Here is a 72,089-nt window from a genome sequence, read left to right on the forward strand (position 1 = left end):
TTTTGCTGCTTCTACAACAAGTGAAACATCGTCTTCGGCCTCCACGCTCCCAAGCAGCGACTCAGGCGTGCAAGGAGTTGTAGGGTTTACCTTTTGACTGCAGTTGAGTGTGTGTTCATAAATTAAAGGTTCATTTAAGTTGCTTCTCCAGAAGCATGAGATAAGGTGACTTAAAAAGTCAAAGGCGACTTAAAGGTACAATATATTACTTTGTTTTTTCCCTTAAAGAGACATTTTGTGTTTATTAACATTGCAAAACTATTTATATATAGCCTCATTTTTTAAATTTTTGTGATACCAAAACAAACATATTATTATTTATGTACATTTTGTGAAAAAAAAGAAAGTATACCTGTGTTAGCATTTAAAAAGAGGACAAAAAGGGTTAAAATGTAAAGCTCAATACTACTCACATTTGTTTTGTTTGAAGTCATCATTTTAAGCTAGATGCTGTTAGTTTTTTAAGCTAACAGCACCTCGTTGTTAGCTTAAAATAGCTAACAACACCAAATAAAGTTGAAAAAGGTTAATAAGTTAAAAAGAACCCAGACACATTCTCATGGTACTACTACGCAAGTAGACTTTATAGTGACATAGGTCAGGCGTTACACAGTTTTCATGAAATACACTCAGTATCAATACAAATAAATGTGTTCTTCAGCTCTTAATACAGCTTTTGCTGAAACATATTTTCTTTGTTTACAAAATTCCCTTCAATTATACATGGAATCCTTGAACACATCAATGACTTAGTGTGAGCTTATGTGCTCGGACACAAACAGGACACATTAAAGTTTCTATTGAACAAACAAACAAGATAAAATACTGTGTAAAATACTGTGTATTTACATTTACACCAATCCATCATGTAATAGATACAAATGTATATGAACATTCTGTGTGTAATTTTTTTTTTTTTATCAAAATGAGCTATAGACACATTATGACCAAATAAAATGATCTTTTATCAGTAGGAAAAAAATCTTAGAGGCGCTTTCTTTACAGAAACTCTGTAAAACAGTTTGTGTCCTCTTATAAAAAGTGCAACTTACATGGTCATCTTAAACAACAAAATACATGAAACATATCTCCTTTCTTTAGAAACACTCTCACAAGTAAAGGCCACATTATACTTCTCCGACTGCGTAATGCGTTATCCGACTGTGTAACCATGGAGACCTTCATACTTCTCCGTCGTGGTGACGGATACGGACTGCAACAGCAGTCTCTTGCAATATTTACATGCTGTTTTGGTTTTGTCTGTCCATTTCTCACCGGCTGTATTTGTGTATAGGAATCCTAAATGCCGCCACACAGGTGATTTTAAACAGCTTGGTGCATCCTCTTTCTCAAAGTTGTTGCCTACCGTCGCCATGTATTCCCTCGTTCTGTGCGCCGTACCTACGTAGTGACGTAAGTCACAAACCAGGGACTTTTTTTAAGATAACGTAACCTGTTTCTAAATCATCGAATCGTCACGCATTTGTACCGATTTTAATCGTGTCACGATGCATCGTTACATCACTAACCATGTGCTTCAAAGTTTTCATTTACAGGCTGTATTACAATTTTGATTGAATCACGATTCAATGTTCAGCCATAGTGGATACTAAGCCAGTGCTTTAACAATGACAGGTCCACTGTTCAAAGATGAACTATTCCTTTACAGTAATGTTGTAGGCAACAGGGCCCCTGAAGGTGAAACCAAGGTAGAATGTGATGTTTTCATTGCTGTGTGGCACTGAACGCATGTGAAGAGGCACTATGCTGAATTTCTTTTTCTGAGGGCCCTCGAGGTAAACCACTCCATCTTCAGTCCAACCAGAAACACGTTTTAACATTTCAGCAACCTCAGGCTTCCCCCATGCTTCACCACTAAACCATTTCAAGCGTTTTTCAGAGACAGATAACACCTTTGTGACACTGTAGAACTTCCTCTTGTGGACAAATTTATCCAATCCATTTCCATGACCCAGAAGAAAATGGGTGTAAAGCCTTCTCTTTCTTTGAGGAATGTCCTTCTTCCTGGTACAGTAGCCTTTTTCCATGTGCTCCACAGCTGACTGGACAATTTCATATTTGTTTTCTCTCTCAAGGTCTGTATCCTTATCCTCTGGCCAGAAGAGTAAGCTAAGCAGGAACAGAGCACCTGGTAAACATTTCTTATCAGCTGGGAACTGATGACAAAGGGCCTGTAGATCTTTAAAAGGAGCAACCTTTGAAGACTGTGGTGACAAGCAGTTGAGGGTAATGTGAGCCACAATGTAGTTCACAATATCCCTCTGTTCAAGTTTTGCCTTTCGTGGACTGCTGGGGTAAAGAGAAACTATGGTTTCTAAAAGACACACGGCCTCCCTCTGGTCAGTTAGTTTGGACAAGATGGAAGTTGTGTTACCCCCACCAAGTTGATAGATGATCATGCGTTTTTGTAAAGGACTGAGATCGGTAGGGATTGATTGTCCTGGTTGCAGAATTGCAGCAGAGGAAACTTCACTGAAGTACTTGCCATACTCGAAAGATCTTTTGGTCAACCACTTCAGTGGTTGGCTTCTCTTCTCTTCAGAACTTTCAGGAATCTCTTCTTCATCTTCACCTACATCTGTCTGGAAGAAACTGAGGTCCTCTGAAATCCATTCCAAGGAATCAATCAATGTCTTGTGAAGCTTTTTCAAACGACCATGAAATGGTTCCCAGGCGTCTAAGATATTTTCTGGTATGTAATCTGTTAACAGATACTCTCTACACCTTGAATGGCCTTTAGCTCCTTTTCCAAACTCTTGTAATGAAAAGATCAATTTGAACAGGCTGATTCCAACTTCAACTTCAGCAAAATATCCTGAATTGTTTACATTCTCCATGTCTGCATCAGCTGCTCTCTCACATTCTTGAAAACACTGCAGGGCATTCAGTGCAGTCTCCACAGCATCAGCTGTGTTTTGGGCTGTGATTGGTGCACAGCCATGTTCAATGGCTTTCCACTTGGCTTGGAACCATTTTCTGTACACCTGTCCTTTTGTGTCAAGTATGTACGAGTTGTTGGGAAGCTGTTTAGCTGCAGTCTCCGCCCAGTATTTTGCCTCTTCAAACTTTTCATAAGTATAAAAAAGACGAGCAAGTTGTTGGGCAATGTGTGGATCTTTATGAAAACGTTCAAAAGCTTCCTTGAGCAACTCTATTGCTTTGTCAGGGCTTCCCTCCTTTTCTCGCACATGTTCAATCAGAGGAGAGAATAAAGTATCATATTCATCTCCTTTGCTTATTCTGGATCTCCTGATGAAAAGTGCTCTCAAAAATGACCGATACTCTTCCTTTCCAAATCTGTGCTCAAAAAGCACATTGTCACAGAGCAATTTCTTTGCCAAACTGCTGTGGGTCTGTTGGCTACCAAGAAGTTGTTGGAGGATTTCCTTTGCAACAAGTGGGTGAATTATTCTGATGGATTCAATGTAGGTCTTGTCATCTTTAAGATGCAAGAAGACTAGTTTGGCCTGATCGCTGAGTGATCTTGCAAACTCTTGCCGTCGAAACCTTTCCATGTGCATTTGTAAGGTTAGCAAAGCTTCGCAGTGGGACTGAGAGATGAAAGAGTTATACACATAAGTGTTCAGCAGTGCTACGTACTGGATGAGAAGAGTGACAGTAGACTGAAGGTCAATGCCTTGAAGCAAATGTCTCACAAACTTTTGCACATAATCATTATCAAATTCTTCACTCATCAAAACAAATGTCAGGATGAACTCGGGCTCATACTGTTCTTCAAGCAACTGTCGTTTTCCAGCAAACTTCTTCTTCTCTTCAGGAGACAGTTTGTGAGTGACAGATACATTCTGCAGTGCAGACTCTTTGCATCTACTCTCTGGATCATGGGATCGCCTACAGCTCAACAAAATGAAACACAGTGTTTCATACTGGATTCGTCTGCTTTTGATTGCAACCTGTAGCTCATATTTGAGATCATCAAGGTATCCTTTTTCAGAGTCTTCAATTAGGAGCAGCACTGGAAGACACCTTTGTGGATCTTTTTCTTCATATTCTCTTAGATCAACTGCATGTTGCGTAACATCAGCAACTGAGTATGAAGGCTTCACAACTGCACATCTTAGTTCTTTCCTGTTCTGCCACAACACTTGTCTTGCCACGGTACTTCCACCACTTCCTGGGTGATGGTAGATGTTTATAGAAGTAACTGGGGTCTGATCCACGTTATATTTCAAAACATCCATGAGGAGTTTGGAGACATCGTGATAAGCATCTCGTTCTATTACCTCTCCAACATCCTTGTGCTCAGCCAGCCAAAAGTTCAACCATGTCACTCTACCACCACGGTAAAACTGGTGTTCAATATTTGCCTTCTCCTCTTTAATGAAGTCTTCGCTTGTGTCATCACAATGGTTGACTGTCAGTATTTCCAGAGAAGCCATATGTTCCTCTTTCTTTGTCTCAAGAAGACATGTCCCCTTCACAAAGACTGGCAAGTGTTTTTTGGCACAGGCTTTTACTGGTTGTATCATTTGCATAGTTGCATTGATGTGACTCATTTTCATCCCAACAACACTGAAGTTGTTCACGGTTTGTGTTCCACATGACCCCTCTGCAAAACTTTGCCACTTCTGGAAGTTTGTTTCCGATTCACAGATGCAGATGATGTCTGTGTGGCCTTCCATGTCTGTGAAAAACTCATAAAAGGTGTGCAAGAGAGGTTTCTCTACTGGTGATGTGAGAAGAAAAATCACCTGTACTGTGCCTTTTGGCAAGATTTGTTTACAAATCAAAGACACACATTCCCTCAAAAGGGTAATTTGTGTCTTGATCCAAGTCATTTCATCAGAAGGACTTTCATTTGCTTTAAAGTCAGAACGGCCGTTGCAGAAGATCCAGCTAGTTTGTTCAAACAGGTGCAATTTTTCTGTGAATTCTTTGATGCTCATGTCACTGGATTTGCTGTAGCTCTGCAGGGAATGCATGTTTGCAGCATGATGCTCAAGGTATTTGCTGCAAAGGCCTGATATCTTTGAGTCTGGGTCAAAATCAAACACAGAGAAAATCTTCATATTAAGCAGCCACTCGATTTGAGAAAGGTCATCAGGTTTGAATTTGTTTGTAATGAATATGAACCATTTATCATTTTCAATGAATTTCTTCCCACTAGTTATCAGCATTGTGAGTTTCCTTCCAAGGTCTTGGCAGAATGGGGTACTGAAGACTAGAGTTTTCTCTGCCTCTTCTCTTCGAGCATCCCGTTCTTTGACTCTCTGATAGAAATCACTTAAATCACTGTCACTCACTGGCTCTGTTTTAGAACCTACCCTTCGCAGAATTGCTTTTTTCTCATATTGTACTTTGTTTGTTTCCTCATTGAATTTTGGCAGACGAACTTCATAAACCTTGCCCTTAACAATGTTGACTGAAGGTACAATGTCAACCTCTACCACATATTTTTTTGCTGAACTTTCTCGATCCATAACCTCAATGAACCTTGGTGGGCGCACACAATGGCGAGCATGCTCTTTGTCAGTTGAGAAACACTTTTCAATGTAGTCCAAAGCATCCACATACATGTCTTTGTCTTTTATTGGGATGCCAATTACCTCACCATGCACATATCCTGTATCCTCCTTGCTGTCCATCACACCGAAATGTATTGTGCCGTTTGATCGGATATTCATACAACCAGTTGCAAATTTTAGAACCTCATAGGCAAACTTAGCTTGGAGTCTTGTGCGATCCAATTCAGCAGCGACAGCAAAAGATTTGAATTCATGACAGGGAGAGATCAAATCAAAAGCTCCCGATTCAGGTTGCAGAACTCTGTGCTTTACATATAGGAAATCAATGCCTTCTTGATCAAATGGCCGTGGTCTGCAGTCTTCCTTTGAAGTCAATATGCACTGTTGTTGGGTAGTTTGACTTTCTTCTAAGGCAGCATGTACCTGTCCAGAAGGAACTTCACTTGAAGCAAGACAATGAACTGATTTTGAATTGTTTTTCTGCTGCAACTCAGTTTTTTTCGTACTGGTAGGCTTTGCATTCTGCTGATTGTTTTGCTTGGAACTGAGGAGCTCATTTCTTTTTTTGATAATCATATGAGTAGGCCCTAATTTCATCCCAATCTTTGTCATCAAAAAGTCTTCATCAAGTGTAAGAAGGATTTGTCCATTTACTTCTTCTTCAAAGAGCTTCTTTATGTATTGTTCTTTCACACCAAGTGTTTGTAGCCAGGTGCTTACTTGAGTTTCAGTCCAATTCTCAGGTGACTGCACAAGATTGTCAGCTGAATAATGAGGGGGAAAAAAGACATTGGTTTATTCATAAATGATAGAGTCAGAGATGATGTTCTCCACATTTAAAAACATGTCTTTCATTTGCCAACATACAGACATGAAATAAAAGTGGATTATTTAAAGTAGAGTTGTTCCGATGCCGATACCAGCGTCGAAAATGCCGGCATCGGTATCAGCGAGTCCTGGAGTCCAGGCACTGATCCGATACCACGTAACTTATTAGAAATAGGAATCTGTTTACTGGTTAGCTCCGTTAGCGCTGACACAGTTCTTTTTCGGCGCTCTTAAAACAGATGCGCTGTGCTGCCACCGGCAGCTGCTGTTTTAGAGGCTCGAAGAAGAATTGATCAGCTGACGTTAGCTAAGGAGCTAATGGTAGCGCATCATCCTCATTGTCTGCGGTTAGGCAGTATTTCACACTGGACGCTCCCACCAGTAACACTGCTACATGCAACATATGCAAAGAAGCCATTTCTAGGGGTGGCACGAGTGTTGCAAATTTTAACTCCAGCAACTTAATCTAACATTTGAAGCTGCGTCACGATAAAGAACACGAAGGAAAAGAAAGAACCAACTGCAGCCTCAGTGACGCTGACGTAGTTCCCCGTGTCTCATTTGCATTTAAAGAGACAGGCACTCAAAACAGAGTGTTCTGAACAGGGATGTTTTGGCAGGGTGATTGAACTGCTGTGGTGCTTCTTCCTTAAGGTATTTTGACCAAAGCATGTCACAGACATGTTCATTAGGACACCAGGGAACGAGGTTAACTTGGAGAAATAGGGTATAATATGTCTACTTTAGCAGCAGAACTTAAGTTATATCAAAGGAATTTATTTCTAGATTTATTTAGTTAAGTTGCTGTTGCACTACTGTTTTATACTGTTCAATTTAAAAATAATTAAAAATATAAATGGCTTCTATTTGCTGTATTCATTCATGTTTTTAAAAGGGTTTAACCTGAGCCAGGCCTCACCACAAATTGTAACACATTGGTATTGGTATCGGTACTCTGTATCGGCCGATACCCACAGCACGTATCGGAATCGGTATCGGGAGGGAAAAATGGTATCGGAACATCTCTAATTTAAAGCAAGACAATAGTTAGTTTTTTCCAAGAAGAATGAGCAGCAAGCACAGAGGGGACTATGAATTTGCTGTTGAAACCCATAAACCTGTGCACATTAGACAGGCCTCTGCCCTGTTTCTTCTTAAAACTCTTTCCATTGGCCCGGACACTATTTAAGTTGTTGACATTTGTGTGTGTGCGGTGTGTAACAAATTACATAAATAAGCGAAAAGATGCAGAAATGCTCCATGTATAAAATTCTTATAATAATAATAATTATATTATAATAACAATAACAATATTATTGTTATTGTTATTATTGTGGAACCAATCATGTGGTTCATAAGCACATTTACAGTAAATGTTACCTTTTTAAAAGAGATCAGATCACACCCCCCCCCCAATCCACTCACCCATGATTTCCTTTCTCCTTTCATCACATCAACAACATTGGTTTACTTGTCGACATACATCTGTAAAAGAAAATGTTCAGTTATATGATGATTGACATTTTAAACTGAAACCACAGATAGATTCAGTTATTGTTCCCCTTTTTTGTTCACACACATACATTCCTTAATAAAATGTGACTGGCAAATATATATATCCACAATCACTGTGCGAAATACAGGGGAGTCTGGGGGGGCTAGACCCCTCTGATTAACATTCGAGAACCCCTGAAAGCCTCAAATGCAAAATTTGAGGAGGGTCTCAACATGTTTCAGTGGAATTGGATGTTTTTTTCCCCTAAACATTTTTGTAATTTCAGTTTTACATGTATGGTCTATACACATAATACACTTTGCATGCTTTCTTATTCAAATAAACCAAGAAAATATTCACATTCACAAGCTAAAACAGTAAGAAATCTTGTTTTAATAATGGAAAAAGCTTAAAACCGATTATCGATTGTCAAAATAGTTGGCGATTAATTTAGTTATGATTCATCGATTGATCGTTTCAGCTCTACTACCGACCGAATAAACAGGAGCATGCTGAACTGTGGTAAAGTGTAACACGATGTGGTGTCAACACAGGATCTTTGATTCTGAAAAGTAAACCGGATGTTTTTATTTTCCTACTTCTATTCCCGCTCGTGTTGAATTCCGCTGAATTTGTGTATCTCTGCTGCGCCATCCGCCAGAAAGAGAAGTGCTGTGTAGGCTATCCACCCCGAGCACCCCCAACCCCCATGGTTTATGACTGTTGCATGAGCTGAATCTTATGTAACCATTCTATTTAAATAACTGCTTTATTATTTCAATAGACTTCCTTGAATAAATGCTTGGGTGTGTGATGGTTCAGGTATGTGCATGTACAAGTTTTTCTATCCTCATGGGGACCAAAAAACGTACACACCGTGGGGTGCCTACGAGGGTTTACAGGGTTAAGACCTGGTTTTAGCATGCACTCTATTCTAACTTATAGCGTCGTTCAATTCGACAAAAACATCGCTTTGAAACTACAGTAGCATACAAGTCATACCGCTTCCAAATGTATGGCGTCATTTTTTGAAAAGCGTGAGTTGTTCTCAAATTGTAGCAACAGCCAAACGTCGCAGTTCTTACCTCAGATAAATGTTGATAAAAGACAGCTCTGGTCCATTTTCCTGCTCTGGGTTGTGTTGAAGAAGAAGAAGTCCATTTACTTCTGTACTGACGCATTTGACTTCTCTCAAAGAACAACGCCCTCAGCCTGTAACTTTCGTTTATCAGGAAAACACAGCCCCGGGCGAGTCCAATAAGGTCCACGAGAGGGGTGGACGGAACAATTTTATATAAATTGGCACATTTGTAAACTAAAAAACCATTGATATTATTAGATAGGCTACTAAATACATTTAGATATTAATTCAATGTGCAAACATGATCACAGTATAAAAAAATAGAATTTAATGTGCATGTCATCAATTCACTTTGAAACCCTTTTTAACTTATTACACACAAGCTGTCTGCAACTTGACCCACTCACATATAACTACATAGAGACATGAGGATAAAATACATACATGTATTGAGATGCAATACATAACACCGTTTGGAACAGTTCACTCTTAATGAGTCATGAGCACAAAGGATTGATTGACAGAAGAAAAGCAGTTTAGCAGCATTAACTGGAATCAAGCATATTTAGCATAGTCAACTTTTAAGAACCGCACCCATACAGCACAGTGATGTTAAAAAAAAAAAAAAAAAGGCACATCAGCCATATTAAATGATTTATCATTGATGATTCAAATTCTGACTCTTTCTGTACAAAAATATACATACAGTATCTGTGCAGTGAAAAGGTTCACTCAGAAATACAACATTGCACTATGTGACTACACACATGTTCAACAACATCAATCCAGCGTCAAGAAAATGTCCTCCGACACCCTCGTGGATATCGAACTTGCTTTGGACGGAGAGACTTGTCGTCGGTTCTTTTGGGGGAACACTTTAACCCAGATGAGGGGAAGGCACTTAAACCGCAGAGGTGCAGCTACTGCGCCTGGTCGTGGATCACAGGCACTGCAGGCCTGGTCCTCACAAGCAGAGCTCAGCAACGACACCACACACTGTATCCACTCTTCAAAAGGCAACGCTCCCGTCTGTGCTGGACTCCACTGATCCCAGTTCACACTGGATCATTGTTCAGTGTGAGGAGAGTTGGCAGTATGTGCATTTCAGACGGATTGGATTCCCTTTGCTTAAGAGAAGTAGAAAGCCATTCTGGTTCAAATGTTGAGTTCTCCGTTTGACTGTACAAGTCAGTCGCCACCGTCTGTACAGGCACGTGTGACGATACAGGCTCACCAGGTGATGTACTGGGCACTGATTCGGCAGGTGTTGTGTGACAATCCTGCACTGGCTGTGATGAATGTGTAGGTTCCTGGGGTTGCGAAGATGTTGGAGATGTGTGTGTTGGCAGGTGTTGAGCGCATGGCTCATTTTGTCTTTGTGGCCCCGTGTGTGTGTGCTGGGTCTGTGTTTTAGCGAGCTGCACTGCAGTGGAGTAATAGGGCAGGAAGGGCCGCTCGGGTGCACAGGTCCACATGGCCAAATACGTGTGCATCAGGAGGTGGGGGAAACGGGAAGTGAAGTAAAACACAAAGTCATCAGGGATAGAGCCCAAGGTCTCCTGTACCTCAGCAGGCAACTCTCGGTAATGGTGTTTCTGTCAGGGAAGGTTGCACATTAAATCCAACAGGAATGACAACTTTCATAGCTATTGTGCAGTAATAATACATAGTTTATCATACGATATTTCGTCAATTCATGACAGGTACAAACATAAACCTTTACCTTGTTCCTCATTGCACGTAACAGGTCTCTGACTGACCCGCCCCTGTAGGAGCGAAATTTGCGCAGATCTGAAAGGAGTAATAATAATAAAAAAAGAAATCACACACACATAGCCACATAAACAAAGAAGGAAAACACACAATTCACATAAAATTCAGTTTTACAGCCGTTTTACTTTATCTTGCACCCAAGAGGAATATGTTTTTATGTTTCACACAGATAACCTCTGACACCGACTATACGTCAAAAGACAAACAGACAAAAAAAGATACAATGCATAAAATAATTGTAGTATTAAGATGATATACTTATGTTGTCTTACATATTTATATATATAAAAAAATCAGTAATATTTACTGTGAAACTGTCTGTGATCACAATTATAAGTAGTTTGTGCCTTGTGCAAGAAATGATAGGTCATGGTTAATTTTTATTAGTCAATGGAACAAAGAACAAAGTCGAAGAGAAGAGAATCAGGTCAAGAAGATATCATTTGATGTGATATGTGTTATATACGAGGTGGTTGCAATGCAGGCAGATCTGACCACCCACTGCAGCTATAAATGGAAGTCAGACATGTTACAACTAGCTCTAATGTAAAATACTTATCTGGTTACCTTGGAGTGCAATATCATAACCATAAGGCTATAGGACTATAGGACTACTTTCCACCAAGTGGCGGCGGGGGCAACTGCTTAGGGCCCCGAGTCGATAGGGGGGCTCCCGACACTCGGGGCCTAAATGCATCAGTTACCAGCTGCATCCCCCTGCATTGATTTGCAATGACATCTCAGTAGGAAACCTCCCTAAAGGGGCCCCACGTCACCTCACGCTAACGTGTGTGACGCTAAAGGAAAATGAAGAGGAGTTATCAATCAGGTCGTTAGAAGAGGAAGAAAATAGAGAGGATGAATAAAAAAGAAAGAAAGACACACAGTTGTAAGTTGCGCTACTGGCACAGATAATGATATAATCATAACATTAACAGTCACTGTCTAACTAACGGGGACACAGACAGCAGCTAACATTAGCGTCAGAATGCTAGCTGACGCTAACGCTAACTAGTAGAAGCAGTGCTTCAAAGTGCTGATGAGGAATTTCCTGCTGTGGGTTTAGTAAGAAAAATATTTTATATTTTGTTTATAATGTGAGTTATTTACAGTGCAATGGATAGTTTTTTTTTTAAACTTATTTACAGCATTTTATTTTTTCTATTTATTTATATTGTATTATAATGTGGGATTTTTACAATGTAATGTTTATTTTTTACTAAGTTTGTATAGGTTTTTACAAGTTATTTACAGTATTTTATTGTTCTTTACATTTATATTTTCACATACTTTATTTATCTCTCCGTTCCTACAACAATATAAAGAGAAAATTAGATTTTTTTGGCATATTTACGAATGGTAATTAATCGTGATTAATCGTGATTAATCCACAGCTACCCTGTGATAAATCTGATTAAAAATTGTAATCTTTTGACAGCCCTAAAACAAACAAACAAAAATAATAACGTACTTATTCATGTATTTGTTTATGCATTTTCACATTGATTAATGTGGGTATTTCTGTGTTGTATGCTAATGAGGTGGGATGGGTCTGGGGGTCAGTAAAGCAGGATTGTTACAGCTGAAGTATTCAGACTACATCTGCCTGCTGAAAACTCAATCATCACATACCTGTAACCAACTCTGCTTTGGCCCGAGTGTAAAATCTGTATTTATTTATTCATTATTTTATTTATTGAATCTTTTATTTATTACTGTTTTCACTTATGTATAAATGTATAATTTTTCGTCCTCCATATTCTCATACCTGTCTGCAGTGGTACTGTGATGTGCTCTCTCCAGTCCCCCTTCACAACAGCCCTCCCTCCTCTCTCTAGCTGTCTCACAATTGGTCCGTCCAGCGGCTCCTTTTCTATTCTGTCACTTACATCCTGCAAGCAAACACAAAGACACAGAGTGAATGATGCGTAATAGATATGGTTTAAAACACATCTTGACAGTGATGATGTCAAAGACTGGTACCTGAAAGAACTGTAGCTCCTTCTCAAGGCTCCAGAAGAACGGGTGTTTGAGAACACTGTCAGCTGAAGGCCTCCTGTGGGGATCCATGCTCAACATCTGCTCTATTAGATCTCTGGCTACAATGTCCCCTGTTAAGCATTTAAAACAAGTTATATATTTGCCAACACTTAACTCCACCTGACCTTGACGATCACCATTGACCAGCAAATATTTTTACGCAAATGTGGAATTTACTAGAGACATGATACTCACCATGTTTGTCAGTTTGCAGATGATCAAGGCTGTAGGTGCCCAGTAGAATGTTTGCTTGCCTCTGTAGAGACTTGCCAAATGGATGGCTTCCCAGAGACACCACGTAGTAAAACACACAACCAGCAGAGAAGATATCAACAGAGCAGGTCTGCGAGGGAAAGAAAAAGAGCTTAGAGGAGTTCACTGGTGAAAGAGAGCACCTCACAGTAATATCTGCATACAGTTCCCAGTTATGTACACCACTGTTGGGTTACTTAGTTAATTGGTTTCAACACAGACTAAATGGGTTCAACACTTTTAAATATTATATCTTTTTTTGTTTTTGTGATCTTTTATATTTCATGTCCTCCTTTGTGGCTCAGATTCAAATTTAGAATATTTAGATTCCCCCCCATTATGAAATACAGTATAAAGATTGCATATGTCTTATTATTCTGACAACCAACGATATCACTATACATTATCAAAATAACAAAACTAATAGTCCATACTGGCCATATTTCAATAAAGATAAATGATTTCCTTACACTATAAGGCTTTAGAGAAGTTACATCAAAGAATAGAGAGAAGGATTGTACTATTAGCATATTTGAAAACAATCTAAGTTAACCAAAGTGCTGTACAGACAATACATTTAAAAAACAACCACAACAATGTAAACCAAATAAATAGAAACCAAGATAAATAAAGTGTTTGAATGTTACCTCGTGTATAATGAGGAATTCAAATGTCGCTCAAATGGCTGTAAAATGCACCACTGACTCACCGGGTTTTCTTTGCAGTCCTCACTGAGAACTTCAGGGGCGATCCAGCCTTCAGTGCCCGGCACCCCAGACCTTCTACTGAAACTGTGACGACCCACTGCTAGTTTCTTACACAAGCCAAAGTCTGAAATCATTGCCCGGACTCGACCGTGAGCATTGGGCATCGACACCAGGATGTTGTGGGGTTTCAGGTCTCTGTGCACTGAGAAATGAAATTAAGAGGAGTTAAAATAAAAAAATAAAATAAAAATAATAATAATTAAAAAAGCAACTACAGTAGTATTTATAGTCTACACACATCAGAAAAAACTAATGTTAATGTAAAAGTAATTTCATATTCAAAGATGGATACCTATGTTGAGAGAGTGCAGATGGGCCAGTCCTGACATGGTCTGCTGAAGCAGCATGACTGGCTCCAGTCCATGGCGGTCAAAATCATTCCTCTCCACATACTAGAAAGATTAAAAGTCATACATGTTAAAAACATAAATAAAACAAGGCACTTTCATATAAGCATAGGAAGTGATCTCCTTTGCTGAGTTTAAAAAACTGAGTTTATGACACCACAGGATAATGTATCATGATATAAACTTTATAGACTTAAACAAGGCTACTACTTCAACCCTAACTCCAAAGAAGTGCTTCACACATCCATTGAGCTATTCCTCACCTCCTGAAGTGAAGCAGCACAAAGCTCGATGGCGATATACTGGAACTGACGGTCTCTCTCTGTGCAGAAATAGCGAATGACATTTGGGTGCTCGTCCGACTCCCTCAGCAGCTGAACTTCTCTGTCTGCAAAGCTGAAGCATTCTGGAAGAATTCTCTTCACTGCCACTGGACGGTTGTCAAACTGACCCCTTGTGGTGAAACAATGACAAAATATTGCAATGAAGTCATATTGCTTAATATCTTGAAACAAAGCTACAGTTGACTTTAGTTTAGACTTACTTGTAAACAATGGTGCCCTCAGCACCATGACCCAAGACCTCTTTGGGATGAAAAGTAATGTTACCTACTCGGACAACAATGGATTCTTCCTCTGCTAAGGGAGAATTTTACACAGTGAAAAACTGGTTTGTCAACAAAATGTCAAAAATGTGAACGCAATCTCAATCTTTACCTCCATCGTCGTGCTCATTGGCCGAAACGCCCACCTCTGACACAGATAGATTGGAGTGGTTGGAGGCACGGGGGGTGATGTTCGGGGTGCTGTTATCTGAACATTCAGAGCGGGTGCGGGCGACCTCCAGGTAGTCACTGTCTTGTAAGCCCAAGCTCACGTCTGCAGGGGGAAACGGCTTCTGTCGCTGAAGAAGCTCCAGCCTCTCCTCCATCTGTCTCTGAAACTCCTGATGCTGAAGCTGCTGCTGCTTGTGGACACTCTGTGGCAAGAGACAACACGACGTCTCAAACTCTGACAATAACTGACAATAAATAACAACACTTTGTGATTGGGAAGTTGTTCACACCCTTGTATATAGTACAAGTAGTGGACTGCAGCCTTTTCAGCATTTACTGTTATTCTGAAATTCATTATTTACAGGATTACAATTTTACACATGTAGCATTGTGGAATACATGGATCAAGTTTCTATTTGAGGTTTCTAACCTTCCTGGCCTATGATTTTGAACAAAAGACCTGCTGAAACTAGTCATGGTATAGATGTTTTTGAGATGATAGAGCTACCAAATAAAATTCTCGGATGTTAAGAAAGATTAAAGACAAAACACACATTCAAGAACTTCTCCACTGTTTTACTTCATTGGTCTTAACATCTATCTTGTGGCTTTTTAGAGGGGGTGAACCCCTAAATTGGGAAGTTCTAGGGTAAACTATTGAACAGCTCAGTAAGTAGCTCCAACCTCAACCTTCTACAAATGTCATCTGACACAAATGAAAGAGTAATTCATTTGTTACAGATGTCATGTCTTGTAATTTTGCCTCTGCCAATGTTTATGTAGTTTTAGTTGTGCAGGTTTGCACTGCTGGGCTTCTTCAAGCACTATTTCATGCCTGGGTAATGACAGAGACACAACAGTCCACTAGGTGGTGGTGTTAGACCTACTTTAGGGTAAGTAATCACAAAGGCCACCCATCCAGCCAGAAGGAAGGTGGAGAAGATGATGGTGGCCATGTCTTTAAGCATAGAGTCCACAGGAGCTTCTGGACGCAAAGAACGTCCACTGGACCGAGGTTCTACGATTGATGTTTCAGGCATGGGAGAAGGGGGGCTGTCGTCCATACCACTATCATTCACCATCTAAAACATGGCCAGGGGTAGAAAGCAAAGAGAGAATGAGAAAACGAGCATAGACCCTTACAACATAACGTGTACATTAAACACACACACCCACCTCCTCTACTTTCTTGTCAGTTGTAGGGGGGATGACATTGCCTTGGTTGCGAGGGAAGCTGTCCGGGAACTTCTCCAAGATCTTGGTGTGAGCTTCAGGCGGCACCTCATGATGACCTGAAATGCAATCATGAGAAGCAGCAGAATGATGGGTATTTTTTCTCAAAACAACTTCCCAGCTATGATCCAGTAGAGGGAGATCCCAGTGACCTTTCAGGACTTGGATTCCCAACATGTTATGGTCTTTAACGCAAAATGTTAAATGAGACCAAGACTTCCTTTGTATCACTGTACCAGTACAGTATCTACTATTGCATTACCTATTAGCAGCAGGTAGTTCCTCATGAAGTTGATACGGTTTTGCTCCCTAAGCGCAGAGTTGAACTTAACACTGGTGCTTGGTGTGATGACACACTCCTTATCCTCTTCAGTTTCCTGGCTATTAGGACCCTCCAGCATTGGGAAGGTGCTGCCACGGGGCTGTGAACACACACACATTCAAGGAGTTCAGATGAACTTCCTACAAGCTGTCTCACAGGATTACATGAGAAAAGAAAACGTGTACTTTTGCTGTGTGTGACATGTGCAAGTACAGTACTTCTACATATTTTACTATTATCTTAACTACGTGCTTTATCTTCATGCCCGACTGATAGAAATGGGTTTTGTTTAAATTAAAATAGTAACTGCCACTCACCACCACAGTGACGCCATCATGCACCAGGGAAGGAGAAGCGTAGAGACTGGTTGAGTATTTACCCACGTACAAAGTGGCCCTTCAAAACAATATGCACAGTCCAACAATTAGAGAAGTGTAACATTACCTTACATCATGCTTACTGCCAATGCATAAGTGATACTTCTACAATCCTGAGAAATGTATTTAGCACTACTGATTAAAATTGTCCCACACTTCCCTTAATAAGCAGAACCTTAACAATGAATCAACCATTGAAACTCCTGTTTGTCATTTTCAGCCAACACAGGTGTCAACAAAATATATGAAAAAAAAACAGTACTGCAACGTAAACCCAGAGGTAAAAATAAGCGCTTTAGCACTCACTTAGATATGACCAATCGAAACTTCCCTAAACATTGAGCCAGCTAATGAAAAACCTGGTACTGAAGGTTCTGACATTATAATCAAATCAAATCTGCTTACATGAACTTATTCTTGGGCTTCTTCTCTTTGGGAAACGGGTATTTCCACTGAGTTATGCGGCCAACCTCACCAGACATGAAAGTGAGGTAGCGCAAGGTTTCCACGGCCACATTGGTGTGGGGGACTTTGCGGAGGGCCTCCCGCTGCCAGATGTACATGGCCACCACAGGAGAGTTGTAGTTCTGAACCCACTGAACATCACCAGAATCACTGTCCACCGTCACGACAAGGCCGTCGCCGTTCGACACAAAGTGAGCCATCTCTGTGAAGAAAGCAAGGTATGGAAATGTAACTGGCATCATCTGTGAGAAAATTAAGAGCCATAGTATCTCAGAGACTTACTGTATTTGGTGTCATCATCAGGAAGGGTGGATGCATAGTCAGAGTAGGTGGCATTCCAGCGCAGCTCTCTGCTCTTGGTGTCATACATGGTGATGGTATACTCTAAGAGGGAGATGCACAACAGCCGCTTATCCACACAGGGGAAAAAAGGTTTCACACTTCTTGTTGTCCTTCTCTAACAAACTCAAAGGCAGGGTGTCCATTTCTAAGTGTAAAAGCAAAGTGGTGTTACATTTCTGTAACTTTGAAAGGTGTGATTCAAAGAATAGACATTTCAGGGGAAACTGAAACAAAATCCAGCATTTTTGCTCTTCGGTGGCAAAGTGACACCAAAGAATTATTTGCAGGTATTCAATTTACAGAGCGACAATGACCATCCCAGCTTCAAGCAGGGGCAGACTGGTTGGCGAGTGGTTATATTGAGGTGGGGGGCGAGAACAACAGTAGAGGAGCAGGAAGGATAATATGGGTTTGTCACTGCCTGCGGTCAGAGCAAGCAAAAAATAGGCTTGTTGATGACACAGATGAACTGGTGAATTCATTTGTATTTTACCTGTGCGTCCCAGGTAAAGAAGGGATGATGAGGGACACAGCATCTCAGCAAAGGAAGAAGTCAACGTCTGCTGTTTCTCACCAGTCAACAGGTCAACCACGTACCACAAGTCCTGCTTCTTGCCTGTTAATGACAAGCACGCAGAAAATTATCCAACAACTACATACAATTTATACAATTAACATTCACAGAAACATATTTTATGTACTTTTTGTCATTCATTTAAGTTACTACTACTTTTGTCCAAACTAAACTGACATCTATAGAGCTCTGGACATCATGTGACTCATGTTTGTTCTTACTGCCATGTTGGCAGGAGAAGCTTCTGAAAAGTAAAATGGCACTAGTGCCAGTTAAAAGCTTTTTGAATTCACTGCACACTTTAAATCTACCGAGTTTGAGCAATCACATCACATAACCTGACAGACTGAATATATCTGATCCTTATTATGCTCCCAGAAGTATAGAAATGACCAGAGCAGACACTATTTCAGACCAAACTTTCCCTCATTCTACTCTGGACAATGCTTACACACGACTATAAAAGCATGTAAAATAAACAAGATATTGAAGTTAATTAGCATTACATTACATACATAATTAAAGGGTTATTTATGACATTTCCATTTAAGACTGTTATGTCACATTGACCAAAAAGCAGGTGTGACGGTGTGGAAACCAGTCAAGCTAAATCACACCCAGCCGTTAAAACCTTCATAATGATGGGTGTCGCCAAACTTTTAATAACCAACCCATGGAACCTTTGTGCTGGCAACTGACTCACAGCAGGAATGGCAATAATGACCTTATCATGGATTATAATAAAGGATGTAAGAAGCAATTAATAAAGATAATTCAGCTGACAGTTGGATTCTCTAATGAAGATGGTTTGGCCTGAGTATTTCATCATACAAACAAAGGCTCCACAGGCCATGTCTGTGAGGAGGCAAATGTCACCTGTTCCCCTTTAAGCAGCATCACATGAGCCCCTTTTCCAGCTATGGTCCCAGCTCGCCTTGACTCGCCTCTGGACAGCACAGCACGGAAATACAACAGACTCCTCTGTTAAATATTGAGATTTTAGACATTTCCCTGGTTATTGGAGATTAGCCCACATTTAAACGCAAAATAACCGTGGCTTGCCGTGCTGTGGTGAGTCAAGCTGGTGGAAACATGCCAATGGTTACTATCCTCTTCAAGCTCTTGTAAATTCAAGAGAACAGGCTTTGGACTTGAGATGGGTGGAAAAGAGCTAATTTCTGTCACACTGGGAAATGGTGGTGGTCATATTGAAGGTGCTGCTTTAAAAAAATTGTGTTTGTGTTGACTAAAGGGGCAAAATCTGAGAATTAGCCTTACCCATGTAAAGGACTCCATCAGAACTGCGACAGGGAGAAGCTTGGACCAACTCAGGGATGGTGAATGGCAGTTTCTGTTGGACCACAATGACTCAACATTAGTTAGTCAAAACATCACTTTGTTTTCATACCTAGAATATATAATCTAACACACTTCCCCACAACTGCAGCATCTGAATGATGGTGAATTATTTTGCACGTTATTGAGAGTGCATCAAGAGAGGATGTGTTTTTTTTAATGAAACAGGAAACTGAGCAGTGCTTCTTAGTGAACAGCAAAGATTGCAATTAAAGATAAGTTATTTTCTCTTACTGTGAGGCCTTCATTATTTTTTCCTCCAAGAGAGTACAGGCTGCCATCATTTGGGTCAGGAAGAAATGCTGGCCTGATGGAGTCAACAAAGTACAGAATTTAAGAACAGATTACCATATTCATCAGCACTCACCGTCTTTTGTTACAGACAGGTGCAACACTCAAAGACATATTCACATGAACCAAAGAAGGAAATAACTCCAGCATACATACTCTGCCACATGTGTGGGGACTTGAAGAACTGGATCTGTGAAGAGACAAAATGAGATCAGATGCAAGTCTGGATAGACAAGAATACCGAACAACAATGGAAGCCAAGGCCGTGAGTTGTGTAAGAAAATGAACACAAATTCAACCCCACACACACACGCACCCAAAAAAGTCGAAATTAAACAATTTCCCCTGTGGCAAACATGAAAGATAAACAGTTTGGAAAACAGAGTCATCAAGCATGTAACACTGAGAATGAATATATTAATTGTTTAGTCTAATCACAACTGAACATTTTAACCTACACCAGGAACCTGTGTGGTAGCGAGGCAGTTCAATGCAGAAAGCACATTTCATTGTCATCCTTGTACAGTCAAAAAGAGTTTGCCCTTATGTCAGTATTTCAGATAAAAGCCGAAAAAGAATGGGTATTTTTTTATATTTTCCTCTCAAAAATGGTATGAAAAGACTAAGAGGTGCCAAGAGAGTAGCTCCAGTACATATTGTGGTTGGCATGTTTAAGCCCATTTAATATCAGTTTCATTTGATTTACACAGGAATTTTAAAGCTTGATTTTGATACATCCATTCATTTCTACTCATTGTGTCAAAGTGTTATTGCTGTTGTGTTACGAGTGTGCAGAAATAAGAATGAATCCACGTTAGTTTAATAAAAATTTCAAAATCAATTAGTTATCCTATTCAAGAAGAAAAAAAAGGTCTGTCATTGTGTGAAAGATTACTTTCTTTTAAGCCAAAAAAAACACTACAATGAGTGTGAAGGCCACACCTTCATTGCTTGTAAAACATTCCTGCCTACGGTGTGAACATATAGGGTGTGGACCAGATGGTGCTGATCTCTGTTGATGTGCCTGAAGGGGTCAAAAATGGTCGGGGAGGGTGCAGGGTTAACTGAAGATTGTCAATGACTGTTGTGTTAAAGAACTGTCTGCTTTCATTACATGCAAGTTACTCAAGAGTTCTGACAACAGAACTGTTCTGTTCTGTGTCACATAGAAAATACAGATGCATGTTTGCAATGACAGCAACAGTAAAAGGGCGTCCAGCAAGTGGCCATACACATGGGATGAGTTGTACTGGGAAAATATCTGTTTCCCACTCATAATGTAGGTGTATGGTTGCCTATCTGAGGCACAAAGACAGCAACAGGTGGACAGAAGATGTATATTCAGTAGGTCTCCCAGAATAACAGATGACGTGGAGGAGGCAGCCTCTGCCACTGAATATTGTTGATTTGGGCATTAATCGGGAGTAGGCTCAAACTACTAAAATGTATAATATTCATGGTATAAGTATGTCTAAAAAAGGTAACGTTTTCAATGGTCAAGAAAGTTCCTTCCAAAAAACTTTCAGAAAGTATTTCAGCACGTTTTCCAACAAAACTTCAGTCCATCAAATCTAATGCAAAAGTATAACGTGTCAACATCAACATTGGTAACAACAGTAAATGCTGTGTGTGCAGGTGATACTACAGCAAAGTTGCTTACCCTTGCCCACTCCTGACATTGATTACAGGCTATATTTGCCCCTCTCTCAGTTAATAATTACCCAGTTTCCATGCCTAACAGCTACACCTCACAACGTGTTCCTCGGGAACAGCTTAAACACCAGATTTAATTGTGGGAACAAAAATACCAATTTAGAGGTCTGATCTAAAAATTAGCAGTTAAGTTGTCAGAGCTCAGTCAGAACACTATATTATCTGGACCGGGGCAGTGCAGATAATATAAGGCTGATTTACTCCATATGGTGGCAACAACACAGACACAGTATTAGAGAATAGAAATACATAAAGTTGAGTGTGTTAGAGGGAGTATCATTGGCTCACAATTTGTCCAAATGACAAAAGCACTGTAGTAACAACAATCTCCAAGGTCCATTACTCTGTTGTCTATTTCATGTATCAATTAGTTAGTTGTTTGGTCCTTACATTTCGAAATATGTTGATTGGTTTTTCCCAAACCATCATATTGTCCTCAAGTATCTTGTTTTGTCCATTGAAAAAGATATTCAGTTTCATATCTTAGAAATACAAAAGAACCAGAGAGTATGAAAATTCAACAAATGGAAATCAGGGGAACAAACCAGTTAATCCACTCACGATTCATTTTCTAGTCAATGACTAATGTAGAATCACTGAAGGCCCAAGCAATGGGATCTGTTTGCCTTTTTTGTTGGCAGTACACAAAAGCTATTCGTTTTTTTGCTAATGTAACCAAAATAATACACCATGTCTTGAGGCAGACTTACAAACGAAATCTTATGGCCTCCTCTTACCTTCTTTCAGAGTCCATTTGATAGAGCCTGATTTCTTGCTCACCGCATGCAGGTTTCCATCCAGGGTGGACACAAAGAGCAGGCTTTCAGAGAGGGAAACTGTGCCGGCACTGCAAAACCCCTACAGAAACACAAGATGAAGTGTTAATGACCCTTTCTCTACTAGGCACTAAAATATCGGTGTCACTTGTGATAGATGTCAATTCAAATATTCTCACTTTCAAGTTAACAATGAGTGTTAATGAACAGGCAGGACGTGAATCCACAGGTTAAAAAGAAATAAAATGTGTGCAACTGCATTAGACTTGTGAATCAGGACTTCAGCGACTGCTTACTCCAAATAAATATTCACACACACTAATGAAATTATTCACATATGAAGGCTAACAACCACCTGCTTTCACCATCATCCGGGTATAGATTTGCTGGAAGGGTTGCGTGCCGACAGAAGTTGTATGTTTTTCTTTACCTCTATGACCCTTAAATAAATAGATTACAATGACAGTTGAAGAACACAAAGGGACGGATACAATGACAGAAGATGCATCCAGGGCACATTTTAATACCAGGTGTGAAAAGTCAAACTTGGAGTTGTTCGCATGTTATTGGATCACTCAAGGCAGATTGGCCAAGACTAGTGACTTGGCTTGTGCCAGAATTAACATCCACACATCCACTTTTTAATGGGCCACACTATCGAAGGGGGCTTAGGGATAGAAAACCTTTGATAGGCACATAACACACCATTTTCGCCACAGGGCGTAATGAAACAATCCCCATATGTGTGCTGAACCACAGTGGTGTTGATCAACATCCCTGACTAATCCCCTTGAATAAGTCCCTGGGGGCAGTACAAATAGCCCATACATTTAACATAGATAACAGTAAATACATCTTAACACCCACCTTGAGGATTTAAAAGAGTTTAGGTGCTATTAAGCCATACACTAACAAAGAACCAGCGCAATTAAAAAGACATCGTCACATGGATGGTGAGCAAACAATCCGTCAAGGCATTTAATTATCTGTTCAAATCTACTCAGATGTGATAATACAGTGGCCACTCAGAAAAGCAGACCAAAACTTTCCAATGTAACTCTTGCGACTGTTGAGCTACATATCCCCTGTAATAGTCTCACATCCCCATGCATGCATTTGAGTCAATACTGTACAGCTGTGAATGTTCCCACCCAGCTGCCTTCAGTGACATGAGCAACACACAAATGCAACCCCCCCCTCCCATAACCTCTGTCAGGGTTCTTGGTTTCGCAAGCAAATAACTTTCTGAACATCTGTTAGTCTCCTAGATTTGAATGGACACTGATATTCATAAATTGTTTAGGATTAGGCTTCATGGCCATCTGGTTTAAAAAAAAGTCTGGCTGCTCATCATCGTAAACAAGTTATACAGCTTGTTTTTTTTACTGAAAAACTGTGCCATTTATTTCCTCATTCTGTGTGTAGCAGAAAGGTTTTGTTATAGTTGCATAATAATAAGAGAACTGAGAAACACCAAAAGCTTGGCATGTTATCTGGTATTCACCTTTCCTTCAGTAATGTGGGCCAGGCATGGGTTAAAGCTTAAAAAATGTAAACACTTCAATAATTTCTGGTGAAAAGACACAAGTAAGTAAATCAGAAAGAAAGACACAATACTATATTCAAAGGAAAAGGTGGCGTGTCTGCTTAGGTGCAGTCACAAAGCATGCAATGGGAGACTTGGTGCCATAAATTAATGGTGATTAACCAGTGTTTGAAATAAACATGGTAATTTAAAGTGAACATGTTTATTTAAATGGTTCAGTATGGTCGACATTTCTATTTAGTGGACCTCACTCTGAAAACATTTAGCAATCTCTCTCGTCAACACAGTCACTATCAGTTGCCCCGTGCGTGGTGTTGTTTCAGTGGGGTCGGCTGTCACGTGTTGGCTGTCATTCAGACACACAGTCAAAGCACAGCCAATCTAATGTTATGATAAGATGGTCCAAGATCACAACTTTTAAAAAATAACAAACCAGCATGTCTCGGTTCAATCTAAACCAGGAGATTACAGCAGCTCTACACACTGATAACACATGTATTATTAGGGTTATAAGTGATTATACAAAAGGCCCATAGAGGTGTGATGTGGAAAACCAGTAATGATTGCAAGACTAAACTTATAAATAAGTAGAACACCTCCTTACAATAGAAAAATCACCAGATTATAAAAAAGCTCAGCGTTTCAAAAGATTTACAAGTATTTTCTTTGTATACGTCACTCGCACACACAAACGGCCATGTTACTATTGCCATCTATAGACACAGCCTATCATTTGTCAACCACTACTCGAATAGACTGTGTCTAAGAAGAACCGGAGACATGATAGGGGATTATAAAGCCATTTTAATCTGCTCCATGGCTGAAGTGGTTTTCTAGCTTGGTAGCTAATAGTCTCTGCCTCAGTTTCAGCAAGTTAGCTAGCTCTTTCTGTGTCACCCCTGACCACGATGGAATCCAATGTGCTTGAATCTAATTTTGTGACAATTTCCTGGTCTATATTTACAGACAAAAGTTTTTTTTTGCACATACAGCATTTTGCAAAGTAACACGGATGCATGTGTGGTTTGGAGTAGTTGTGCAGTTTCTGTAGGATTTAATCAACTTAACCACAAAGAGCCATCATGGGTACAATGCTGTGCTTTGTTACACACAGCCCCCTTTAGAAATTAGAGACTACAAATAGCAGATATGTATACAAACTATATCAGATTTAATCAAGGGGAAGAATTTCAAAGCAAATGTGTTTCACAGGCACTGGTGGGAATCAGCCTTTATTCTTTACTGCAATACAAAGCCAATTACTTGCTCCCTTTTCCTTTGAGGATGCCAATTCAAAGTATATATAAGGTGCATTACATTAAATTAGACCATAGCATTGACACCTGGGTTGACACTTCTGCCACATGCATTGCTAAAATGGTGTTCATTTGTGAGAAGATGGGGGGTGTGCACCAAGTGTTGACAAAGTTAACATGCACACTGTAGAAGTATTAGGATATCAATAAGGATCTGTAATAGTACAGACATACAGTATATGTATACACTATATATTATAATATATAATAGGTTACAGTGAGTGACTGTAATTCTACAAATTCAAGTGAACACCAACCATACATCTGCACATTATTTTCCTTTGGCTTTGCTGTTACCATAGACCGGTTTATATTGTTGATAAACAGAATTGTGTCTATCAAATGCTTGTAGTGCGTTTGTGTCATTTCAGTATGCTACTGAGACTCTTGTTAGTCTGGTTTTGAATGTGTATTACTTCATACTTCAAGGTTAATTACAGTGGTTTCCAAACTAAATTTCAAAACGAAAATTCGAACATTTGAGTTAGCTTTCGCATCCCATGTCGAGACCACACACCGCACACACACAATATGAACGTCCACAGAAAGAGAAAACATTTGGGTTTGGACTCGTGACAACAATGCGTTTAGAGTCAGAAAATGAGCCTGTGTTAATTAACAAATGTTGTTTAGTGGATAACTCTGAGCTAACGTTATCCATGTTAAGCTAGCTTATCCAGTTAGCACTCTTACCTTTTGTGGGAGACCAGCGCACCAAAGCAACGCTAAAATGCACCACAGCCGGGCCCGGCTGCTCGCTGTCCAGTCCATATTTTGTGGTCTCAAACCGGGTTAGACAGTTAGCTCGCACGGCTGTCGGCTACATAGAAAACGCGATTTGGCTCAGATGCTGACGTTAGGAAATATTTTATCGGCGTTTAACGTTAAAGGCATTGATCCACCAGCGGTTACAAGCAACGTTGGTGAGATCCGCTTCTTCCTGAAATGAAAACCCTGGGGGCTGGACTTCGGGAAAGACATCCAAACGAGTGGAGGAGGGGGAGAGACGTACATCCCTGCGCGAGCCAATCACAGCGGGGCAACAGAAACCGGATGTGGTTTAAAGTTCATCCGGTGGATTTGTCCTGCTGCAGCAGCTGCTGAAGAAGTCCGTTCCTGTCTGATGGCGTACTCAGAGTTTAATCGGTTTAGACTTGCTAGACAAGAAATCCGTGGTTGTAGCGGGGCATGTGCATAGTTTGCGTATTATTAACAGCATTGCATATAATTATTGCAGAAAAATGTGACTGTATTTGATTCAGAGCCAAAAGATTGCACGGATCAGTGTGACTAGGCCGCATTGGCGAGGGAACACATGGTAAGTTCAAACTATAACATCTAAAATGTAAGAAAATAAATCGTTGTTGATTTTAAATCATTCATACAATTAAATGTTTACGCAGGGCGGATGATGTTCTCGGATCGCCGCGGAGTTCTGGGGTGATTGCATGTATACACGTGGACGGGAAGAAAAAGGTGCCATGCTTGATTTTTTTTTTTTTTTTTTTTTTTTTTAAATGTACTCCTACCTTAGGATCAAGTGTGATGATTTGCTTGCGTTAGACTTCTGATGTAAACATGAAGTCAACATTCCGTCTGACAAGATTTGCCACCATTCTGCCATATGCCTGTGTCAAAAACAATGAAGACTGCTCACACATTTATTTGATCATGTCCCTGCAGGAGCTGAACACGTTTGATGGATCTCTGAATCAACAGAACTGTAAGTTCCTTGCGTCATCCCCATTTGCTTTAAATGGTCATGAGTGATGATCCTGATGCGTTAGACTTCTGATTAGTTTTGAAGAAAGCTTATATCTGACATGACCCACATTAAACAGCCTTTGTGTGGCTGCTGTTTGAACAACAAAGCACATTTAAGTTCTTGTTCTTTTGCAGGGGGTGCTCCGTTCAGATGTGATGTGTGCAAATGGCCCAGGATAATGAAAATCACAAGGTGACATGATGGTGATTTTACAAATGACAATGTTTTGTATGTATTCGAATACTGGAAAATAAATGACCGTGTGAATAAAGCATCTGACTCCAATTTCCTTTCTTTAGAAGTCATTGATTTTGTCAATGCACATTTTTGAACCTGAATGGCCCTTTCAATGGTCATTCACAGAGGTCAAAAGCAGTGCAAGATCATATCTTGTCATAACTGGGGTTTCTTGGCAATTTTACCAAGTCTCTCTTTTAGAGCAAGGTACAAATATAATTTAGCCAATTTCATGTTTTCCCAAACATGAGCTGTACTCTTAAGGCATTTGTATTTACTGCAAATTACTGAAAGGGAGTGGCATTATAGGTTTTAGGATTACCATAATTGGTATGATTAAAACGTAAGCTATTTTGTCTTTTTGAAGGTCAGACGATTACTAGATGCCTCCCCGTCGTTTCCTGTTTGTCACAAGAACAGAGATGCAGTAAATCTTTTACAAGCAAAGGGTTTATTTGATCCACAATGATCAGAACTAACATTCTGTGACATCACTGAACACAACAGCAATGTTTTTTCATCACTGAAAATGAACAACACTTACTGAAACGTGTGGAAACTAAGGATATGTCTTTACAGACACAAGTAATGGCACAAAAACTTCTTTTTTTTTTAAATCTCTGACCTCAATTGATGCAACTAATGTGGTGGATCACAATGGAGGAATGTTTATTTTAAAGGCACTTTCTGCCTTATACACTTAGCCAACACACACATTTTAATGTAAAATATGTACAGTACACCTGTAAAGCAGCGGAGTGTCTTGGCAAGTTTAAAATTTGCTGTTCTAGTTAATTGTTGATACTCCTGTTACCCATGTACACTACAAAAACAACAAATTAATAAATAATTCAACAGAAAATAGCATTCATTAGCTGGATGTCTGCCGACAACAATGCGTAATATGGCTAATATCCAGCATGTCACCAAAATAAAATGGTTAGAAAATGGGTACTTTTCCTGCTCTTGAAAACATCTGTTGTGTCTAAGGAAAGGTTTCAGTCTCCTGTTGGTCCCTCGCTCACATTCACAGAACAATATCCAAACCTGGCCTACATGTCACAGAAGTGGTCTTGATGGGAACACGATGATGCAATTGCTTATTCGTCGCCTCACAAAGTTGTTTAAGAACTGGAAAAACTGAAACTCTCTGCTCACCTCATGAAATATAAAAACAAGTCTTGAAGCATGTTGCATTGAAGCACACCATCAGTGAATGAGCTCTTTCTCATTCCTATCTATACATTCAATAGACCTAAGCAATGTTGAGCTGCTGTTTGCTGATTTATTTATTTTTACTTAAAGTCAGTTTCAGCTCTAATCCCCACCACGAAGCTCACTAGCTGTGCGTAATAAGTGTCCATAGCGGTTATAAACTGACGTTTATGGACACAGCGCCACTCTTCTGTTTGCATATAGTGAGTATCAGGCAGCAGTGTGGTGGCTGATAAATTAGTTTAGATTTCCCTATGTAATTTCTACAGTTGAGGATTATTCCCTCACTCACACTTCATGAATGAGTTGGAGCAACAATAAACCCGCCCAATTAGAAAGGCTGCACAAAAGGTTTACACTGTACAACTACCATGTTTGGATTATCTGTACATCACAGGTACAATGGTTTTTGATTGAATCAGATGGCTATTTATTAATCCACCATCATACATTTTGTCAAACACACACGGCCTAATTGTGTCTTTTGTACTGTTTTAGTGGCAACAAATGATTGCAAGCCCACCAGCACTTCCAGTTGTGTGAGTGCATTTAATGACTAGGACCAGGGAATGGGTAAAAACATTGGTGAGCAGACCTGGCCCACTGTTGCTCGTGGGGTGTCGTTGGATCGGGTGGGGACATGTCATATTGCCATGGTGATAAAATGTCCATCAGTGTACACTTTGGCCAGCAGTCTTCACATGTCGGAGACCTCAGACTCCTCTGGTTCTGGGTCCTTCAAGGCATCGTTTGTCACAGTAACCAAGTTGGCATTTGAACGCGTGTCCATGGCCGAGTGCATTACAGGAAGCCATATGTCGTCCATATTTGGCATCACAAATATTTTCTGTGGCGGGACAAACCGAGAAAACAAACAAAGTCATCAAAATTGAAGAAGAGAGACTGAAATATACACAGTCTTGTATAAAGTACCTAACGTGGATACCTGAGTAAAAGTACAAGTATCTTACCAGAAAATGACTGGTGGAAGTTGAAGTCACTTTTTTTATACAATATTACTACATTAAAAGTCTTAATGTATATGATATTTACTGGACTTAAAGGTGTATTATGTAATAAATCTAAAGCAACTGTTCATAAAATCCTCCTAATATATCACAGAGGCTCAGGAATAATGTTCATATAACAAACTGAACTCACCAACAACAGCAGTACAGCCAAAATATTTGCATAATTTTTTTTTTTTGCACACTCCAACTTATGTTTATGCTTTGAAATCATGTTTTGGCATGTGGCGCCACCTACCGCCGTCTACCAATCATTGCAGTCAGTAGCGTCTCAGCTGCAGAGCAACCAAGGGTTGTGAGTTACATCAAAAAACGAAACCTAAAAGACCTCTGTATTTTGAATTTGAATGTAGTAACCGTTTTTGGCCACATTCTTACATATGGCACCTTCAAGTATCAAAAGTATCACATTTTCTGATATAAAATGTATTTAATGGGTGAATGGCAAATCTATTGTGTAAAACAGCTCATCAAGACTAGAAAAGCGTTAAACAGACCATTACCAAATAAAATATGTACTAAAAATATTGAATAATATATTATGATATATCTCTAAAAATGTCATCATATATATATATATATATATATATACTTTACACTGTCATGTCTGGAAACTGTTGTGTGACATTCGCTGAAAACCAGATGTAAACAGTCCTTCACACATGACACTGTATTTTACTGGAGGCATGTTTGAGGGGTTACTGCATAATAACAACCCCCAGAACAGTCAGTCAGGGGTAAATGTAGACATGTGGTAGAATAGACAGGGACACTATGCTGCGGCCGTTTCCACCTCTGCCTCAGGGTAGTTATCTAGTTGCAAGTATGTCATTATTGTGGCCATATTAGAGGGGTGGGAAAGCCTCATGCAAACTGTTTTAAGTGCACCGAATTGGAAAGCCATGGGGTCCTCTTTTATGAGCTTTATGAGATTCTCTTTGTGCCCCAGTAAACGTTGAGCCTCCAGGTCAAGTTTCTTAAGTGTAGTAAGGTAGTAGTTGTAACTATACTGGAGGAGGAATAAGTTTCCAGTCTCCTCACGACTACTTACCTGGAACTCCTGATCCAGCTTCTTCTCAATCCATTCAGTCACATGAACTAGAGTGACCTCTCTCTCACCCAGTTTAGGCCGCGCTTTCAGCTCCAGGTGAGGCGGACTTCGGAAACCATACCTGAGAGCCACAACGATACATTAATTGTAAAGGTTATATAATGTCATGAGAGCTGAGAAGATGTTCCAATTTGTCAGCATTGTGTAGTATAATTTTACTTATTTTTTCTTGATCCTGCATGCAGTAAACTGTCTAATAATTAAACTGTAATGACAATATGTACTTTTTGCCATCATTTTCTTACTAATGAATATGTTTTTATTCTTTCAAAGCATGCATGGTTGAATTTGCCCAGCAGAGGGTGCAGTGATATATTTTCAACCCAGTGTTATATTCTCAACTGACTACCATCCTACTGTCTTCAATGTACTCCTCCCTGGAAGTAAATGTACCATATCCTGTCTGTGGGGGGAGGTGGGATGTTGACAGCAAGCGTCCCACGACACTCTTGCACCTCCACGGTGAGCAGCAGCGGTGTGTTGGACACCTCCTCCATCTTCTTCTTGATGAACTCCGTCTCCGTGGCTTTCTGGAAGTACTTTGACTTGGCTATCTTGTCCACAAAGCGCATGATCTTGCTGGGCCTGTGGCCTCCCACATAGCTACATGGGCAGGGTATGGAGAGGAGGAGGCAGAGAGTGAGTCAGGTTCATCATTTATTCATGGCAACATCAATTGCTACTAAGCACCCACGATGAGGGCAATGATTGTGTGTAAGTCAGCAGCAAGCCTTCGAACATGCAGGAGAGTGTAGGTAGCTGGACTGAAAGGGCAGAGTAGTCTCCATGAGTGTGTTTCTGCCTAATTTTATGCCACGTCCATGTATTCATTTGCAGGCGGTGTTTTCAGATGTAAACGAGCTTGCTCAAAAATGGTAATGAGTAAAAGTTTCTGCAGTGAGAGTAACATCAAGTGACATCCAGCTTTAAGTGTTAAAGCTGGATGTCAAAGTGCGTGATTTTTAACCATCGGTCCATTTGCATTTCCCACTGTAAGGAAACTGCACCAGTGTAACTTACAAGCGACCCACATCTTTTTAGACGGACCAGAGTTTGGTCTGCAGAAGAGTTCACATGAGCTTTCACACCTGCACAAACGACGTGGACTATCCAAGGAAATAAACTCTGGTCCATTTAAAGCGGACCAAACAGCTCTGGTGTGAAAACGCCCTATCCTGATAAATCAAGACAACTGTGAAAGCAAGACAAAACTGACCGAGAGTCATTCTTTCACAAAGCTCTTTAGGCTAACCTTGAAGAGTGGGCAGAGTCTGACATCACTGCCCACCTCCTTGACTGAAAAACACCCTCAAAAAGTGTTTCTTCCTAATCCTCCTAGTCCAGCCTCTGTGTGGTGTGTGTCACTAAGAAAGACGCATCTTCTTCACAACAGTGTCACTGCAGAAGCTCAGTTCATGTAACTAACTGCTGAAAACATATTCAAAAATGTTCCTGTGATTCACTGCTCGATGCGAGAGGGTTCGCGAAGGCAGCAATATTTTCAAACTTCTGTTTTCGAGGCTCAAATATGCCAGGGTGACGTGGACGGCGGGTATATCCAGAGCAGAATACATACATTACATTATACATTCAATGAAAATGGGGGTAATGTGGCTATAACCTAAGATTCACATTTGTACTGATGTTTTAAAGACACATCTGCTCACCCCTCTGCTCCGGGCAGAAGAGGTTTTTCACCGAAGGGTTCTTGGGAATCCTCCTCATCCGATGAGCCAGCACTAGATGACTCCTCGTCACTGTCTGCCAGGCAGTAAGTCCGTGGCCTGGGCCTGTCTCACACACACACACAGATACACACATTTCACTGTTAGAAAGTCAGGCCCAAGTGGCTTTGCACATTAATAATCAAAAAGGATTCCTATTAAGGTATCCCTACTGATATAAATCACACAAAAATGTAATCTGACTCAGTGACAGGCATCAGTGGACCTCCTCTATTCCCATACTCACCAGTTGTTGGACAAACCCACAGTGGCAAGCATCAGGAGAGAGGGAGGATTAGTATATAAAGAGAAAGAAGAAAAAAACAAAACAGAAAAAGGGTAGGAGCTGTGAAAAAACAGATATGACAACTAATATGGCTCTAAGATGAGTCTTGCTTATTAGCTAGCCAGCTTCATGAGCTGTCACTGATAATATACAACAGAGACAAAAGGAATGTATAGGACTATCAGTGAGATATTTACAAGACAATTATTATATTATATTATTATACACTTAAAAAGGACTAATTAGATGTAATTAAAAGCCTCACCATTCTTTCCCATGCTCCCCAAGTCCCTCGCCCTCCTTCCCCAAACGGGCCAGGTTCATCTTGGTCTCCAGTGTCATCAGGAAGGATCCCGTGTATGTGACCTCCAGATCAAACCACAGGCCTGGACAGAAAATGAGACATGACACTGCTGTACACCCATCAACACCATCATCGCACTAAAAAAACGCTCCAAATGCTACTCCAGTGAAAAGGCCAGGATCTCCTGCCTGGGGTCTCCTGCAGAGCTGCCAGGATGAAGAGGATCTATCTGAAAAGTTCAGCTCAAGCAGCGACAACTGCTACAACGTCCTGTGAACACACCACACTTCCCGTGAGGCAGTAGGAGAAGTGTTTAGATTTGGATCCTTCTGCTGTTTGCTCAATGAATCCTTACCCCAACAACCGAGAAGTGCACATTGTTATTTATCGCCCAAACTCATTGTACATTGTCGCAGCAGTGTCAAGGAGAAGCTTCATGACAGCACTATGGAATATTTGAGCATTTATCTCTTCTCGGATTTTTTACTACTATGACTGCTATTTTTTCTTTTTCTTTCAGCCGACGATCCGCAAGTTTGATTTGGCAGCGATTTTTACACCGGATGCCCTTCCTGACACAACCCTCCCATTTACCAAGGCTTGGGACTGGCACTAGGAGTATTAGTAATACTTGTGCTGTTTCTATGCTCTCATGCTTAATTAAAATGGAAATGGTGATGATAAATGAATATTGGGAACAAGACAATCAGCTCTGGATGACATACCACCTGTTTGGTTCAGGCAGGTTTACAGTGCGGCACTTCTGGGGATGTCCTTCCCTCAGGACTAATTACATGCCAACACCAACTGCTACATACTTTGTATATATATCTGTGGGCGCACAGGTTCGCACAGGTTCACACAGCACACATTAAGAAATGCAGATTCAACCTTGAAGTGCAGTCTGCAGAAGAATGACTTGTGGACTGACGCATAGCAACAGGTTTAACCTCGACAAATCTTTCCTGTCCATAACTGTAAAAGCAGATTACTTTTCCAGACAGTTAATGAGCATTTCAGACATAAATACAAATGTGGCAATCTGCTCTTACATTCATAGTGATTTAGGAAAACAGTAGCAAGCTTAAAACAAATACCACACCTCCCACAATCTGCCTTTCTTTCTCTCTTCAGAGACTTATCTGGTCTCATTTACAGAGAGACAGGCAGTAGACAGGGTTAGTCAGCGCCTCAGTAATGGATGAGGGGAACCCAAGGTATGATATTACTGTGGCTTAATAAAGTGTGGCAGGCAGAGGGATGCAAGAGGAGAGAGGGGTACAGAGTTGGAGGGAGGAAGGGTGTGGATCAGGAAGATTAAAAGACAGCACCTGTTAAATATGAGATGCAAAAAGGTGATTATTGGCCCTCACTTATGCAATGCATTTCCACGCAAAGATTGACTTTATCAATATGGATGTTGGTGTAGCATGCGATCAAATCTCACACCAGCTCAGACATAAAGTTAACTCACTAACAGCAATGGAAAAGGATAAAACAAGATGAACTGAACAACAAAACATCGAGCATGACATAACAAGTGCAGTTTCACTACCTACCTTGGTGATCCACAGAGGGTTTAGAGGCGTGGAGAATCTTAGGGATGGAAAAACCCATATCTAGCTCTGTCAAAGTCAACTCATTCATAACATAAGGTAGCTGAAACACAAAAGACAGTGGAGACAAGTTACAATTAGGCACGAGACACAATGACATCTAACTAATTCTTTCTGATTCTGATGTATATTTGTACCCACCCTGATTTTACTGAGCTTCATTTGGATCTTTTTGGAGACTACGTTGGCCCAATACTTCTCTCCCAGGAAGTCCCAAAATATCCTTCCCAGAAAAGCATTGACCCACGCTTCAGGCTCCTCCGTCTCCTCTGAACTCCTGCGCAACTGGAGGCGATACACACAGGTGTGCACTGTAGCTTTATTTCTTCTTGACATTAAAGCTGTAGTCCGTTACATTGAAATCACAGTGAAATGAGTTCACATAATGCTGATTAAGTTCCACACAACTCTCTCTGTGTGTTTCTCAGTATAGCTGTGTTTAGAGCTTGTGTTGTCCAGAGACATTTATTGTATGTCAAGAAGACATAAGACAAATGGGACTGTAATTTTGCGCTGGTAAACCTACTGCAGCCACCACCCAGGACCAAGCACAAAACCTTGGGAGAGATGGAGTCTTCTCCAGTGCCCTCCCTCTGGAACTCACTACCCCAACCCATCCGTGACTGTTCTGCATCTCCTCCTTCAAACCTCACCTTTTCAAGACTGCTTTTAATGTTTTAACTTATTTGTGTGTCTTTTTCTCTTTAATATAAAGTGACTTTGAGTTCATGAAAAGCATAAATGCTTCTTTAGCTCGTTTTAGATGCACTTCTCAACAACGCCAGTTCCCAGATGAAGGACACGGCATACAAATACTGTTGCATTGTTTTTGTTCCCAAAACCCAAACGCAAGCAGAATAGTAAGACCAAAACATATGCACTGCAGCTTTAAATTGAAGTTTCAGGTTTAGTTTGCATGTGCAACAGTCTATATTAAGCTCGGGTTTTATGTTGGGCACTATTTCCATACAGTAACTCATCTATTAGAGGTGTACACCATTTGACCTTCCTGTTTTTTTAATCGATAAAGTAAACTCTCCTACTTAAGTACAAACAAAAAAATGCTGATTTATGAAGATTGAAAAAGTGGATTTTGACAGCTGGCCACTCAGAACAGGCGTTCTTGTAAAAACACAATGTGTGGAGGATCCCTAAGATTCAATGACAAGGTTTGGACTGTAAAATCAGCAGAGCGGGACATGGGTCCACTAAATGGAGGGACTGATTTCAATGATATTATACATGAGAGGTACAGACATCTAAGGACTGGGGTCTGGGACTTCATAGCCAACTGTTTAGTTTCAGGTCATACCTTTTTGGTAGTTTTGGGGCTGCTCACAGGGCTGTTTCCAGGACTGTCAGTGGCAGCTGGACTTCCCTGTGGTGCTTCTGGGTTGACAAATTTGGCCATGTAAACACTATAATCCAACAGCATCTTCTGCCTCATCCCTACAGTGGAGCCAAAGGAGGGAAATGAGGAGGTCTCTCTCTGACGCAACTGTGCGAGCTCCTCTAAACTTCCCCGGCTGCTGCTCCTGCTGTCAGCCTCCAGGCCTCCACCAGACTGGGTGCTGCTACTGCGGCTGTAGGAGGATAGGAAGGCTAAAATAAGAGAGAGGAGTGGGGGTTATTAGGCATCAACATTTTAATTTTCACACGTATAAATGTATAACATTTTGCAATAAGTGCATGCACTTTGGCCTTAAAAAGCTGGGATCTATTATCGTCTTACAACACAACACATCACAATGAATATTTACACCAGATGTGAGACGGCATCCTGGGATTCACATTAGGCCTAAAAACATAACCGCTATATGTATCCACAGAACAGCTTGATTCTTCAATTATCTTCCCAGTAATCCTAACTGCTTATATCACTGGACCCACACAGTGTTCCCCTTTATTCATGGAGGCTTATATTCTACAGTGGAGACCAGTACTACAATATGCTGGCTCTCTGTGCATGTAATCCTGCTGACCCCTTCACTTTCATCTGTGCGCTAAATTGAGGGGATTGGCAGTCCCTAAGCTGGGGTTTATTCACAGATCTGATGGCTGTGCAGTTGTAAACTTGAGAAAATGTGTGTGTGTGTGTGTCTCTGCACAAGTCAGCCAGACACTCACCACTCTTGCAGATGCCAGACAGACTGCCACCTCTCCCATCCGTCCTCATTCTGGATGCAAAGAGAAATCTCCGGAACCACTCTTCCTTTTCTCGACCCGTCCTTCCAAACAGGTAGATTGTAAGATCCCCTCCTCCAGAAGCCGGTCTTTTGGACTCATCTGCTGATTCTGAACCTTCAGCTTTCTCCAGTTTGTCCATTCGTTCTAGCTTGTCCCCCGGCCCTGTTAATTTGTCGTCCCCGGCTTCAGGCTTCTCGCCCTGGGCCTTGGACATGAAGTCTTCCTGCTTGGCCAACTCAATGCAAATGGGGTACTTTTTATTCCAAACTCTCTTCCGAGCCAAGCTCTGGGGCATTAGGTAGATCTATGGGGGCATACAGACCATAGTTCATACAATCACATGCATGCTCATTTTGTGGTTTCTGGAAGTAGAATGCTTATATTCAAATATGCAGCACTGGTGCTTGAGTGAATGAAGTGGCAGTAACTGAGGCCTCAGTGCATGCGAGTAAAGATGATTCCTCTACTAAGTATTAACATGTATTCACAAAGGAGGGTTTAGACAAACATGACTGCTTTGCTCTGTAACGCATGTCTTCTTACTGTCTTGTCCTTGAGTGAACACACACAATGCACAAGAGACACAGCTGCATGGAAAGCATTCTATGTTTATAGGGAGCATATGACTCCGTGCCAAACATCCACTGAGCAGGCAAAGGCAAATACAATAATATTAATGTATGCTTAATGTCACATCTGTTAAGCTCACAAACACAAACACAAACACACACACACACACACACACACACACACACACACACACACACACACACACACACACACACACACACACACACACACACACACACACACACACACACACACACACACACACACACATTCTTGTACTTGCTGCATACTGAGGACCAGCATTTCCACTTAATAAATCAACACAATTACAAATATATCGAACTACTGGTTGCAGTACCATAACATGTCTGCAGGTGGAGCCCCAGAGCAAAAAGGGCTGGAAAACTGTTTCGATTTTTTTTTAATTTTTGGTCCAAAATTTTACAAAAACATCAAAGTTATACTATGTCAACCAAAATGAAAAAAAAAAAAAAAATTTTTTACCAAAAAATGTTGGTCCAAAATTTGACAGAAACATCATTCAATACTGTCGTCCAAAATTTGAAAAAATCTTTGACAAAAAAAATTTGGTCCAAAATTTGACAAAAAAAAGTTGGTCCAAAATTTGAAAAAAAAAATTTGGCCCAAAATTTGACAAAAAAAATTTGGCCAAAATTTGACAAAAAAAAATTGTCCAAAATTTGACAAAAACATCATACTATACTGTCGTCCTAAATTTGAAAAAATCTTTGACAAAAAATGTTTGGTCCAAAATTGGACAAAAAAAATTTGGTCCAAAATTGGACAAAGAAAATTTGGTCCAAATTTGGACAAAAAAAATTTGGCCCAAAATTGGACAACTTTTTTTTCAAAAATTTGACAAATTTTTTTTCCAAAATTTGACAAAAAATTTTTTTCCAAAATTTGACAAACATTTTTTTTCCAAAATTTGACAAAAAATGTTTTTCCAAAATTTGACAAATTTTTTTTTTCCAAAATTTGACAAAAAAATTTTGTCCAAAATTTGACAAAAATTTTTTTACCCAAAATTTGAGTTTTTTTTTTTTACAAATTGACTATAGCATGCTATAGCAACCTAAGGAAGTGATTTCAGTGAAACAATGTGAGGACCGGCCAAAATGTCCTCACTCCGTAAAAATGACCTCACTTTGTTGGTTAAAAACCTTCACTGGTCCTCAGTATGCTGCAAGTACAAGAGCACACACACACACACACACACACACACACACACACACACACACACACACACACACACACACACACACACACACACACACACACCAAAAAAAAAAAAAAGACAATTATTTCACAAGACAAACTTTCAGCATCGTTCCTTAATTTGCCACGACTCGCACACAAACACCCAAGACCAACACACCTTGCTGTTGGTCAAGTCATAGATCTTCTGGCTGATGTAGGTGACATCAGGTTTAGGCTCGTTGTGTGTAGCGCGGCGGGAGATGTTCCGGTTGGGCTTGGACAGACGCAAGATGGAGCCCTCTAGACGGACGTAAACAGAGTGGGTCAGGGTGGCATGGTACATCTCCGGGTCATAGCTGTGGATCTCATTCATCCAGCCCTGAGAGAGAGCGCAGGAGGGAGTGAGCTTTCATTGATGCAGAATCGACATAGATTGTTTCATATTACATGTATACAAAATGACAGAGCATTTAGTCGAAATGCAAAATAAAAGACCTTAGGTAAAGAAAAACTTATTATGCAATCCTTAATAAGAAGATTTTCAAATATCACAATATGCATAATATGGCATATGGATAAAATACATGCAGCGTAATAGTCATAAAAAATTCTATTCAATTCTTAACTCAATTCTATTCAATTACACATGTAAAACATGAATGGCTGGATCTCTTTACCTTCTGGCAATGACTTCCCTTTAACCGTTAAAAAGGGTGAATCACTTGCAACTGCAAGCTGATAAAACTATAGCAGAGTAAGAATGGAGGAAAACTACTTCCATTTATCTACATGCCATAGACTGACCTTGAATATTCCTGGTTCTTTTATATCCAGTTGGGCAACATTCCAGTGCCCTATCCTTCCTCTTTTTCTTCTTGAGCCCGATAAGGAGCGCCGTGGAGAGGACAGCCACAGGACCAGCAAGGCCAGCATGAACCCTACTGCTATACCATGCACCACTGCACATGCACAGGGTGGCACTGGAAGGACCAAGTACCAGTATACCAACTGTGTTAAGAAGATGAGGCCGGTCACTGGCGCACTGTCCACCTCCTCCTCCACTTTCTCCTCCTCCTCCGCATCAAGTTCACTGCATAAACCAGTGCTACCAGTATGTGGCTGCCGAGACCCAGGATGATCCCCGTCTGGTGTCTCGGTATCAGTACATAGCTCAAAGTCTTCACTGTACAGTTCACAGAAGTCCTCATCTTCCTGTCGAGCTACCAGAGCTGACATCGAGCAGTGGCCCAGACTGAGAGAAGGAGACTTGTGGAGAGTGGATGAGGAGGCCTGAGGGAGGGTTGGAGCTGGTGTCAGTGATGGGAAGGAGAAAAAAACAGAGTCTGAGCCTTTGCCTGTGGGTGTTTGTTCCTCTTCTTCACCTTCTGCCCCTTCCTCCTCCTTGATGCTGTAGTTGCTGCTACCCTCTACATGTCCATTTAAGGCTGCTGCTCCGCTGAGCTCTGATGCGCTGGAGGACAGAAATTTGGCGCGATGAGTGGCACTTCCACCGGCCACCATGCCAGACTCATCCCCTATGATCTTACTAAAAAGCTGCAGCGGGTCTGACATCACCTCAGACAGCCGCCGCCTTGTGTCTTCTATCTTGGCCTCCACCTCTTGGACTTTGAAGAACGACCTACCATCTGGGGACATGATCGGGGAACAAGGGGCCGTTTTGGAGTCTCCACCTGTTTGAGTGACAATGACAGGGCTGGAGGATAAACGAGGCTGGGAGAACTGCTTGAAGAGCTGCATGTTGCGAGGTGGAGGCCTATGGGATGGCTGCGTTTGCTGCAGTTGCTGATGAGGCCCATCTTGATGTTCAGCCTTCGAAGTGTCTGTGGACAGAGACTTAACGAAAGATTTCATTATGTGTCTGTGCCGTGCGTGGGATGGTGTAACAGTGGTAGGCGCAGAGGTGGAGTCTCGTGACTCAATGTCATTGGACAAAGACCTGACGAGGCTGAGAAAAGGTTTAGAAGACGACAGCGCTGCAGACTTACAAGGGGAAAAGGAGCTGGAGGTTGTGGCTGGAGAATTAGCTGTGGGTTTGTCTGAGGGCCAGGAGGAGCTGGTAGGTGGTGTGGAGCTCAGGTGAGAGAGGGTGGAGTTGGGGATAATAGTCATGGCTGCAGAGGGTGTGTGCGGGTTAGGGTCTGAGGGTTGCACAGACAGGGTGGAAGATGAAACAGCGAGCACAGTAGCTCCAGATAATGCATCCATGCCAGCGGATTCAAACAGCAGCTCCTCTTTTGCCTCCATTCCCGTGGTGACAGTCTGGTTGTTGGCGGCAGAGGCTTCTTGTCCTTGCAGCTCCTCTGCCCCTTCCAGCGCAGATGTAGCTCCAACCTGTGCCCCATAAAGCTCCTCTTCTTCATCATCTTCCTCCTTTCCCAGAGCAGAGAAGTGGATGGTGATGGTGTCACGAGAGACAGAGCGCTGCACCTGCAGCTTGGGTCTAGGGACATGGCGAGGGGGAGGAGTGTCAGAATGCTGGCCACTTCCCCTGCTGCTGCTGCCCTGACTGCTCATCACCACCCTGCACAGGGCTCACAGCCTGGAAGAGATGGAAATTCACTGTTAATAGCATTCAGTCTTGTATAAAGTACTTGAAAGCGATACTTGAGCAAAAGTACATGTATCTTACCAGACAATGACTTTGGTAGAAGTTAAAGTCAACTTTTAGAATATTTCTTGAGTAAAAGTCTTAAAGTCCCTGGCATTTACTGTACTTAAGTATCAAAAGTAATTTACAGATATAAAATGTACTTAAGTATTAGTAGTAATTAGATTAAAAGATAGCTGAAACCCGTACCTCTTTAATAAAGGCTCCACCTGGAACCCTTTTGGGGGGTTCTGCCAAGAACCCTTTAAAAACCATTTATTCAGGAAATGGGTTTTAGAGGGTTCTCTGGATCTCAATAGTTACTGGAACCATTAGTGTTACCAAGAACCCTTGAAGCAAATGGTTCCAGGTAGAACCTCAGCCCTTGTAGAAGGACCCTTTTGGAACACTTATTTCTAAGAGTGTACTTCAGAAATCCGATGGCAGGAGACCAGAAACCCAGAGACCAGAGCCTCAGTGTCAGACACAGTAAACAACGAGCCACTGGTGTGTTTTAAGTCCACTCGGAGCTGAAATCTGCGGCTAACAGCTGAGCGGCTAACAGCTGGTGCCGCTAAAAACAACTAGCGACAGCAAACAGGCATTATTGTAAAGTACACATTTTATTTAGAAAATGCAGTGGAGTAAAAGTTGTACAGATATGTGAAAATTCTGTAAAGTACAGTAACAAAGTATTTGTACTACTATGTACTAGTATTATTATTATTATTATTCATTACATTTATATAGCGCTTTCCTATATACCCAAAGCACGCACAAATTACCCATTATTCATTCATACACACATTCTCACTGGTGGTGGTAAGCTACGTACACAGCTGCTCTGGACAAGACTGACGGTCTGTGTCCAATTTACCTAATCCCCATATCCCATGTTTTTTTGAACATTACAACACTGAAAACATACACAATGTCACTGGATATATATGTATAGGACATTCAATGCTAATGTTGTATGGACTAGACAGGTATATACACTACACTCCGTGATCCATTAGCTCTCATTATGCAGTTGACAGACTGAATCCCTCATAGGTCCGGCCTTCGTCTGTCTAGTCTCACTCACCCCCACTGTGTCAACACGATTAACAGGTTACTTCAGAACATACAAAGCTTCGAAGAAAAGGCCCATCAACATTGCAGCTGCAGTTATCTCCATTCTCCACAGTGAGAGGTTGGTGGTTTTAACGAGAGAGGCTGCTTACAGTGGAGGGAAAATCTACTTCTGTGTTTTGGAAAATTCATGCATTTGATTATTTTAAATTTGAACATAAAAGTGCTTTAATTAAAACTGTAGTGTTCAACTGGCGGCCCATTTAGAGCAGCGCAGAGCAGAGCTCGGGTAAAATTAACGTCAGAGCGTGAGCCAACAGTGGATATCTATTGCATGGGAGAAGGTTAGGGCCAAGAAAAGGACTGTGGTTAAGGTTAAGATAAATAGTCAGGGTTAAGGCCACATTATACTTCTCCTACTGCGTATGCGTTATCCGACTGCGTCACCACGGAGACGACTCGAGCCTTCATAATTCTGCATCGTGGTGACGGATACGCGCTGCAATTTCCCGCCCGATCAGTAGGGGTCGCTGCGCAAGGTTATTGTGCTTCAGGCTACAGTGAGCAATGGCGTCCGAGAAAGAAAGAGAGAGAAAGACTTTTGTCGTTGAAACAGTGGCCGTTTCGCACTTTTCTGTGTCACGCAACGCAGTTTTAAGTTGTCCCTTGACGGAGTGACGGACACTTAAAAAACATTTTGTGCAGTCGGAGACGACGCAGAGGCTCTTCGACAGACTCTGCGTCGACGCAGAGTCTCTACGTAACCTACGCAAAGCACTTTACGCAGGAGTATAAATTGGGCTTTAGGGTTAGGGGATCACTTTTATCTGACTAATATCATCAACATTTCCATGACCAATCACAAATCAGAAATAATTATAAATAATATAACATTTTAGGGCCACACAGTTGGTGTAGTGGTTTGCACTCTTGCCTTTGCAGCAAGTGGCCTTTTTCTGCATGTTCTCCTCGTGTTTGAGTGGGTTTTCTCCAGGTTCTGCGCTTTCCTCCCACAGTCAAAAAAACATGCAATATGGGGCTTAGGTAAAGTGGACACACTAAATTGACTGTAGGTGATGGATAATACTACCGTTGAAAAGTTTGGGGTCACTTCAAAATGTCCTTATTTTTAAAAGAAAAGCGCTATTTTTTCAATGAATATAACATTAAATGAATCAGAAATACACTCAATACATTGTTAATGTGGTAAACGACTATTCCAGCTGCAAAAATCTGGTGGAATATGTACATCGGTGTATAGAGGCCCATTTCTGGCAACCATCTCTCCAGTGTTCTAATGGTACATTGTGTTTGCTAATGGCGTTAGAAGGCTATTGGATGATTAGAAAACCCTTGTGCAAAAATGATAGCACAGCTGAAAACTGTTTTGCTGGTTCTTTGACGAAAGCAAATAGCTGAAGAGCAAAATTATTATTTTGAATAAAACTCATTATTTCTAATCTTGTCAATGTCTTGACTATATTTTCTATTCATTTCGCAACTCTTTTGATGAATAAAAGTGTGAGTTTTAATGGAAAACACACAAAAAAATGTATAGGTGACTCCAAACTTTTGAACGGTAGTGTATAAATGTCTAAGTGTGTCACCAGTGGGTTTTCACTGGAGTCAATTAAAAGCCTGGTGCATCTCTTTCAGATGCTGAAGGATACCTTGTGCGTCTATAAGGTGACACCGAGGGACATGACGTGTGTGTGTGTGTGTGTGTGTCGTTTTGAGTGTTTTGCCTCTGCTGTGCGGGCAAAATAGATTGCATAAAAAAAACAGACAGTGAAAGGAGCAAGAAAAAGAAGAGAGATGAGGAGCCACGGGGAGTCTGTAGAGACCTTTCAGGGAAGAGCTTCTGAAGTGGGATTCACTTTAATAGGAATGGAGAGAAGAAGAAAAACAGGGAGCAGGCACAAAGGAGGTGAGAAAGAGGGAGGAGACAAATGAGCGGAGAGACGTAGCTGTGGCAATAGATGTGCTAATTGCTGTTGTTATTATTTAAATCTGAAGGATTCATTAAAACACAGGGTAAACAGAGGGAGATGATTCCAGGTCTTTAGCAGGGAGTGGCCAAAACGAGCAGAACGAACATCACACCTCAACAATCAACACAGTTAACACAACAAAGTATAGCCCTCAGATACTAAAGAACTGATAGATGAATCATTTATTTATTGTGTAATTATCACAGAGGGCACTGTAGCCACACACAGACGTGCAAACAAATCAATTTGTTAACTGAAAGATGGCTTTGACTTAACTTTAAGCTGAATGTCATACTTGTTAATGTGACAATTTGCACATTTTCTTTGTAATGAATAACAGTTAATGAAATAACAGTGGATGCTGGAGCATTGTAAGATAAATCATGGAATTCAAACAAACACCACTGTGACCTGGAGGACATTTCATTGCTTTTGAGTTTTCACTGAGAAAAAAATAACTGCACATCATTTGTGGCTGATAATCTGGTTAGAGAATTTCTAAATGAGGCTGTTAGGATAACATGGATCTATGTTATCCCTGATACATTTTGATATTCATGGCTGTCGTTTACTTTTAAACTGAATGCATAGTGGGGTTTTTTTCTAAATCTAAACACATACAAGATTAGGGGTTATATGAAAACTAATGCACACTGGAAATATGCATAGTGCTTTTACAAGTTGACTAAGTGCAATATGCGATGTTTTCCGTCACGCCCATAGTTTATGTTATTCCCTCTGAATGCACAGGTGCCGTTAAAAGCCCTGTGTTTGCTTTAGCTACTTTTTAGAGAGGAGGGGAGAGAAGAGGAGAGAAGAGGAGAGGTCTGGCATGGAGACAAGACTCATCCAATTAATACTAGACTCATCCAATTAATCAAAGCAGGCAGAGCCACTCTAATCAGTGATTGCAGGCAGCATGGAAGGGGTGAGAGGAGGGGAGGGAGGTTAAAAGCAATAGGTTAAAAGAAAGATATATGATGAAGAGACATGAGAGAATGGGAAGCACGGAGTAAACGGAACATTGGAAACTGAAGAGAAAATCATAAAAAAAAAAGAAAAAAAGAAGGTATTTCCTTTATCCACAAATTAAAATAATTTCCTTCCCATGACAATATCATGCAAATAATCCTTTAAAATGTAATTGCCTACTTGAAGAAAGAAAAAAACGCACGAGGAGGAGTGGTCAGGGGAAGACCGAGTGGGTCCTGAGGGCAAGATGGAGAAGTATTTATGGTGAACAGTGTGTGCCGCCTTCAGCAAATTCTATCTCAAGTCTCAAGTGAAGGAACCAGATTTACCCAAAAGAGCCAAAAAAGCACTTTTAATTCATGTAACAACCCTTCTGCCTCAGAGAAAAACAGCATTCACTAAAGTTGTATGTTTTTATTTTCTCCCCTTTTTCATCATGCAGCTAAAAAAACACCCAGAACTGACTTAACAGCCATAATCAATGTGTGTTGACTCGTAACAGAGTAAACACACATTGGACACCAGACTCTCTTTTTTGACAGAGACTCTGGTGTCCTCCTCCTCCTGCTGCCTTTGAGGGATGGATAGATTTGTCTGTATCATCACATGACCTGACAAATATCTCATGACCTGAAGACGCATATATACGTCACTGCTGTGTTCCATCATTGTTTTTTTTTTATATATATATCCGCACAAAACAGAGAACAGTGTTCACACTGCAGGTGTGAGACAAGACTAAGACATGTATTTTTGAGTTTTGGCATCTTTTTTTCATTTTTACACCAGTATGCATTGATCTATTTTTTATTTTATGAAATTGTCCACTGGGATGTGAATATTGCTTTGCCATTATATTTATTTTATCCATTTATTTATTTGCTTATTTATTTTTCCTTTGCTCAACATTACTAATCTCACAATAAATCTTTTGTGTGCAGGTGTCAAGGATGCTAAAGTAGCATGACAGATTTCCATCCATCCACCCATTTTCTGCCACTTTATCCTCCACATGAGGGTCGCGGCGGACAGATCGCCAGTCCATCACAGAGCCAAGTAGAGACAAACAACCATCCACTGTCACAATTATGGTCAATTTAGAGTGTCCAATCCCCATATTGCATGTTTTTGGACTGTAGGAGGAAACCCTAACCCAAAGAACCTGGAGAAAACCGCCACACACGGAGAACATGCAAACTCCATGCAGAAAGGCCCTTGTTTCAGCAAACAGAGGGAAATGAAGTCAAACAAGAAAAAGTAAATGAGTAAATAAGCAAGTCAGCGAGGCATTAAAAGGGGAGGGCGACGAGGGGGAAAAAGATTGGGCGAGACAGAGACAGTCGATTGTCACTAACACAACACACACAAGCACAGCATCTTGAGTTTTCTCACTATTATGTGTACAATGACTGACACATGAATGCACGGAAGAAATGAGCCCCGCATTCACATGCAGTTGCCAGGATGTAAACACAAACAAAGAGGGAGGGAGGGAAATTGAATCATGTTAATGAGAACAGAGCACCTGAACCTCAGGCTACAACCTGGCATTTTTACATTTTAATGTTTATTAATATGCATTGTCCGTTTCCTACCAGCGCTCATGTGGAGGATAAAGCGCTAGAAGATGAGTGAGTGAGTGTCCCTTTACTTGGATAAATAAATGTAATTAAATTAAATAAAAAATCATGTGGAGTGAGAAAGACCGAAAAATACAAGGAACATTTTGCCCCGCAGCGGAATCACAGAAACACAACACAGAGCTTTTTATCTAATGCTTTACTGTTCCCTGCACATAAAACAAGCCTCAGTCAACTCCAACACCATGAAATTCGATGTAAACATTATAATATGTGTATATGCATATGCATATGTATGTATATGTATATATAGTAGAAGATGAATGAATTAATGTTTTGGTCCTGATGGACTGCAGCCTCTCACGGTCAGGTTGCAGGATCCAGATCCAGTTTCGAGGCTTCTACTACTTATTATTATTAACATTATCATACATGTCATCACCATTATTATTATGCTATAATTAAAAGTCAATATCATTATTGTTTTTTTTATCAACAAATTCTGCTGCTGCTTATATAAATGAATGTAGTTTAATAAACATGTCATCATTAACTCTAACTGTCCTGTATAAACTTATAACTTGATACAACTGTTGTATATCTGCTCCTGGTCTATTTCTTCTGTCTCGACCTTTCTCTCCCCTTCTCTGTCTCCTTTCACCCCAACCAGTCTAGGCAGATGGCTGCACATCTTTAAGTCTGGTTCTGTCAGAGATTTCTTATTCTGTTAAAAGGGAGTTTTTTCTCTCCACCTAGTATTTGCTCATTGTGTGAATTGTAGGGTTGCATGATGTTGTCTACAATGCCTCGAGATGATGTATGTTTTGTGATTGAATTGAATTGAATTGAATTGCTGGCCCTGCCAAGTGTGGTGTGTAATTGCCAGATAAAGCATACAGGTAACAAACACGCAGATCTCCAAACGCACACATGAAAAAAATAAACCAAAGCTCAACACAACCCTGTTCCAGTCCAAGATGAAGACGTCGAGCAGCATCAACCGAAATACTGAGAGGCGGTTTGACGGTGATTGTGACTCTGCTCCGAATCAAACTGCCCTCCTCTTATAGAAGAGTAGGAGGAGAGTGTAAAAAAAACAACAATAAAACAACAGCCAGGGGAGATGAAGAGCACTCACACAGCCGTGCTGGATCAAACCAGTTTTCCCTCACCTCTCCCTCCCGCAGTCTATAACCCAGAATCCTCCGTCAATCAAACCTCGCCAGTGCAAGTGATCAGGTGGTTGCCATGCCGACGGTAAAGCCTTCATCGTGCTCTACCACTTATCCCTGCATCCGTTCTGTGTGTTTTGGAAGCTCCTTCTCTCCATATAGCCTTGGTCTAGTTGGTTTGTGAAGTTGAGTCATAAGATTTATCTGTGTGTGTGTGTGTGTGTGTGTGTGTGTGTGAATTGGGAAAACACATTGTTGACCTGATTTTGACCTCAATCTTCCACCCAAAATGAAATTCTCCCCGTCTCCCTGTCACTTTTAATTCTGTGACAAATATCAGAGTTGCATCTGTATATCAACATCTCCTAAAACACAGTTTGACAGTTTATGAATCAAATGCTGGACGAACACTTACACACACACGCGCACGCGCACACGCCCACACGCCCACACGCACACGCACACGCACACACACACACACACACACACACACACACACACACACACACACACACAGTCATCCAAATATAAGTGCTTTGTAATCAGTGTAAAAGCTGCTCGACAACCTGAACTCCTGAAAAATGGTGATATTAGTCATAATCCACCCAATTACACCATAAATGGAGTGATCAAGGGAGGGATGATTGAGGGAGGGAGGTATGGGATGAGGGAAACACTGGAAAACATACTATTTTACTTTTAGAATTCTTTGTGCTTAAATCAAATGTGTCTACAATAGAGATTAGTTTAGGTGTGAGCTGTGAAAGTCTGCAAACCTGTGTATATAATGGCACGTATGGATATCAGGACAGATAAACCACTTCCTGGTTATGAGTTTAATTAATAAATTGAATAAAAAATATTACGACAATCATTCCCTGCTTGACTACAGAAATGGCCACCGTCTGTAAGACACAAAAAATCGCAAAAAAATCTGGGACACTGAAAGCTGCTGAAAATATCTGCTCTATCCATGTTTTCCCCCGTTTGACAGTGATGTGCTGCACAATAGAGGCATCATGAGCACAGAGGCTGAGCAGAATTAGCATATTAATTACACGAGATAAGAAAGGGGGGGGGGGGGGTAGATTTCTAACAGGTCCAGCATGTTGCAATGTGCGCTCTTCACTGGATTCAACTTCTCTCATTCAACCAATTACCTTTGTATTCATATCAAAGGTGTAGAATTATATACTGTAACAGTAGATCTTACTCAAACAAGAGTAAAATGGGAATTTTATTTGGGGACTAACACGAGCTTTGAACATAAACGAATGTCTGTCACATTCAAACTACTGTCAAATTACTGACGACGGCGACAACGACCAGGACGCCCCTTCTTGGCCCGTGTTGATCAAACACTGCATACACATAACAAGATGGACGCTGTTGAGAGCAGTGTGTGATCAGTCAACATAGACTTCCGTTTTTTTTTTTCTGTCATGACAATTTCATGATTGGCCAGGTAGAACCACCCAGTGCCTCTCTCATTAGTGCGATCACAAAACAGGTGCATGCTCTGCAGCTGCAGCTAATCAATGCTACACAACACGCACACACACACGTGGATCTAGGTATAACAATATTCAGCTCGACTATAGAAGCGCGACCTATTTACCATCCTTTCATAAAGAGCTCGTTCCAATGAATCTTCTCCTCCTGCATATTTCTCTTCGTTCAATTCAAAAATAAACTGAATTTATCAGTGTCTTAGTTCTGCCACCTCCTACGCCTCACTTGATCGCCACTGACGCCATTGATAAAGGTTACGAGGAAGTGACGTGCGCAGAAGTTACGCCACTGAACTTCCTCTTGCACATGACATTTCACAAAGTTGAAACTTCCCCAAAAAATGTTCTCACGTTAAAGCTGTAAAACCTACACATGCATGCATATGGAAATGCACATCATCCACTCTCTGATCCAGGGTGAACATACAGTATTCCACATGCACTGACCCAACCACAAAGAGAGAACATTGGGGTCGAGTGCTGACTCAGACAGCTCACCAAACATCCTCAAGCCAAAAAATTCATATTTTCTTTGAATAAAATTTTCTGTGGGCCTATACTGTGTTTGGTCAGGCTTTCAGATTATGGTTCAGCAGTTGGTCGCTTTAACGCCACAGCAACTCAAGTCAAACAGTTGACAGTGACAGTGGTCTAGTCTACGTAACATACGGAGTATACCCACAACAAAAAGGCCAGGATTGTTTTTGCAAATAAAGAGTAGAGATGACTGTCATTTTCATTAAAAAAACACTGAATATAATAAAATTCATCATGTGCATACTCTTTTTGTAGCTGCTGCTTTGGCAAACCGTGCAGACAGTATACCCACTACAGTAGACCACACTACACCACTGGGGCACAGGTTACATATACAACAATATGTAAATACATAAATAGACAGATACAATTGCAGTATTCAGTTAAAAACAAGAAAACATTAAAACAAACTGCATGTGCTCATTTATGAAAGAGAAGAAGTGGGTTTTAAGGGAGGATTTAAAGGGGGTCTCTGGGGTCTGGGGTGTTCTATTATAGAGGGGGAGACTGTTCCAGAGATGGCAACTTGAGTTTCAATTCAGTTTAGTTTGCTAAATCATAACATACATTATCTCAAGGCCGTTTAAATAGTAAGGAGGGCTCTGTGTCCAATTGGTCATGTGATATGCGTTTTTAGGTGCGTTAGGAACACAGTTTTCAAATGAAACATCGTCATGTGGACGTAGCCTGAGAGCAAGTGAGACAAGGAAAAGGCAAGGAGTCATTCAAGGCCATGGATCAATTGCAGCACACACACACACGCACACACACACACACCCCCACACCCCCCCCCCCCCACACACACACAAGGTCAGTGGAGAAGAGAAGGCTTACCTTGAGATTTTAGAGGCATTCAATATCCTCTCTGTCACACACAGCTCAACCATGGATCATGGTCCTAACATGTTGGGGAAAACAGAGATGAGCATTATTATTATTATAATGATAATAATAATTTTTTTTTTTTTTTTAAAGAACAACACAGAGTGACAAAATAGAAACATCTCTCCTGCACATAATCTTCACATGGATGATCCTGATCCTGTGCAGCTGTGATCTTTCCGTCTACCACGTCTCTTTTCTGTCTTTACATTGACTTCTGAAGCAAGATAGTGACTGGGCACTGGGCCTAGACAGGGCATTTCTGACAATGGTCAATGGTGTCATTGCAGTTTCCTATACATTGCTGATCATACATTTCGTTTGTCGCCGTTTGCTGTGGACAGACGTAATCAGCTGTTCTTGAAGCCCAGGGTAATTTGTGCTTTCCCTATCTTGTGGCGAAATCTCTGCATAACGGAGTGACCAGTCTGTAGCTCTTACAGATTCATAAATGTATGGGTGAGCATAAATGTCTGCAGAAGTCACTCCTGAGATTCTCCTGAAGGATCCACAGTAAGTGCACGGGCGAATGTTTGCACTCCTGCAGCCACCACCTGAATATTCTGGAGATTCCCCTGATGGTGTGAACATGTCTCATCCTGACAATGTCTCACTGTGTTCATGGGGACCTTAATGTCCGGACCTTAATCTATGGACAATACCCAGGGACCATGTCTGCAAACACAACAGTTCACCTGAGGACACTGGACTGAAAGGTTTCCATCATTATTACAGGCCGACACCGAGTTCTACCTGCCATAAACACAGTATTTTGCCATTTTCTAACATGAAATCTGGTAAATATTTGAATATTTGTGTCTCTCTGGACATTCTCCAGAGTTTCACCTGCTACATTCTCACATAAATTCACTGGAATGTTTGCCAGAGATTAGATCATCTTCTTTAGACATTTGCATCCCAGCACAATCTGCAGAGAATCCCTGGAAGTCAGTGCATGTTTAAAAGCAGCCTAAACGACACGCTTTTGAAAGTAAAGCGCGTGTTGTCTTGTGTGACTTTGATGCTGTGGACCTGCGACTATGCGGAGAACCCTAACCCAAGTCAGGAGGAGCCTGAATAGACCCGTAGTGTTCACACTGTGTGCTATAGGGTAGATGAGATTCCCCGATCTGACGTCTGTTTCCTAAACTTTTTTAAGCGAAGTCAATTCACAATATAAAGCAAATTTGTGCGAATTCTCTGCCATTTCTGTAAGTAAACAAACCAAGAGATATATCCATGATAGATGAGGTACAACTTTATTTTATGTTTGGTATTTAATTAAAGGTACAGTGTACATTATAATATATTATAATTGGTCAAGTTGCATCAGATAGGTGTACACTTTAAAGAGGATTGTTACAGCAAATGATTCTGGTTAAGTCTTTGTGGACAGAAGCGATGTGCAACCTTAATTAGTCTCCTGATCCTTTGTCTGAAAGACTCTGTGAAGCAATACTATCAGACCTGACTGAGAATATGACAGAATATAACCTCAGTGGGCCCTTTCCAAAGCCGTTTTACTTTATAGTGCAAATTTCCTATTGCCTCTGCCTGTCTTGACATAAAACAAATCACTTCCTGTGTGCAGTATGGGAATGTCAGCAGGCGACATAAGGACAGCCATACTGGAGACTAACATGTGCAATAACTTGCATTCTATTTATATATATTCTGCATGTCTGCTGAATGTGTGTGCCGAAATGTGTGCCTAGTCAAGCGACTACCTTTATCCATGTATTATTCCGTTCAGACCATCTTTACATAGGCACAACACAATATTGTTTCATCTTTCTTCCAATGACAATTAGAGGAATCACAGAGAGAGAGAGAGTCGCGTGAAGCGTTCGGGCTCAATCAGAATTTTTTGAATTCATACAACAATAGTTTAAATGTAATGGAAATGTGTATACAGGCTTTATGTAGTAAATGAAAGCCAGCAGATCTGTTTGACTGTGGGGACAATGAGTCACAGTTGCATCTGTCCACCTACAGACACAGCTACTTCCTAGAATAGACTCACTTCACAGCTGTGATTTACCTACATGACAGTATCAGTCCACTCAGCTGTACCAGACACTGGCAGACGTGTTCTTCATGCCCAAACAACCACGTGCGTTTCTGTCATTATTAGGGGAAATATCAGTGCATATCCCATGCATACATTTGTATTCAGTGTATCACTGACATTTCTTCTTCTGCTGCTTCTCTTCTCAATATTTACATCTCCATCCGCCCCTTTGTCCTCTGCACGTCTTTGACTTCAGCGCTGCACTGATTCATGTCTGGTGATGTGGACTGGGTGTAATAGGTGCAGGGACCAAACAGCTGATACAAAAAGCAAATACACCCACCCCCCCCACACACACACACACACACACTCTGACAGAGAGGGAGAGAGGGAGACAGCAGCTTTAATCTTACCGTAGCTGTCGCATCTTCTCTCCCGTGCAGGCCACCGCTGTTCTCGGGCTCCACATTTAGAAGCTTTGGATGTGCGTAACGCGAGGAGGAAACCTGCTTCGATCTGCAGCAGCTGAGGATGGACCGGCCCTGTGCACCTCCACAGAGAGTCCGAGCACACACAAACCCTGCAGAGACCGAAATGTACGAGATCTGGGCGTGTGTTGTTGTTTTTTTTTTTTTGGGTGAATGGGCGATGGTTTTAGCGCCACACCCCCTTTTCCCACCCTGACTATTTAAACGGTATTTGCGCCCAAAGCAGCGTCACATAGCCGGCGATCTGGTGATTCATATTTTATTGAGTTGCAGCAGCAGCAGCAGGAGGAGAGGAGTGTGAGATACGTCATGGCGTTGCAGTGATGCCCGTAAAAACGCGAGCTGCTCTCCACAAATAGCGTTTGAAAGCCTCACCGCCTTCCGTAAATAAAGACTACAGCGCCATCACAGATTATATACATGAAATAAATCTAAAAAAAAAAGAAAAAAGAATAAAATATATAATCAGTAAGTCCTCGATCTGTCCATGTTTTAATATCACCACGAGTTGCAGAAAGAAAATAGCCCTGAATTGGATCCACCAGGTGCTCCGACAGTGACAGCGCCTCCAATCCTCCTTCAATTCAATAACATTTGCTTGTAAATGCTGCCACCTGCCGGCCTGATGCGATAACGTCACAGGAAAGTGGCTAAGCATCAATGATCAAGTCTGGCCAGGAGTCAAGTGGAAAATAGTCAAATAGGGAAAAATGCAACTTTTCTTTTATAAAGTACCTAAAAGTACACGTATCTTACCAGAAAATGACTTTGGTATAGGTTGAAGTCACTTTTAAAAAAAAAATAACATTACTTAAGTAAAAGTCTTAAAGTATATGATATTTACTGTACTTAAGTATCAAAAGTAATTTTCTGATATAAAATGTACTTTTAGTTGTAGAGGTAAAAGTATTTAAAAAAAGTGAGGATTAACTGGATGGCCGTGGGTTCAATTCCTGGCTCTGCTCGTCTGTATGTGTCCTTGAGCAAGACACTTAACCCCATGTTGAAGCATGTTAATGGCTGAATGTCAAAACTATAATGTAAAGCAGTTCATCAAGACTAGAAAAGCTCTATATAAACACAGACCATTACCAACTCTTCTTCTTCTGATTTAATTTGGTAGTAACGCAAATGAAAGATTGTTAGAGGAAATGTAGTGGAGTGAAAGTTGTTAGAAATATAAAGTAAAGTACAGATATGTGAATTTTGTAATCAAGTACAGTATCAACGTATTTGTACTTTGTTACATTGCAACACTGAGTAGGGGTGGACACTACTAGTAGAAAATCACATCACCTTATTGTTTTATGACATCACAATAACAATATCAGTGATGTTACTCCACAGAATTTCAAAATAAAAGTGTCTGCATTGAATTATAAAAACATACAGAAAAGAGGCAGGATGAACTTACACGGGTCAGCAGCTCCACCTTCAGGCCACAGTTAGCACTTACTCAGGAAAGAAAATAGCTGTTTGTATGCGTCTTGGCTCTGATCATCCACCGATGTGCTTTGAGGTAAACAGGAATCCTCCATTATTTTCATCATCATCACCTCTGCTATGCAAACAAACCAACAAATAAACAAACAATAATTCTTAGAATATAATTTTCTTCAAACACAATACACTGCAATTGCACCCTCAGATTTATAAAATGCAAGGTACACCCTGGACAGATCGCCAGTCAATCACAGGGCCACACAGAGTCAACCAACCATCCACTCTCACAGTCAGTTTAGAGCGTCCAATTTGCCTAATCCTCAAATCCTATTTTACTGAGTGATCATATATATATATGCAAGTGAGGTGAAGTGAAGTGAGCCCGCGGGCACCGTACTGGCCCCTGCGCTACACCAAACGTGTGGCCCTCATTCACCAAAATAAAAACATATAGAAATATGGAACAAGAGCCTTTCTGCATAGAGTTTGCATGTAATCCCCATGTGTGAGTGGGTTTTTTCCAGGTTCTCCGGCTTCCTCCCACAGTCCAAAAACATGCAGATTTGGAGCTCTATATTAATCTAAATAAATTGACCGTAGGCGTGAGAGTGAATGGTTGTTTGTCTCTATATGTGTCCCTGTGATGGACTGGCGAACTGTCCTGGTTGTACCCCGCCTCTCGCCCTATGTCAGCTGAGATAGGCACAGCGACCCTCTCCGATGGAGGATAAAGCGGTAGTTGATGGATGGATGGAATAATCAGTTATGTAAATAGCAGGGAATATACCTGTGAGGTTTCAGTGTCTCCCTCTACCGCTCAAAGTTATTTAACAGTGTGATTGACATCAAAGCATTCAGGACTGCTGCTAAAGGTCACGCGGGTCACCTCCACGCTGACGCTCTAATAACTGAGCCTTTATGAAGTCCATAAAACCCACTCCTCACTTCATCACCACAGATGGTGGGTGAGGGTAATCGCTGGAAAAGTAGCACAGGCCACCACCTCACTCAGACTCCTTTGAACTGCACCATATGCAGATTGAACGGGGGGGGGGCAACTGTACGCATGTTTCTGTGTCTGTTTGAAAGAAGCAGTCGCTTGGTGTGTACGTGTCCGTGTGTGTATCCTAAGCCTTATCTTGTCACAGCAGGGGAGATACATGAAAGACTTTCTACAGTGTGTTTGGTAACGCGACGTCCTCCGCTCCTGCCTAAACAGCAAAGTAGACGACAGCCTCATCAGAACATGCTCCAATCCAGACATCATCTCTTTTTTTGTGTGCGCCAACACTATCTTTGATAGACACACACACAGATATGTGCACACACCTTTAGGGCAGTTGACCAATCAGTAGTTTTGACTTTTTTTTTCTCCACACAGGCCGTTCTTTGTTGTCTATAACCTTTTGATCTAAATGAAAAAAGGCCAATGTTTTCAAGAAGGAAGGTCGTGCTAAAAAAAAAAGAAGAGAGAGTAGAGGGAGGTGATTTGCCACCTTTTCATGTTAACTCTCCTCTGCTCAGCTTTATAATGAATGTCAACGCTGATAACAATGTCTCATTTGCATATCATAATCCCTATCTCGCGACCTTTCTGATCAGGTGTGCTTGGAAGCGCGGCTGTGTTCGTTCAAAAAGAGAAAGAGATATAAAGCAAGGGAGGAAAGAAAGAAAGAAAGAAAGAAAGAAAGAAAGAAAGAAAGAAAGAAGGAAAAAAAAAAACTCTGGTTCACTTTGAAAGCTGTTTGAAGTCCTCTGCCAGAGTTCAAATAACACTGAAACATGTGCATGGCATTGAGTGGCTGATTTGTATTAAAAAGAAGAAAGGCGGAGGGATGGAGGGATGAAAGGAGGTCATGGAGGGAGAATGAGGGAACTTTCTGAAAGCTAGTGAGGCCAAAATCCTTTGGATCTCATGTCTCCACACATACAGAGAAACAGGCCCTCCTCTATTCAGTCTTTGACCTTAAACATGATGCGTTTTGTACTCCGCTATCTTGTTGTTTCCTCAAATTGTGTTTTTACTTTAAGTATGATTTATGAACTTGTGTTTCTGATCTGCTTTTTATTTTTGGCTGATATTGAAGCAGTGAATTTCTTGCTAATGTTACCCAGATTTTCATCATGGAAAAAAAAAGGGCAATATTTTCCCTTCTTTTTTTGTTGTTGTTTTTTTGTCCCGTTGGAACCTTTACTCTTTCAGACAGCTGAGCAAAACTGCCCTGCCAAGCTTCAAAGGAGCTGCTGCTGCTGCTGCTGGGGCGATGGCAAAATGAGAGAAGGAGGCGTGGAATCGTGGCAGTGCTTTCTGCAAAGGTCAAGGTGTGTGTCTGCATGAGTGAGAGTGTTATTAGCAGTTCTGAGTATCACAGCAACAGATCCAAAGGTCATGGACCACCCCAACTGTGTGTTCACACACTTCATCATCAACCACCATGCGATCAACAGTGGCATGGCTATTCATACTGGGCAGAGAGATTGGATGACGACCAGTACACTATGTTTCTGCCCTCTACGCCTTCTTGGCTTGGACTAGCTGTTCTCAGCAGCCTATGGTTTCTGAATCCCAGTTGTGAAGACCAGACGTCCTTTCCCATGTGTGAAGAGGGCCTCCAGCAGGGCTGTTTCAACTCCTTCACATTTCATAGTCCTCCATTTGGCCAGAGTTGTAAAGCCGGGCCCTGGGAGTCACCCGCCTCCGCTCTGATCCACTCAGCCCAGCTCTGCAGCAGAGGCTGTCCTGCCAGCTGCTTTATCCCAGCTACCGCACACCCAGGGCGGGCAAAGCCAGACTGACAGTCCCCTGCTGCCTCCAGAGCCTCTGTCTCATTTCCCTCTGTTGCCGCCCACCAGCCCCTCTCAGCTTTTCAATCTTCGAAGCAATTAGAAGGAGATCCCTTTCTTTTGTTGTCTGTCTGTGGAAAGAAGAAAAGCGAGAGAATGAGGAAAAAAAAAGAAGAAGAAGGAGGGCCAAGTTGTTGTTGTTGGTGGTGGAGCTCAGGCCTAGCCAGGAGCCACTTGTGAACCCCTGGGTATTAGGACTCACATGGTTTGTTTGGAAAGGCTTCTCCAGGGGCCAAAGTGGGATTACGTTGCAGATTGCAAGTTCCCATGGAAGGGGCCTATACCAGCGAGGGCTTTGGTGGGTGGGTTTCAGGTTGGGGGCCATAGAAGAGGTCTTTATGAGTTTGGGGTCTGTCTGAATGGAAAGGGCCAACTCCCAGCATGCTAGCCCTCCACATTAGATGGACACAGAGAGGCTATTGAAGTTACCCAGACATCCTCCTTTATTTCTTTCCCTTTCTCTCCGCTCTTGAGGGCTTAGCTGTTTGCCTGTCAAGAAAAGAGTAAAAGATTGTTCTCGGAGCTGAAATGATGCTTGGGTTCATTTTTATGATGAAAATACCATCTGTGAGTTTGAGCAAGCATAACATGGCACAACGGTTTGATGAGTCGGTTCAGTGTGAGATTAAAGCCCCGGCTCTGCGAGCACAAGGAGTTCACCCTGAATTATTTCAGTGATATTTGCCGTCTAAAAATGATGAATAGTGTGTTTTAAAATACAGACGTAGAGCTTTGTACATTTCTACCTACAAGGGTTTTAAATCTCAAATATGCAGTGATACATGTCTTTGTGTGCTTTTCCAAATAAATTAAGGGGCCAGAAAAACATTGATTAAGTCACTGGTTTTTAAATTAACAAATCCCCCCCTCTGCTATTGTGTTGTACAATTTGTGATCTCAGGGAAAATAAAAAGAAGGAATAAAATGGAAAAATGCAAAACAACTTCCAGCAGAGAACTAACAACAACCAGAGAGTAGAAGAATAGAACAAGGAAAGGAAAACACAAACAAGAAGAGACAATGGTATGAGGAGAGGATGAGAAGGAACGAGGGGCCATGATGGGGCCTTTGAAACTGTATCATAATGCTATTATTTTAAATGTTGGGTCATCTGCTGGACAGCATCATTTTTAAATTTTTAAGGAAGTAAACCTGCACCGAGTCGTTCTTTTTAAAAATATGATTCCTGTTCTTGAGTTCTAGACCCACACCTCATGTTAAAGCGAACCTTTAAGACTGAGTTTTTGTAAAAAATGGGGGGAAAGTGTAAATTACTGCCTACATTAGAGGAAAGACAAGAAAAGGAGCTGTAATATCTCCTTCTGCCTGAACCTTAGAAAACCCTTAATACCCAAAATGTCTCGGCTTGTTGACTCCCATTAATAGGCTTGACGAGAGCCTCAGGTGTGTCTGCAAATGTTAATGACAACAAAGCTGGTATTTATATACAAACTCGACTGAGTAAGAAAAAGGCTGCTGGCAAGATCTGCTTGTTAAGAGGAAAGGCTTTTTGTCACAACGGCGCTGACGTTGATCGTTTCCTGCAGTCCAGCCTCTCTTGTGTTTGGAGTGTGCCCAGGTGAACTGACAAAATGTCTGGTTTGACATCAAGAATGTGTAATCAAAGTCCCCTTTTATTCAATAACCCTAGTTTTCAATAACATTACTAAATAGTCCAACATTTTTCCATCCCACAACTATTTAAATTATTAAACTCATATTCTATTCTCAAAGTCCCACATGCGTTCTATGAAACAACCAACCTCAATAACCCAAAAAGAAATTCTTTTAAAACGTGATGCAGAATTTAAAATAATTTGTTCCACAACAAGTCCAAGACACTACTATTACTACTGCTACGATACAGCCAGTGTTGTAATGTAACATAGTACAAATACTGTACTTAAGTTCATAATTAATGTATCTGTACTTTACTTTATTCACATCAAATCAAATCAAATCATCAGAAGACAAAGAGATGTTAATAATTTGTATTTATATAGAGCTTTTCTAGTTTTGCAATTAAGTGTCTTGCTCAAGGACTAGCAGGGCCAGAAATTTAACCTACAACCTTCCAGTTGAATGACAACTGGCCCTACCACTGAGCTACCATGACCTTTTACTTCTAAAACTTAAGTACATTTTAAATCAGATGCTTAAGTACAGTAAATGTTGTAAACTTTAAGACGTTTACTTAAGTAATATTATTTAAAAAATGTACTTTTACTCAAGTATCCCTTTAAGGTACTTGTATACATGACTGGGTACAGCTACAGTATGTAATGAGTCCTCTGTGAAGGCAGAATCTTGTGCCCTCTAGTGTTGAGTTTCTGATACTACAGGATGCTACTTCAACATGACTGAGCAGCAGCTCAGAGTTTTTACTTTCACGCAGCGATCAATAGTGTAGTATCGACATTATCGGATTTGTGATGCACCTTTGAAACATGGACAGTGGGTATAAACAAAAGGCCGGTGGGTTCATGTTGTTGACAATACATTTAAAAACATACATACAAGATGATGATATCAGAGACTGAAATAATGTATTTCATAGTTGAATAAGAGCAACACATCATTAGGAAGAAACACACACACACACACACACACACACACACACACACACACACACACACACACACACACACACACACACACACACACACACACACACACACACACACACACACACACACACACACACACACACAGAGAGAGACAAAAAAAAGCCCTTTGCAGTTACAACTTGTGTCTGGATTAAAGCAGTAACCTCTGAATCAGCATTATCGCTCTCCAGATGTCACCCCCACACACACACCCTCACCCCATCAGTCTCTGTCTGCAGACCAAACAGCCTCAAATCCCTCTACTCTCCCCAACCCCCTCCAGCCAAAGCCCTTTGAGCTGTCCAATGCATAAATACATAAATCTGGTGCGAGTGTATGCATGTGTGTGTGTGTGTGTGTGTGTGTGTGTGTGTGGAGGACGTCGACATATAGACGCAAGGCTGGCAACCCCACAGGCAGACCTCTTTCATGTGTCAGCAGATCACAGTGGCTCAGTGTTTACACACCAGGCCCATCCAGTCACATGACCAGCACAAGCCCCCCCACCCCAAGACCCTGTCCCATCCGTCCCTCCAGAGCCTGTCACCCTGACGGGGGGAAACTCAGGGACAAAAGCTGGGAGTCAACCTGGAGGTGGTGGTGCCAGACCGACTCTTTGATCTGACCCACTGCCGTAGACCTGATGTGAAATGTGACGCAGAGGTCAGAGGGCATGGAGGTCATAAATAATAATAATAAAAAAGGTCAGCTGACCTTATCTAGCTTGGCTACATCATCAGACAGCCCCCCCCCCCACACACACACTTAATGTCTACTACAATAATAATAAGAATAGGAATCATCTAAATTTAATTTGCATCACAAATTGTTGCATGTTCTGCAAACTTCAAATCAAAGGATCCCAGAAACTGGTCACCTTTAATACAGTCTTGTATAAAGTACCTTAAAGGGATACTTGAGTATCTTACCAGGAACTTACTTTGGTAGAAGTTGAAGTCACTAATTTATGATATTACTGAAGTAAAAGTATATGAAATTTACTGTACTGTAAAAGTAGTTTCCATCCATCCATTATCTACCACTTTATCCTCCACCGGAGGGTCGTGGGGGGTGTTGTGCCTACATCAGCTGACATTGGGCGATAGGCGAGGTATACCATGGACAGTTCGGTAAAAGTAAGTGTCCGATATAAATTGTACTTAAGTTTTAGAAGTAAAATAATTTTTTTTTTAAAGTGAGGAGCAACTGGAAGGCTGTGGGTTCAATTCCTGGCTCTGCTAGTGTGTCCTTGAGCAAGACATGTTGAAGTGTGTGAAGGGTAAAACTATAGTGTAAAGCAGCTCATCACGACGAAAAAAGCTCTATATAAACACAGACCATTACCAACTCTTCTTCTTCTGATTTTATTTGGTAGTAACAAGTAACAAAGAGAGTAAGAGGAAATGTAGTGAAGTGAAAGTAAAAGTTGCTCGAAACATAAATAAAAAAGTAAAGTATAGATACGTGAATGTTGTACTTAAAAGATGACATATGTAAGAATGTGGCCAAAAACGGTTACTACATTCAAATTCAAAATAGCGAGGTCTTTTAGGTTTCGTTTTCTGACGTAACTGGCAACCCGTGGTTGCTCGGCAGCTGAGACTCTACTGACTGCAGTGATTGGTAGACGGCGGTAGGTGGCGCCACATGCCAAAACATGATTTCAAAACATAAACGTGATTTGCAGTCTGCAAAATATTTTTTTAATGCAAATATTTTGGAGGATTTTATGGCCAGTTGCTTTAGATTTATTACCTAGTGCACCTTTAAGTGCAGTGACTAAGTATTTGTACTTTGTTACATTACAACACTGCTTTAATATCATGTGAACAGAGCAATATAAATGTCATGATCACGGCACTGAAAAGCACTGTTATCCCGTCACACTTCTTTGCGTTTCATCCTGCTTTACTAGCGCAATGTTACGATTGCCTCTGTCTTGACAAAAAAAAATGAAATACAGAGAGAGTCAAGCTGATAATCAGACACTTGCACTAGTGTTAGCAGTCGTATGAAGCATTAGCAGGCTGTAGCCATATTTCCCAGATGTCAGAAAACGCAACATAAATTCTCGTTTAATATTCACATTTCATTAGACACCGGTGGAAACCCGAGGAAGACGCGTTTCACGAGGGGCTCTGAAGACACTCATGGAACATGGCAGGGACTAAATCCCAGTCCACCCTGTTATTTAACCTACTGAAGGAAGACTGTGTTGTAGAAAACTTCCCCAAACTGGCTGAGAATAAGAGCCTGCCCTTCCCAGGTGGGAAAGGAAAACTGGCTAACCGGGGGGGAGAGAATGTTTATGTATTAGATTTCTGTCAAGAGTAAAGGTATGTTCTCCTGCCTAAAAGATCTAAAAACAAATCTTCTTTTTCTGCCTTTTCCCCCCCTCAAGTATTATTTCCTTTTTTTTAGTGCCATGATGGAGTGACAGAGTCTGGCTCTCCATCATCTCAACACACAGAGGGTGTTTGAGCTAAATATGCATACAGGTTGCTGCTGAATGTGTTGTGTTTTTAAAAATAAGTATGTATGATGTAGGCAAGGAGCCTTTTCTCACAGTCTCAGACATCTTTAAGTTGGAGAGGTGGAATATTAAAAAATGCCTCCCATTTAAAGCCATATCAGTTAAAAGGTGCTCCCTATAGACAAACCAATTTCTGGGCTATTTGAGCTCCTTTCAGAAAAACGGCCCGCACTATGATGTCAACCAAACTTTCATCTTCAAACAAACCTTATCCCGTTCTCGCAGTTTTTCCCCCCACCGCTCTTATCTTTTTACGAGTGTTGTCAGCAAAGTGAATTTCTATATATTCCTACTCTCTTTGTCAGCATATATAAACAAACCCAAGGCCTTTACAGACGTGCACCTCGCTACTTCCCAAAGTTTAATAAAGGCCTTTTCTTTCTTTCTTTCTTTCTTTCTTTCTTTCTCGCTCTCATTCTTCAGAGACGAGGAATCTGGTTGTTAGTACTTTGAGCTGGCTATCTGAAAATCCACAGGAAATTGCGCTGAGCTCAGCAGCTGAACGGCAAAGGGTGATTACAAATTCAAATGGATGCTTTTACATCAATGGGCGGCTTTGAAGACTTCTTAATGAGCAGATAGCTGGAGTTTAACATTTGCGGAAGTGCCATCTTAGAAAAAGCAAAGGGTGGAGAGGAAGAGAAAGAAGCAAGAGGATAGAAAGAGGGCAAGATGGCAAGGGTTTTTGATCGGCGCAGATATCTGCAGGCTAGCGCTGAGCAACCATCTATCTCGGACCAGTGGTTGTCTTTTGAGAGTTTGCCGTTCAAGGCTCCGTTTGGTTCCAAGGTTAGATGGAGCTCTCTGAACAAACTTGCACCAGGACAGCATCCCTGCTGCTGCGTACTGATCAATGTCTGTCAGATATGAAAGACGGGCATAAATGATGAAAGCGCGATTGAGGTATAAAGAGGCAGAAAGCACAAGAACAAGAGGGGGACCAAATGTGCCGATATTGGAAAATACATAAGAGAAGGAAACAGGGCAAGAGCCGGCAAAAAAAAACAAAAAAACGAGAAAGAGGAGAAAGGGTTTATGTTAAATAAAGTGAGGGCGAAAGGAAAGGGGTATGACAAACAAAGGAGGGAGGCAATGAAAGAGAGACCGAAGAAGGGAACGAGTTGAAAGAGAGCAAAAGCAAAGGATAAATAAACACGGGGAGGGAGAGAGACGAAAGTGTCGTTCCTCCGTGTCAGCGAAGCAGTGGGAGGCAAGTGAGGCTTTGAACTTGGCCCCTATTAGAGGCCTGATGATGGTTTGAAGTGAGCGGTTGAAACACGCTGGAGCATTTTAGATGTTAATTTGTTTTTGTTGTGTGATTGTGTGTGTGTGTGTGTGTGTGTGTGTGTGTGTGTGTGTGTGTGTGTGTGTGTGTTAGAATGACTCATGTTGTGGAGCCCTACATTTGTTTTTATGGCTCTCCGTGATAGTGTTATTTAAGACGTTTGTTTTAAGGTAAGGTTCAGGCAGCCTATGTGTAGGTGCATGTAATTCCATGGTTGTGGGGACAAAATTAGTCTCAAAACCATATTTTTCACAGTAGGTCCACCCCTGCTTTTCCAAATATGGTTTCTTCCTCTTCAAAAAAAACAAAAAACAAGCAACTTGTTTGAGGACCTTTGCTGGCTTAAACATTGACCCTGTCAGGACCAGTAGTCCTCATCAGGACCAGAGTGCGGCACGCACACGTACACACCTTATGAGTTATCAGCAGCACGTACTGTATGAGTATAATAAAAACGTCTGACTCGCTATCAACCACAATCAGATCTCTTTTATTACCTCTTGTTGAACTGTGAGCACTGATAGCTATTCATATGAGCGAACTATTATGGTATATTTTGAGTTGTTGTCGAGGAACAGGACACCATGCATGGCTTCAATAAGCCTGTGTGTTGCGTTCAACGTCGCATCAGTTTCTACTTATACATCTATTTTTTTTTTTATGTTTGCACTGTATTTTGAATTCGCATGATTTTACTTTATGTTTCACTTTTAGAACATTAAATCGTTGTTTGACATGACTGAACCCAACCCAAGCCTCATTTCTGGGTTCTTGTCCAAACCTCAGATTGAGGTTATCCATGCTCCAACGGTGACCAAAGTCTTGTCCTCATGAGGAAGAAACTAATTTCTGCGATCAGGATCAGACTTGGGTTAAGGTTAGGTTTGGATATGGTTGCATCCATATCCTTGTGTTTGTTACCTCTTTAGGACATTTTCTGGCATAAACACTGACCTTCTCAGGTCCAATACTCCTCATGGAGACCAACATCTGGTCCCAATGAGGCAGAACCTTATTTTGGAGGAACTGGTTACATTTATGGTTAACATTTGTGTTAGGTTAGAGTCAGGCATTGACTTGTTATGGTTAGGCTTAGGGATATGACTATGGTTCGGCTGTCATTGCAGAGTGTGTGTGAGACCTGGTATTCCTTATGTTGTGAGGACCTACATCTATTTACACAGTTACATTATGGCGACTTGTCTTCCTCATGGGGACAAAATCAAGTTATTATAAAATTTTTAGGTGAAGACATGTTTTAAAGTTAAGCTGAAGTTAGGGCTAGGTTTAGGAGTATGTCAGTAGTATGGTTATGGTTAGAATAAGTGTCCAGGAAATGAATGCAAGTCAATGCAATGTCCTCTGAAGACATGGAAACTAGTGCACACGTAGCAGTCCATCTGCCTGGCGGAGTCTCAGGGCCCTGCAGCCAACAACTGATGTGATTTAGTGGTACAGGTCAAAGGTCAAGAGCCCCTAGTCTCCATCTGCAGCTGAAGAAAAGGCCATCAGGAAAGGATTAGATTGGAGTCAATGGTCCTTGTGACATGACTGCCACCAGTTCAACACACACACACACACACACACACACACACACACGACTACACACATTTTTGTAGGTACGTCAGCGCACGAGCAGAGATAATTTCACACGTGGATCTGCGTGCCACATGTTCACATATATGACACACAAATCAATACACCTTCCTTAGACGCCTTCGCTTGCTTTCATGCAGTGGCACGGACAAACAGATCGATGTGAACACACACATCCAAACACAAACGCCGCTAAATAATGGCCTTGGACTGACTGAACATCTGTGTTTAAAGTACTCTCTGTCATCTGTGTCCTTTTACTCGGCCACATCACACACTTGCTTTCCAGCCCTCTCCTACACATTGTTTTAAAACTCTTCTCCTCAAACACATTTGGTTTTCCTGTGATGTGGCTTCTCTGTTTTTGCTGAATAAAACACAGACGAGGAGTGAGAAACATAGAAAAAGGAGAGAGAGAGAGAAAAAGAAAACTGTAGACAGAAAAGAGACTAAAAAAGAGAGAGCGACACTCTACACAGAAACTCGCTTTCCTGCAAATTAATTTTGTGTTTTTTCTTAGAAAACGAGCTAATCAGAGAGATAATCAGTACAAATATCTGTCTTTTTTCCCCTCCTCTCCTGAGTTTCAGGCCTGCCGTCACGTAGCATCTCGAGGAGCTTCACACGGCGACAAGCATACCTTTGAAACTCAACTTTGAACAACAGCTTTGCATGAGAAGCAGGTTGAAAGTTAAAATGTGGGTTGGGTTCCCTCACACCAACGTGCTGCTTGCCCACGCTGCGCTCCTACGGAGGTCCTCCTCACTTTGTTGTCTTCACAGCAGGCACCTGCATTCCTGGCATAGCTGTCTCCAAAGTTTCAAGAGCAGCTCACTATCTCTCCGTCTACCGCTTTCTGCCTCCTCTCTCTCTCTCTTTCTCTTTCTGCTCAGAATTTCGTTGCCTGGAAACGACAAGGAGCGAGAATGGGGACAACGGAGAGAGAGGAAGAGGGGGCCTTACCAGAAGGGGGGGATGAAAGCAAAGAGAGATCAGAGGGAAGGATAGAGCAGGCAAGAGAGTGATGAAGTTTGTTTGGGATACTTTGGATTTCTAACACCATTGTGTGGTGCCAACATCCTCTCTTTACTCTCTGTCTAAAGAAGAAACATTTCTGCAGGTATTAGTTTGCATTCCTCAAAACAAAGGAAAAACATGTTTAGATCACAGGTAATGTTTACTCTAAGACGCATTTCCACCACAGGAACCATGGGCCCAATAGGGACTTTCCCCCTCATGTGTTACTGGAAGCAGGAGCTAAATAAAAGTACCGGGTCCCTAAAGTGCCCCCAGCTCGGGGAAGTGTGTTCAGATAGTTGAGGAACCATCAGGGTGGAGCTTGCGGCGCTACATTTCTGAGCAATCTGAAGCAACAAAGTGAACCATTTCATTTTCGCCGTGCGTTCCATTCCAGCTCATAAAATCTCCTCTCATTAAATATCAAATCCAATATTAGTCCTAGACCAGGGGTCTCAAACTTGCGGGTTGCACTTGTGCCCCCCCATCAATATAATGAGGCCTACCACCACCATCAGTCAATATCAAGTTTAAATGTCTGTTTTTGATATTTATATATAAATCTAGCATACTTTTATTTTGAAATTCTGAACAAATATTGTTATTGCTATATCATGATGGAATATTGTGACCGCCCACCCCTACTGAACAGATTCGTTTTTTTCCCTCTCCTGACCATAGATGCCGAGGGGCCCCCTAGGTCATTTCAGTTTGAGACCTCTGCCCTAGACGTTTGCACAGTGCTATCTGTCTATAAAACCTGGCTATCAGCATGTTAAGAGGATTTAAACAAATAAGAACCTGGATTTTCTTGCATGTCTTTTTGTCAAAGCCTGTCACACTGAGGAAACCTGCCTGTCTGCAAAGGTAGTCATTCATTTGAATAAGCTTAAATGTTACACTAAACAGCTTCTTCTTCCAACAGTCCCTCTTGATTCCTAACTTTTTTTCATTAAACCTGGCGGACCTAGACCGGAAGTTCCAATTAACGCTGTTTTTTTTAGGGGTGTATCTGCATCATTACCTTGTTTAAGAAGCCCTGAAGGTTCGAAACAAACAGTTCTGCCATTGCTGAGAATGCTGTGTTTTATTATAATCTCGGGCTTAGCGAGATCTCTGAAAAAACCCGGTCAGGTTACGTAAACAGCATTTCTCCTGAACAGCAGATCCTCCGGTTGGTAGATCCGGTTGCGTACATTGAACCGCAGAAGAAGAACAACGTCCGTTGTAGAGGTGTTCCACGAGCGACAGTGTCTTCTGACTCTGGGTCTGACTCCGGGTCGAAGTCATAAAAGGGACTGCGGCGGGGAGTCGTGACGAAGCTATTTTTAAACATTGTAAAAACAATGTTTTGATAATGAGTAGCAGTGCATCCACCGTTCCAGAGGGGGGAGCTGCGCTTCTGAGAGCTGGTGTGCTAATGTCACTTCCGGGTATTGGCCAATCACAAGACAGTTGGGATGGCTCCATACGCTGGCTGGTCAATCACAACACAGTCTGTCTTCTGGGTGTGAGATTTATGTCTGAAATATCGCGGCTCAGCACAGCGTCAGAAAATACAGATTTCTATCGGCTCGTTTACAGCAACTAGGAGGTTTTTGACCATAAAAACAAGTTAATGTATGTAAGTAGACCTCCATAACTCACATATATGTGCAACAGGACCACTCTATGTGAGCTTTTTTCAAATCAACTCGTGTTTCCGTTCCCGTGCCCCACACACACACACACACACACACACACACACACACACACACACACACACACACACACACACACACACACACACACACACACACACACACACACACACACACACACACACACACACACACACACACACACACACACACACACACACACACACACACACACACACACACACACACACACAGTCCAAGCCACACTCCTCAGATCCCAACAACGTGGCCAGATCTTTTTTGCTGTTTTTACTTTGAGGACTGAGCGTCTCGGTCTGAAGGCTCAGAGTCATGATATAAAACATACGCTCTCTGCTGGCACGCAGCCGTGGAAGGGAGTTGTTGTGAAAGCCTGTCATTTTGAAAACAAATCCATAACAAACTTCTGAAAGTCATGTACCATGGTTACGGAGAGTGCACAGACACAGACACACACACACACACACACACACACACACACACACACACACACACACACACACACACACACACACACACACACACACACACACACACACACACACACACACACACACACACACACACACACACACACACACACACACAAACTAAGTGGTAAACAGATGTGCGTGTTTGTGTGTTTGTATTTATGTGATGGAGAGACACAGATTTTCCTTTTTGGAATATCAACATTGCCATTTCCTCCTCGCCTCTCTTTGAGCAGCCATCCTAGCTTATTTATCTTTCCCTCCTATACCAAACAGGGGAACACTCCCCGCTGCTCTGATCTTCTGCCCTGATGTGTGCACACATGGCAAAAACCCTGTACTCACTGGATCTCTCTATTTTTCGCTCTTCCTCATCAAGCTTCCGCCCTCTTCTGCATCTTTGTTATTTTTTCTGCTTTTGTACTTCGAGGAGTTCTCCGGGATCCGTGAGGAGTTTCGGTTAAATGTCCTGCGCCCCTGCATGACGTCACCAGCTGTTGTTCTCTGTCACAGTGCCTGAGGTTTGCCTTTGAAGCCAAATGCTGCTCTTGAGGAGGCGTCTGATGGCTTTTGCCCTCTCTTTCATTCAGTCACTTTCATCCCTCTGTGCAGCAACAGACATCAAGGCAGATTCCTAACAAGCATGTTATTTAGACAGTGATGTCATAGCCGTGGGGACGTAATGTTATGTCTGAGGCCGAGCAGCACCGGAAGGGAAAAAAACACAGGATTTAGACGTGGTTAAATTTGGCCTTGGTATCCAAAATATAATGACGGCTGACAGTTATGTCACAGAATGCTCAGTTCAGCTGTTTTTGATCAACGTCCGACCTTCTCTCCATAGAAGAGTGGTCCAAAGAAACATCACACAGTTCCAATGACAAAGACATGACACTCTTTGGATAATATCCTTGTTTAGGCTGATGAAGTCATCGTTCAAGCCACAGAAAGCAAAACACCATGCGCTGCACTGACTGACTTACTTTCAAGTGACTTTCTGAAACACTGTGGTCCAGATCCCAGTCCTTGATAGAAGGCGGATGGATAAGCAGCGTGCCCTCCCTAAATAAGGCCTCTATTGTTGGCTGCAGGTGTGTTTGTGCATATCGGCGGTACTTACTTGGCAGAGGGGAAGGCAGCAAAGCGAGGAGGGGTAAGCGAACACCTTGAGTCCGAATGTGCAGGTGAGCAGTCAGGAGGGCAGCGAAGGTTAGCTGGAGAAAACAGACAGGACAATGATGTTCTTGAAGCGTTATGCGACTACTGTCATGATAACAATCATAATCGTTAGAATATATTTGTATAATCTCTTTAGAATAAAAACATGTTGGACTTTGTAGTGAGCCTTTTGTAGGTACTTTAGGCAAGGATTCTGCTTAACAGAAGCCACCATCTTGTGCCGACATGCTTGATGCAATGTATTAGCATTTCATATTTTAAAGGTGTCCTAATGAACATGTCTGTGACATGCTTTGGTCAAAATACTTTAAGGATGAAACACCACAGCAGTTCAATCACCCTGTCAAAACAGCCCTGTTCAGAACGCTCAGTTTTGATTCTCTTTAAATGCAAATGAGACACAGGAGACTACGCCACTGAGGCTCTGGCAGCTAACAGCAGTTAGCATTTGGAAAAGAGATCATTTGCCTACTCGAGCCGGCACATTGCTGTCATATATAACATGTATCCACTGGACACGTAAATCCTCTGAGGCTGGAAGTTTGTGTAGAACTCTGTGCTGCACTGTGCAGCCTAGAATAGAGCACTTTGCACACTTGATTACATTCACATCTACGCAAACGAACCGAACCAAGGGACCAAACACGTTTGTTGCACACCAAATGCTGTAGGTGTGAATGCACCTGTAGACTCCTCCAGAGTATTAAAATGACTAAAAAGTCGATTTTGCATAATATGTCCCCTTTAAAGTGGAGCTTAACCTGTGCACAAATTGTGACTTCCAACTACAAGTGGAAAGCATCACATTTCCCATGTTATTAAAATACTCATGTACTGGGAATGCAGCCCCTCTTACCAAATGAGCACGGTCAGCTTCATAAACAGATGACACAGACACTCGTCTCATCTTAGAGTCTTTCAGCTTGCTTTTGGCCATTTTCCACCAGAGCTACTCGGCGTGCCTCGACACTGCACAGTTATTTTTCTTTTTCTTTCACGATAGTACCTGGTACTTTTTTTATTACCTGCTCAGGTGAGGTTCCGGTCATGGAGGAAGTGCTGAACAAATCTTTTTAATTAACCGATTCTAATGATTCAGTTACATCGAAAAACAACTGCATTACTAATCATTCGTTTGTGTGTGTCACACATGTATAAAACGAAGGCATGCCAGTTTCATGCAGCCGTGCTGTGATGACCCCGCCTACCTTGAGGAGGAACTATATTGTAATGGAAAACCGACCGAACCATGTAGAGTCGAGCCGAGGCAAGGCGAGCTGGGACCATGTAGTGGAAAAACGGTATTTACTGCACATCGTTGTAACTGTTGGAATAATAAAGGGATGTATTTTGAACTGCTGATTTATAGTAGTTACCTTTATCTCGCTCTCTGACCGAGATTATGCTGAAACAGGCTATCATGAAACAGTTGAATTAGAACGCCAAAATCATCCCCAGCTTTCCATTCTGACGTTTGACATTTCTTCCGAGGACACGAGACGTTTGAAAATTCACAGTGAGGATGGACGGCAACCTGCTGCACTTGTGTTCCTCGTGTTTCAAACTCAGGGGCGCAGCTTGTGAACAGGCAAGGCAGGCAACTGCTTGGGGCCCCGAGCTGATAGGGGGCCCCCGACACTTGGAGCCTGAGGGCTGTTTTTACTGAAATGTGCAGTGACCAGCCGCCTCCCAGTCCCCCTAAAAAAAACAATGGGCGATTTGCAATGACATCTCAGTAGGAAACCTCCCTAAAGGGGCCCCACCTCACGTTAACCTGTGTGAAGTTATCGTTCTGCAAGTTGGAAAATGAAGAGGATTATTCACAGTGTAATGCATATCTTTTTTTTTCAGTTATTTACAGTATGTTATTGTTCTATATAATTGTATTGTTTTATAATGTGGGTTCTTTACAGTGTAATGTATTTATAGTTTCACATACTTTTTAATAACAATGCTATTCCATGTTATTTTATTCATTTAGAAAAAAAAAAATATTTTGAAAATTTTTCATTGGTGTCAGATTATTTATAACATAATGGTGATGAACACTGGTAGGAAGGGCCCCCTGGCAATTTTTGCTTAGGGCCCCTACAGACTCTAGAATCGCCTCTGTTCAAACTACAAAGAGCGAAGATAGTAAACGGTGGATAAATCTAAGACACACACACACA

General features: G+C 41.4%; 3 protein-coding genes and 1 long non-coding RNA gene across 4 annotated transcripts; 1 reads left to right on the plus strand and 3 right to left on the minus strand.

The window, feature by feature from the left end:
• Nucleotides 1-666: 666 nt before the first annotated feature.
• LOC310932851 (sterile alpha motif domain-containing protein 9-like) lies at nt 667-9,032 on the minus strand. The gene is made up of 3 exons (XM_083896227.1): nt 8,916-9,032; nt 7,761-7,820; nt 667-6,271 (listed from the first exon to the last, which is right to left on the minus strand). Exons 2-3 carry the CDS (start codon nt 7,762-7,764, stop codon nt 1,656-1,658), a joined length of 4,620 nt encoding a protein of 1,539 aa, XP_083752353.1. The 5' UTR covers nt 7,765-7,820; nt 8,916-9,032; the 3' UTR covers nt 667-1,655.
• A 934-nt stretch (nt 9,033-9,966) lies between these two features.
• ern1 (endoplasmic reticulum to nucleus signaling 1) lies at nt 9,967-25,947 on the minus strand (the record flags this gene model as incomplete). Its single annotated transcript, XM_083895814.1, has 22 exons — nt 9,967-10,506; nt 10,635-10,702; nt 12,453-12,576; nt 12,668-12,795; nt 12,920-13,067; nt 13,686-13,885; nt 14,036-14,135; nt 14,354-14,543; nt 14,635-14,725; nt 14,807-15,068; nt 15,753-15,947; nt 16,042-16,157; nt 16,361-16,520; nt 16,738-16,816; nt 17,203-17,464; nt 17,545-17,646; nt 18,098-18,220; nt 19,457-19,529; nt 19,769-19,841; nt 19,982-20,015; nt 22,276-22,396; nt 25,870-25,947. 22 exons carry the CDS (start codon nt 25,945-25,947, stop codon nt 9,967-9,969), a joined length of 3,267 nt encoding a protein of 1,088 aa, XP_083751940.1.
• Nucleotides 25,948-26,266: 319 nt separating this feature from the next.
• LOC310933563 lies at nt 26,267-27,213 on the plus strand. Its single transcript, XR_014592957.1, has 4 exons — nt 26,267-26,494; nt 26,580-26,652; nt 26,860-26,899; nt 27,076-27,213. It is a non-coding gene; the product is annotated as an uncharacterized lncRNA (long non-coding RNA).
• Nucleotides 27,214-29,090: 1,877 nt separating this feature from the next.
• On the minus strand, nt 29,091-40,975 carry tex2 (testis expressed 2; the record flags this gene model as incomplete). Its single annotated transcript, XM_083897023.1, has 11 exons — nt 29,091-29,240; nt 30,473-30,593; nt 30,926-31,135; nt 32,200-32,322; nt 32,808-32,928; nt 34,406-34,505; nt 34,604-34,747; nt 35,775-36,064; nt 36,590-36,953; nt 38,619-38,819; nt 39,245-40,975. 11 exons carry the CDS (start codon nt 40,973-40,975, stop codon nt 29,091-29,093), a joined length of 3,555 nt encoding a protein of 1,184 aa, XP_083753149.1.
• Between the last annotated feature and the right edge of the window lie 31,114 nt (nt 40,976-72,089).

This window comes from Microchirus variegatus, assembly GCF_963457635.1.
Source record: "Microchirus variegatus genome assembly, chromosome: 10".
In the NCBI taxonomy this organism is placed as follows: Eukaryota; Metazoa; Chordata; class Actinopteri; order Pleuronectiformes; family Soleidae; genus Microchirus; species Microchirus variegatus.